The sequence below is a fragment of the Calliphora vicina genome, chromosome 2, assembly GCF_958450345.1.
Source record: "Calliphora vicina chromosome 2, idCalVici1.1, whole genome shotgun sequence".
In the NCBI taxonomy this organism is placed as follows: Eukaryota; Metazoa; Arthropoda; class Insecta; order Diptera; family Calliphoridae; genus Calliphora; species Calliphora vicina.
The window spans coordinates 15,507,716-15,579,804 of record NC_088781.1 but is presented as its reverse complement, the minus strand read 5'-3'; the positions used below and the strand labels follow the sequence as shown (position 1 = coordinate 15,579,804).

The window sequence follows — 72,089 nt, the reverse complement described above, 5'->3', positions numbered from 1 at the left end:
AAGCTATGAGTGTCGACCACTAGTTTACTGTAATATTCAATCAAACCAATCACGTTTTCTCCTTAAAATGCTAAAAGGAATATTTTTTAGTTGAACTTATAAGTGATATACTACTAATTTGTATCTATGAGGTTCCAGAAATTTTTGTTACAGGAAACCCTAAAGCTACAACTAAATGATTGTTTAAATTTATGTTTGTGTAAATATGTATGTATAAGTTTATTTTAAGTGTATATATGGGTGAGAATGTTTACAAAAAAAATTCCAAGCCGTTGAATTTTTTGCATTTTACTCTAACAAAAGTTGCCGCTGTCTTCCACTGCGCTTTTGTTTTTAAACGTAGCTACTTTAAACTTTTTCACGAATCATTTTTAACTTTTTGTTTCTTTTTTGTTTTTACTTCAATGTTCATAAGTGCAAGTGAAGTTTATGGACATGAAGCTACTAGCTGCACAGTGATAGTAAGTACAACTCGTGGCAGGCAACACCAGTGGCTGTGTAAGCAAGCACTGTCACTGTAGTTGAAAAAAAATAAGTTTTGTTCCTTTTTTTTCAGCTTTTTGCTGGGATTTTTTTGTTGTTGTCTTCATATTTTATACATTCTTTTCTTTCTTTACTTAAGCGCCATTAATTTTACTTTTACACAACTTAGCTCGGTCATTTTCTTGAGGTTTGTTAATTGACACCCTTTCGTGCTTATTATCGTTTATGAAAATAAGGACGAAACTCAAAATAAGAGAACAAAAAAAAAACAGCAGCACAAAGTTAGAACAAAAACAAATAAATATTAAAAAAGTAGTTGTCTGTCTTATGTAGTAGAACAGAAGTTGAAAAAAAGAATGAAAAAAAGTTCCCAGCAAGAGTCTTGGTATAATGCTGCAGTAGCCAGTATCATCGTCATCATTATTGTTCATTATTTTTAATGGAAATTTGCCATTTTTTTCCATTTAATTATAATATCTTACTCATAATTTCCACCAAATTCGTTTTCTTTTTTAAATGATCTCATTTTCATTTCATGTTTTTTGTTCTAAGTTTCTAAAGTGTTAAAAAAGGACATGTAAAAAATATATTGATTTAAGTTTTTTTTTTTTTAAATATTATATTAAAGTTTTGGAAAAATTTGCTTTACATTTAACTTGAAGGCAATTCGCTTTATTCTTTCATTTTGCTAAAACTTACAAAAACCTTATTTTCAAAAGTTTGAACTTCAAATCAAATCATAAATTATTATAATTTGTTGTATAAAGACATTAAATAAACATTTACATTTCCTCAAATAACATATGATGATTCCTGTTGCCGATGTACAAAATTTCATATGTACCTTTGCAGTATTAGATCTTAGTCGAAGTTGTTCTCAACTCAAGGAAGAAGGTAACCAAGCAGGAAATAAGGTTTTAATACATATGTGTGTGTGTGTGGGTAAGCACTACTCCTTTACCAGTAAAATATCTTTGTACTGAACGTATGTACTATCATCCAAATATATTCTAAAAATATAAACACTCATGTATGAAGATGTTTATCAAACGATATCTTATATTTAGTTGGGAGTGGCTGTGTGTTTAGAGATGGTTACCATGTCAGCATAAAGATGTTGTCTGTCTTCTTCTTTGCATTTATAAGTAATGCACTAAGACTATTGTTAAAGAAACCCACCAAACAAAATAAACAAAATGATTTCGTCTTAATATAATATTTTGTTGCCCATTGAAAACAGAATTTTTTCAGTTATATATTCGTTAGAGATCGATAGCAAAAATATCTATAAAAATTTTAAGTTATCGATCGCTAACAAAAATGTCTATAGAATATTTATGTTATCGATCGATAACAGAAATTTCTACATAAATTTTTAACTTTTCGATCTATAAAAATTTCTTGTTATCGATCGGTAACGAACATTTTCTATAAAAATTTCTTGTTATCGATCGATAACGAAAATCTATATATATAAAACACAAAAAATGTTTCTACCTATGTCTGTTAGAGACTCTGAATCCATCCAACCGATTAGCTCTAAACCGGTTTCATTGGATAGAAAATTTTGTAGAGATGGTTTTAGACATCTAAAACACTACGATTTTCGAATTTTACTATACAGAAATTTTTCCCAATTTTCAACACTTAAAACGTGTTTGTAGTAAAATTTTGTATGTAGGAACCTCCCCCGATGTGTAGATCCACTAAGATGGGATTTTTGGCAGTTCGAATTTTAAGAGGATACAAATGGATAAAAACAGGTAAAATCGGTATCTCTACATCTCCGTAACTAATACAGCTAGCACCAAAAATCCAACATAATCTGAATAAGTATGCAAATAAGTAGTAGAAATACTTTTTTAAAAATAGTAGTATTTGTCCAATTTTTAAAAGTAGAAATACTACTTTTTTTAAAAAAGAGGTAGAAATACTCATTTTTTAAAAAAGGAGTAGAAATACTACTTTTTAAAAAAAAGAAGAAAAAATACTATTTTTTATAACAGAAGTAAAAATACAACTTTTTTAAAAAAGGAGTAGAAGTAAACCCTTTTTTTAAAACAAGTAAGAGTGCTATATTCGGCTATGCCGAATCTTATATACCCTTCACCTTTGTTGTGGATGCATTATTATTTTTTATAATTAGTATATATGTATGTACATTGCCCACTTTCAGCGTACAGCATCCTAAATTTATCAAAAACACAAAAAACAACAACAACGCCAAACGAAACAAAACACCAAAAGAAAAAACAAAATACGCAAGCCAATGAAACCAACACACGTCCAAACATACGTTTAATTGTATAAAAAACAACAACAACGCCAAAAGAAACAAAATACGCAAAGCATGCACATTCAAACATACGATTTGTTGATTTTTTGTCAAAAAAACCAACACACAACCAAACAAAAGTTTAGTTGTATAAAAAACAACAACAACGCCAAAAGAAACAAAACACAAAAAAAAAAAACAAAATACACAAAGCTTGCACACCCAAGTATACGTTTTGTTGTTTTTTTGTCAAAACATGGAATACATTGTGTTTTTTGATGAAATTTTCAGAGGTTGTCTCGGATTTTTGCTCATATCTTCGTTATTTATGGACGGATTTTGCTGATTTTAAATAGCAAAATTCTCGAAAGTATGTCTGACAGAATTGTTGAAGATTTGGATCCCGGAGATATCTGGGGCCTTCAGAAAATTGATTTCAACAGACAGACAGACAGACAGACGGACAGACAGACAGACAGACAGACGGACATGGCTTAATCGACTCCGCTATCTATAAGGATCCAGAATATATATACTTTATAGGGTCGGAAATGAAAAATGTAGAAATTACAAACGGAATGACAAACTTATATATACCCTTCTCACGAAGCTGAAGGGTATAAAAAGGGGTAGAAATACATACTACATTTTTTAAAAAAATACAACTTTTTTTGAAAAAAGGAGTAAAAATAGGAGTTGAAATACTACTTTTTTAGAGAGAGGATTAGAATTACTACTTTTTTTTTAAAAAGGAGTAGAATTACTACTTTTTTTTTAAAAAAAAAGTAAAAATACTACTTTTTTAAAAAGAGGAGTAGAAGTACTACTTTTTAAAAAGGGGAGTGGAAAGAGTACCTTTTTAAAAAAGTAGTAGAAATACTATTTTTTTTCAAAAGAAGTAAAAATACCATATTTTTAAAAAAGGAAGTGTGTTTTATTAGTAGAAATACTACTTTTTTAAACAAAGTAGTAGAATTGATATTTGTTTAAAAAAAGAGTAGAAATACTACTTAAAAGGAGTAGAAATACTACTTTTTAAAAATAGGTGTAGAAATACTACTTTTTTAAAAAGAGGAGTAGTTAACCATGTTTTTAAAAAAGGAGTAGAAATACATATTTTTTTAAAAAAAGGAGTAGAAATCCTACTTTAGTAGAAATACTACTTTTTAAGAAAGAGGAGTAGAACTTCTACTTTTTTAAAAAAGGAGTAGAATTATTGCTTTTTTAAAAGAAAGTAAAAATACTACTTTTTTAAAAAAAGAAAATAGTACCTTTTTATAAAAGTAGTAGAAATACTACTTTTTTCAAAAGAAGTAAAAATACTATTTTTTTAAAAAAGGAAGTAAAAAACTACTTTTTAAAAATATTAGTAGAAATACTACTTTTTTAAACAAAGCAGTAGAAATGATACTTTTTTTTAAAAAAGGAGTAGAAATACTATTTTTTTAAAAAAAGGAGTAGAAATATTACCTTTTTAAAAATAGGAGTAGAAATACTACTTCTTTAAAAAGAGGAGTAGTTAACCATGTTTTTAAAAAAGGAGTAGAAATACAATTTTTTTTTAAAAAAAGGAGTAGAAATACTACTTTTTTAAAAAAAGGAGTAGAAATACTACTTTGTAAAAATAAGTAGTTGAAATACTACTTTTTTAAAAAAAGGTGTAGAAATACTACTTTTTTTAAATAAAAAAGGAGTAGAAATAGTACTTTTATAACGAAACATTTATTATGAAAATTCTTGTTATCGATAACAAAAATTTTCTATAGAAATTGCTCGTTATCGATAACGAAAATTTTCTTTAGAAATTTCTTGTTATCGATCGATAAAGAAAATATTCTGTAATTTTTATTGATGGATAACAAATAATGATAAAAAATTTTCATTTATTTTTCAAAATTAATACCGATTTGTTTGCTAGTACATCCAATTTACATACGCATACACTCACATGAATGCATAAATGCGTACCTTATTTAATACATAGAAACATACATACATACATATATAGTTTTCTCTTTGCTAAAACTCTTAATATCATTTATGATGAATGAATGCGAATTTCTTGTATGAATACGTATGCATGTCCTCCTCTATTGTCGGTTTATTGTAAGACCGGAAAATACATAAAATTATATTAGCTGTTTACACTGAATGAATCCATGGTAAAAGGAAATTTCTAATTACTTTAAACAGACAAACAAACGAACAAACAAAATCTTTTCACTAATATTAGTTTCCACTAACTGTGTTTGTATGTGTGTATAACCTATATAATTAAGAGAAATTCCGAAAAGGCTGCATTTTGTTGGCAGTGCAAAAACAAATTTATATTGGTTTCACATAAAGTTGTGGAAGAAATTTTTGAATTTTGGTTGATTTTGACAATTAAGTCGGTAGAAAATGCAGAATCTAAAGTTTGCTTAGGTACTTACAAATTGTATATGAGATTGGGTTTAGTAAACTTTTTCTTTAAATGTTTTTTCGTTAAGTTTTCAACAACTGCAACTGTTGTTTATAATTAATTAACTGTAAATTATAATACAATAATTAAAAGTATTTATGAAGTACAAAAAGTAAATAGAATGCGAAGAAAATTCCCAGTGTTTTAATTCGACTAAAACCTATTGTGTTTTAATCGAATTAAAAAAATGTTTGGGAATTTCATAAAATATAAATATAAAATAAATATTTTTGTAGTGATTACAGATCATTTATTTTCTAAAAAATGTTTTTTTTTCATTTTATATAATAAGCTAAATTTATATTTATATATAGGACTGTAGTTTTCGGAACACTAAAAAAAATAATAAAAAGTAATAATTTGTTAACCTAAACTTAAGTACAAACTTCCAATTCTACAAAATTTTTGTTTTGTGATTTAGAAACTTTTTATTTTGTAAATAATTCGGCAGCTCGTGACCAATTATGGACCGATCATCATGAAATTAGGTCTTGTGATTTGTGTCTATATAAGAGTTATTCATGATGAATTTTTTATGTATACCAACAAGAGATCGGAAGCGGGTCTTATATGGGATCAATGACTAATTATGGACCGATCATAATAAAATTTGGTGTCATGAATTCGGTATATATAAAACTTGTTTGGAGAGAAATTTGTGTAGATACTCCACGCAGAGAAAAAATATAGTTGGGCATGGTTACTGTAACCATTTCAATATTGTTACAAGTTTTTTAACTATATTATAGTCACAGTAACCATTTACATGATTGTGGTAACCATAATATGGTTAACTTACGATTCACATGATTGTCTCAACCATATATATGGTTACAGTAAACATATATATAGTGGTGGCCAGGAATTTAAGACAAAAATTGTTTGCTAAATTCCACGTGATTGTCAATTATTTTTTCAAATATTTCCACAAATATGTATGCATGAGGACTGTTTTAACACAAAAGTGTGTTTTATTCGACTGTGTCAATTCATACATATTCACCATGAACACATAACATTTTTCTACAACTTGTCCAAAAATGTTTTTTTTTAAATAAACATATTTTCTCACATTTATATCATTATATTTTTATTATTATAAAATATTCGGACCAAATTTCGTATTTTTAGTTCCATTAATTTCGGTCATATCATGTTATTAACAGCGGATGTACCTTGAGGTGGGTCAACGTATTTCCACATATCTTTGTTCATATATGTTTTACCGATTTTTCCAAACATTTTTCAGAAACTAGAAACATTAATAATAAATTTCATTCCCTTAGAGGTCCTTTTATTTTGGCTCTATCGCACTTAAAATTCAGTTGATGAAAAAAATTCAAGTATTTGTCTTAAATTGGTGGCCACCACTGTATGTTTGTGACAACCATTTATATGATGAAGGACTTATCATATTATGGTGCTCTCGGCTTAAGGCTTATCATAATCTGAGAACAAATATTATGATAAAATTATTCATCATAAATATGGTTGCCACAAACATATATATGTTTACTGTAACCATATATATGGTTGAGACAATCATGTGAATCGTAAGTTAACCATATTATGGTTACCACAATCATGTAAATGGTTACTGTGACTATAATATAGTTAAAAAACTTGTAACACTATATAAATGGTTACAGTAACCATGCCCAATTATATTTTTTCTCTGCGTGTAGAGATCCAAAAAACCGGCAAATTTAAAAAACCGGTTTAACCGAAAAAGTGCGTTTTTAAAAAAATCGGTTTTGATTTTTGTCTTTAAAAAAACCGGTTAACAAGTTTCGGTTTTTATATTCAAAAACAACCGGTTATAATTTTATATTATTTTTTTTCAATATGAAAAAGGTCTACTTAAATTTATTTTTATTTGTGGACTAAGAAATATCTTAAGAATTGTGTACTAAATCTTCGGAAATTTAAAATTTTGAATTGTTAATGATCCATCTTTATGCAATTATTTTATATCTTTTACGAAATATTGTCAAATGCTACAATTTTCTGAAAACTAAATCAATATTTTTAAAAATGGTATCAAAGTTTTTCAAAAAAATGTTTAAATGAGCTTTAGAAAATATATTTCATTAAAACCGGTTAATCGTCTAACAAAAATCGATTTGTCAAAAACCCGAAAAGTTAAAGAAACCCGAAACCGGTCGGGTTTACAAAGATGAAAAAACCGGTTGAACTGTTTCCGGTTTGGATACTCTAGTAGATACATATATAAGTTAAACATTTACGACCAATAAAGTCCAATTTCGGGAGGACATTTGTATGGGGGCTAGGTGAAATAATGGACCGATTTCAGCCAATTTCAGTGGCTTCGTTCTTGAGCCGAACAAATTTATGTACCAATTTTTATTGAAATATCTTCAAAATTGCAACCTGTACTTTGACAGCCAACCAGACGGACGGACATCGTTTAATTGACTCAGAAAGTGATTCTAAGTCTATCGGTATACTTTAAGGTGGGTGTAAGACTAATATTTTTGGACGTTATAAACATTTGCACAAACTCATTATTTCAAATTTCATAAAAAGAAAAAAAATTACTTTTATTTTTAAGGTTTTTTTATTTCCTTAAAAATAAAAGGTGAGAAAAAGTATATTGTTTAATTACGATTTACCAGTACATTCAGATTGTACAGAAATTGCAACAAATAAACTACAAATTGCAATAAATCGAATAGATAGAGGCCTGCCAAATGGAGCATTTTGATGTAATTTTGCATGTGTATGAAATTTATTAAATCTTTCTTGAACATCTTCTGCAAAAAGACTGAGTGGAATAAGTATCGCATCTTTTATAATATGGAAATATGTATTTTAGCTGTTCCAAAGTAGTTAACAAGTACGGGTGCTAATTGACCACAAATAGTGATCTAACAAGCAAGAGAGCTATATTCGCCTGTGCCGAATCTTATATACCCTTCCCCAAATTATACTTCAAAATAAAAATTTTAAATATTTTTAGGTAAACAAAATTTATTTTTTTTCCAAAGATGTTTTAATAATTTCTTGGATTTTTTTTTCGAATTGTTATTTTAATTTTTTTAAATTAAATTTTTTTTTAAATTTTAAAATTAAAATTTTTTTGGTGAAAAAAAAAAAATTCTGTTTAAAATTTTTTTTCCGATTTCGAGCCATTGTAGGTCCAATGGCGTTGCTTTGAAATATCTATCATTAGATATCCATATTGTCTATATTAATGTCTTAGTAATCCAGATACAGGACAAAAATAGGTCAAAAATCGAGGTTTTCCTGGTTTTTTCCTCATATCTCAGCCATTTGTGGAGCGATTTTGCTGATTTTAAATAGGAAACTTCTCGAAAGCATGTCTGACAGAATTATTGAAAATTTGGATCCCGAAGATATCTGAGGTCTTCAGAAAGTTGATTTCAACAGACGGACATGGCTTAATCGACTCCGCTATCTGTAAGGATCCAGAATATATACTTTATAGGGTCGGAAAATTATATTGTGGAAATTACAAAGGGAATGACAAACTTATATATATCTACCATTCTCACGAAGGTGAAGGGTATAAAAAAACATATCATGGTCCAATAAACGATTGCTTGTAAGCAAACCTTTCTCCGACAGCTCTCCAATAGATTGCTGCTGGTGGCATTTTGCTTCAGATTGCTTTCTAAAGTGCAGTATAAAATAAACGTTTAAAGTGACTTCACTATTGGTTACTTAGAGACACTAAAGTGACTATTGAGTTCACGCTCTGTTACATGGGGTATCAGTATACTTAAGCAAAAATAAAAATAAACTGTATAAGAATTATATCAACACAATTTGTATAAAACCAGTTAGAATTACTCAAAAAACGTTTAAAGTGACTACACTCTATATTACTTAGAGACACTTATGTGGAAATTGTCTTCATGCTAGATTATCTGTGATGTATGAATAACCAATTATCTTCTATCTGCACAATAAAGAGCACATAATTGTCAAATGACCTAAAATATATGTATATTGAAGTCAGCCAAGTGATAAGACATTAGTGACAATTACTGTCTATAAGCGATACATTGACTACTTACTAAACTGCTGGGTAGCGAAAGAATTTTTAAAATTTAAATTAAGTTAAGCTGAAAGTTGGAATACAAAATTTATTGACAGATAGAGGTAAATAATTTTAAACAAAATTGAGTATGATTAAAAGAAAACAAACATAGGACCATTCTGAAATTTTATAAAAATGTATAAATGTTGTTTGATATAACAAGTTTTTCAGTTTAACACTGGATGGTTACTGTTCGTCTAATCGACGAAGCTCATTTAGTATTTAACATATAACTTTTTTATGCGTGTTCGAATTACTTTGTTTTTGTCAACAACGTTAGTTAATGACGAAAACTCTAAATGAGCGGACGTACGCTGAATAATTTTTTTGAAGTTGAAAATGACAGGTGTGTACTTGTCTCATCGACGAAGAGTATCCTTAGTTTGACTTTTTGAGCTCTAATGCAACAACAACAATTTCTCTGGGATATAGAGTAAAAGTGTTGATGAAAACTGTTTATGGAACGAATTGCAATGTTGAAATGTATAACTGGTTCACATCAGATCCCCTTGCCAAAACACTGCTACTGGAACCCTATAAATTAACTATTGTTGACACTTTTATGAAGAAAAAAATCCAAAGGAAATGGTCTATGGAGAAGGCCTGCGAGTTTGAGCATCCATGTTTTGTTACGACAATGAACTGACTTTATTATCCTACAAACCAAAACCAAATAAACTTGTATATATTTGATCAAGTTGCGATGAAAAAGTAACCATAAATCCGAAAACGGGAAAACCCTACATGGTAGAATTTGACAGAAAAAATGCGGTGTCGACACTTTGGATAAAATGTGCAGCGACAATGCTGCACATTTTATGTGCAGGTGGCCTTTTGTCTATTTTTGGGAATTTTAAATAATACTTCTGTATCACAATATGTTCCATAAAGGTCAAAAACCCAAAAACCGATGACAGTGCCTGAAAGATTTCCAAAAATCTCTCGAGGCTTTAAAGAAAAAAGTTAAAATATAATACCTAACCGAAAGAAGGTGGTGCAAATGTTGATAAAGGCCAAAAAATGCGTAAAATGTGTCACCTCTGTCTATAGCAAACGCAGAATGACGAAAACTATATATAATATATGCAAGAAAAGCATCTGTGATGAACACAAAGTGGAACTTTGTGTCTCATGTGTAAAATAAGGCAAATAATTAAAATTGTTTTTATTTTTGTATTATTTGACTGATTATTTTTAAAGGCTTTTTATGAAATAAGACATTTTAATTTCAATCTTTTTTCTAAGTTTTTTCTGTTTTAAAAAGTTAATTAATTTGAAAAAACAAAAGAGAGAAAAATAATTTTTATTTATATATTAAGGGTCCTCATGTAAACGCTTATATGTCTCGCAAACTGTGCAATCTGTGCATTTTTACACTCTCGCAAATGAACTGTCAAAAAATGTATGGAAATTCGTTTGCACAACTCCGATAAGTTTGCGCGTCAATTTAGACTCGCAAACTTGAATTTATTGTGCATTTGATGAATCAGCTGTTTTTGTTTATTTTTATTTATAAGAAATAATAATCAAAAAATATAAAAATGTTGTGCATGTGAAAATTGTGTAACTTTGGAACATAATGATTGGATTAAATGGCATTGTGTCTGAAAACATTAACCAACAGATAGAATATAAACAAAATCTTCAAAACTATGTATACCACCATTTGTTCCAAAGATTTAACTTTCATTCAACATTTTTCAAATTAAAATGTATGCAATTTGAACAAATTTTTTTAAAAGCTTTTGTTGAATTTATTTTTATTTGACATTTTTATCAAATATAAATTTTCTGTATAAACTTGCACAAAATTGAAAAGGTGAGTTCATGAAACACGTCGCGCAAATTTTGCACATTTGCACAAATGGGAAACTTAAGCGTTTAAATGAGTACCCTTATTATATTATTTTTCTTTTTTTTAATAAAATGCTTAACTGAAAATATTTTTTGTTTATTTTTTACTTTAAAAATCGTTCCGTTAGGACGTTTTTTAAAAATAGTTCGTCGATTCGACGAAGAGTATCCTTAATGTACTAAAATGAAGAGTAACCTTCCAGGGTTAACATTAAATCATTCGTTGCTAGGAGCTATGCTTGTAGTTGGTATCCTTTATATATTTTTTTTAAATATAACCTTTAAACTAACTGTTATTTCCTAAACAAAATAAAACTTGACATTTTTGTTTTTATGTTTCTTTAAAATTAAAATTTTTATTTTTTATGAATTTTATATATTTTTTTTTATAAAATTTTAACATTATTTTACAAAAAGATAATATTTTTATAATAATAAAATAAAAATTTTTGTTTCTTTTTTGGATTTCTTAAAACTTTTTTTCTTTTTAAGCTTAATCAATTTAAAGTTGTAGTAGGTAATTAGTCTAAAACCATTAGATGTAAATATTTATTCATGTAGATATCAAGAGAGCTTTTTTTAGTTTTACTACAATTTAATTTTCCTCTTCTTATAAAGTTATAATCTTCATTATAGTTTAATAATTTTGTTTGTAATAATTATAGCTAAAAAGGACAATTATACAACACTCATGAGTTGCTTAAACATTAAAGCTTAATTCATTAACAATATTATTCAAAAAAGTTCTATTAGAGGGTTTTACCTAATATTTAAGTTTAATAATTACAATTTATACAAGGTTTTTGGCATTACTTAGATAAAGTTTTTTTATTAGAGAGAAATAAATAATGGTAAAAAATATGCTTAACTTTTTATACTAAATAAATTATTTTACTAAAACTAAATGGCTATACTTGGACGGTTTATAAAATGTGAAAGTTGAACTTAATTTTAAATAGAAAATAAAAGTTTTAATAGTTTTTCATGTGTGTGCTAAAAGGAAATTATGACTCATTTTGGTTATTGCAATGCTGTTTTTGGTGTTTAACGGCATGTTTTATGATAAATTGGGCAGTTTGTTTGTTATAGTCTTTGTACATTGTATGCAAATTAGTTTATTGTTTTATAAATTTTTTCTTTTTTTTTAGTTTTTTTCAGTTTTGGCAAATTTGGCAGTTATATGAAGTCTAGTTGTTAAGAGCTGTTATTGGGGAAACAGCTTTTAATGTTAACACTAATGTTAGTAACAGATTATAGCAATGTTACTATAACTGCAAACTTTTTAAAATAATATGAAACTATATTAAATGTTAGAGGCGCCATCTAGTAGTCGCTAGCTAAGCTACTGAGACATAACGGAATCAGTACTGTTATAATGCTTCGAATACTGTTACTAACATAATGTTAAGTAAGAATAATATGATTACCGTTAATTTTAAATGTTTTCCCAAATTGTTTTAATGGACATTTTCTCTATGACATTTATCTATGCGTACGTGTATAGATTTTAAGCGAAAATTTTAAAATAATTATTTTTGATTGATTTTTTTAAACATATAAATATATGTAATACAATTAAACAAATTGTTAGGATATGTTTTCAAATGATTAAATGATATTATTTGCTTATAATATTAACAAAATTGCTTGCAAAAGTTAAACTTATTTTTACCAAAATTTCATTACTTAAACTTTCGTATTATTTAGTTAGCTTTAGTAATTTTAATATAATTAAATTATTTAACTACTAACTATAAACTCTGGTTAACTATTAATAAGTTTTTTTTTTGTATATTTATTACTTAAATTTTAACTTAAATTTACTTTCTTCTAGAGGCTTAAATTCTACTTAATTTTCTTAAAATCTTAAAGACTACATTATATTTAGTTGATAAATTTCTTTTTGGTTTTTCTATAAATACAATGGAGAATTTTGGGATAAATATTCGTATATACAAAATGTTTTTTTTTTTTTGTTTTAGAAAAAATATGATATTATTTAATGATATTTGCTTTTTATTTGGCATAGGATATGTATGAGTTTTGTAATGAAATGTTTAGTGGGGGAGGAGCGTTTAACAATACTTATTAGGAAATGTTTTATTGAAACACAGACTGTTTTTGAAATTCTAAAATAAATTGTAAATTCTTTGTGTCAGTTATCGATTCTTTTCACAGACAATTTATATGTTATCGATAACATAAACTTACTTTTTTAGAGGAATATATTGTTTATCTTTTATATTCTTTTCATAGCAAATTATTTGTTACCGATAACTTTTATTTATTTTCATACAAAAGATTCTTATCGAAAAATTTGTATGTACATAGTATATTTTTAATACTAATTGTCTATTTATACAATTTATTTTGTTATCGATAACTTCAGTTTGCCATTTGTAGAAAATTTTTTGTTATCGATAACTTTAATTTTCTATTTATAAAAAAATTGTCTATATATGTAGATAATATGAATTACTTTCCCAGAGAATTTTGTAGTTATCCATTTAATTAATTTATAGACCATTTTTATAACCGTTTTGTCTATAACTTTCATTTAATAGTTTCAGAAAATTTTGTTATCGATAACTGCAATTGTTTATTTGTAAATCATTTTTCGCTATCGATTGCTATTATCGATATTATATACAATAATTTCCATAACTTTCTTCATTTTAAAGAAATTTTTGTTATACCCAGCAAAAACTTATGTTGAAATGTAATGAGTTAATAAGCTAATATAACTACTCATCACCACTTATACATTGGCATTTTAACACATTACTAAACTACTTATATGTAATGCAGATGGTATGAAGTAGTTATTGAAAATAAGCTGTTCAGTAATTGCAAGTCATTATCAAGTTTTTGCTGGGAAGTAGTTATTGAAAATAAGCTGTTCAGTAATTGCAAGTCATTATCAAGTTTTTGCTGGGTATCTTTAAATTTCCATTTATCTATATATATAAAAATTAAATGGTCCATGTATGTAATGTCATCACGTGAGAACGGCTGGAGCGATTTGGCTGATTTTTTTTTGTATTCGATTCGAAATTTTCAGGAGAAAAAAATTCAAAAATTCCGGGTAAAACTCGGAAATTTTTTTTTTGTGAGTCCAGTCAACTGTAATAAAAAAGCTCCCTAAAGTATGCAGCACAAATTTGGATATTTTATTAGCAAATAAATAAGAACATGCTGGTGTGCGTGGGTTGGAGAAACTTGAATAACTAACATTAGTAAATGCTACCGGGCGAAGTCGGGACGATCAGCTAGTAGTATATATTTTTCCATCGACAATATGTAATTTTAAATTATTTTTTAAAGAACATTTTTGTTATCATTATTTTTAAGTATCTGGTTAGAGAAATACATTGAATTATTTAATTATATTTATTCTTAAACAAATGTCAGCACTTTGTTCCATAAAACCATTTCAAAGAAAACAATTTATTTATTTAGGAATGTATTCAATACATTTGAAGTCATAAGGTATTAAGCCTATGAATTAATTTGTAATGATTTTTCTAATGAAATGCCGTAACATTAAATGATAGGGGTATATTGAACGTTTAGTTTCTATTTACGATGATCAGAATTGGACCCCTAGATCGTACATTTTAACCCCCGGTTCATTCAAAGAATAAATTCTACACTACATCAACGATATTCAGTCACATTGATACCTAATGGTCATGGAAAATTTCAACAAAATAGTGAAGGCAAAGCCATGAAGGCCATTTTCTTGAAGCGCTATTCCGTACATAAAAGTATTAATACACATCAGTCCAAACAGATGTGTTTTCTCATCCATATAACTTATTAGCAAAATGTGTCCCAAATAGTTTAGATAGCTATTTCTTTCATCTTACTAAAACAAATCAAAAACTTTTTTGAAATTTTTTTTCTCAAAAGAAAACTTAGGTCTTTTCCTTGAAGCGCTTTTTGGTCGCTTAGTATGATGCGAGTTGGATATCTATCAAAATAAATAGTTTGTAACTCAAAACATATATGTAATTTTTGATTTTTTTTTTCAAAATGAATCGTATTTTAATTTTTTTTTTTTTCAAATGTCAAAGATGCAAATTTCGCGATCGGAGGACACTGATTTAAAAAGATGGTTCACTTGACATGAAATCCCCCATATACAAGTAAGAATGAGCTATTAAGACAGGGTCGTTAATCTGACATTTCTTTAGATTGTGTCTCTGAGAATAGAGACTAATATGGTAATGAACAAGCAGACTAGTTAGAAAGAATGAGGTCCAGTCCCGTTGGGGACTATTGAAAATAGTATCTATCTTCAGATACTTTCTTCAATAGGCTGAAAATATATGGCGTAATTTAGATACATGTAGGGTGGCCAAGATATTCTGGACCTATTTTGATAAAAACGCAATAAATATCATATAACCTTATCAAAAGGGATATGTGAAGGTTGCTGGTAGTATAAAATTGTCCCTAGGTCCATGCACGTCCACTTGACATCCCCCTCAACGACCACTGTCGTTGTGATAATGGCCGACACTAAATGTCAAGAGAAACAGATTCCAGAACAACCAGATACTAAGCAAACTTGGTGAGTTATCTGGGTATGAACTCACGGCTACAGACGTGATCTTGTTAAAATGGTGTAGATTCGACTTTACTTGACTGTTAGCGAAACCAAGAGGCTTCACATGAAGCTTAATGCTGCTCAACATTCGTGGTTAATTAGAGACCAATTTTGACATAGGGAATCCATACAGAAGTATCATTAGTAAAGCCTGAATACAAAAAAGTAAGTGAGAAATATATTCTAAAATTACAAAGCCAAGACTTCTCGCATAGACCAATCGCGATCAAGACTTCATAGAGCCGATCGACCATCCTACTGACCATAGGCTGTCGTTAAAGACCAAAATTGTTTGCCATAGATTCAATAAATAAATAAATGAAATATAAGAAAAATGTGCTGAATTGATTTCGAATCGTCACTAAATTATAACTTTTTTTGTTTTGATTAGATTACAGTGAATAGCTTCAAGAATTTAGATATTTTAAACGCAATTTTTTAAATTCAATGAAGATTATTTTATGTTGACCTGACATTTTCAAAAAACTGCTACAATTTACATGAGTTGTGTTCGGCATTGCTTTCGTGTGTCATGTCCAGCATGTTTGGAGAACACAACCTGAATTTACAATGTTTGCAGTAACATTTGCAGCCATGTTAAATAATTAACATGTTCACAATTGGTGTCGCAGCGTTGTATGTCATAATTTGTTTTATTAATGTTTTGTTTTTGTTTCGAAAAATTAGTTTGAAAAATATTTATGACATACAATGCTACAACACTACGACATCAATTGTGAACTGGGCAAATATATTGAAGGCCTGTTCCACGATGTCGAAAGAAAAAAATATTAGAACAAATTAGTATGCAAACTATTCGAAAGAATTTTAAAAACTGAGTGTTTTTCATACAAAATTTTTCGACTCATTTTTCTTTCGACATCGTGGAACAGGCAATAAGTTCAAATTTGAATACAAAATCCATAGTTAATATATATTTTTTGATTTTAGTTATTGTTAATGAAGAAGTCTATTTATGATATTATGGTTTTAGGGCGTTTCATAGGATTTCCTTACATTAGTTTTCCCTTTTCTTTTAATAGTTTTTTTTAATAAATTTTAATTTAACTTTTAAAAAGTAGTTTCTTTTAGAGTTCACATTCATACGAGTATTTTTATTAAGTTCTGTCATTTGCATACTTTGTTTCAAAATTTTTAGTTTTTTTTTCCAAGTTAATGACAGAGTCGTAGGTAGTAGTTAAGGAATTTGAAATTATCTTACACATACAAACACACACACACAGATACATTCATAAATATTTCATACAATTTTACATAAATTTCATACAAATTTTCACATGTGTTTTTAACATTGTTGCCTTTGCTGTTTATTCAAATGATCTTTAGTTTGAATTAACCCAGTTATCTGAATACTAAATGATGTATTAACTTGAACATACAAAAACTACTGCCGGTGGTGTTGCTGCTGCTGCTACTACTAGTATTAAGTCTAGCAATTGCCATTGTTGTTGGTGTTTGTGTTAATGTTGCAGATGATGTTGTTCTTGTTGATTTTGTTGTAACTGTTGCTGTTGAGGTTGCAAGTGTTGAGAGGCAAAGGCAGCATAATAATGTTAGTAGGTAATTAACTGAAATACCATTATAATGATGTATACTTCCGTAATTAGATGTACCTAGTAAGTGACAGAGATAGAAAATTATATTAATAACAGCAATATTTTAAAGGAAATTAGGTTGAGCTTTTTCTATAATTTATTTTTTAATGAAAATACCATGTGCTCTTGATTTGGCTGCTACAGTTTCCCGGGACTCTAGCACGGGTGCTTTTTGCGGACGATCTGACTCTACACTTTCCTCACGGCTTTGAAAATATAGCGAGGATATCTTAGCCACACACTTAGGAAGAAAATATTTATTAAATTTTTATTTAATTTTGAAATATGAATATAAATTTCATTACCTTTAATTTCATATCACCATTTTTAAAGTGATAGTTTCTTACTTTAAATTCCAGACCCAGTACCGCCACTTCCAGACCTTCTCTGCCAAAGATAATGTTGTCGTAAGATTTTAAATATGATCTATTGGCAGGTTCACCATTTATACTCCAACTTAAATGACACACTGGCTTGGAGGGATAGGAAGAACAGTTGACACGCACGTAATCACCAATTTGGTAACGCTGTTGGCCACCTATAATACGAGGGCCACGTGAGGGAGTCACTGCAAAAAAAAAACAAAAAGTTAAGCAACAATTTAATCTTTTGTTAAAAAGCTACAGTTTTCAATAGATCCTTTAAACAGAAATCTTTTTATCTAGGTGTTAATTTTGTAAATGAAATTTGTAACGTAATAAAATATTCATTAAAGTAGTTATTTCACTGCTTTAAGTTAAAATGTATTCCTTTTTTTGTTTGCAGTATATTGTATACTTATTTTATTAACTTAAAAATAAACCAAAATTTTCATACCTTTCTCGACTAAACTAAAGCAAAACATTACACAACCTTCAAGGCATAAATATGTATAAAAAATACTAAAAAAAATAACTAAAAAGTCCCTCTAAAATATAAATATGAATGAAAAAGTAATTTACAATTTCATAATTTATACAAAGACCGACACACATCCATATTTCAAAATACATATTTATATCAAATTCATAGTGGCCCAAATGTGTATTTTATATCCAGTCAAATCTATGTAAGAATGTGAATTTTTAACATGGTGTATAATGATTTGATAGGAAACCACTTGATTTTTTCCTTCTTTTTTTTGCTGCCACAAGTTTCTCCACATTCCTAACAACATACCTACCAACACACATTCTTACTGCGAAATGTTGATTTACATTTTGATGTGGCACATTTTCGTTGAAAAAGACTTTAAGGTAAAAATAAAGTATGAAAATTAGCATAAATTTGAAATAAAAATGAAAGACATTTTTCCACAAGTTCTTTTTAGTTTTGCAATGGGACAAAACAAATATTATTGAAATAAAGACAACATTTTTTTCTGTCTGTGTTAAGCTGGGGGCAAGGATTGGAAAGTTATGAAAAATTAGACAATAATGATATTCAGAGGCAAAACACACAAAAAAAAAGAGGAAAGTGGTATCAACATATTCATAAAATATTTAAATTTAATTTAAAAGTTTTAGTATTAAGAATGAAAAATAAAACAAATGCTTTAAGAACTTATTCATAGCGTTCGTAGCTTTAAAAAAAGTTAAAATAATATTCAGGATTCGATATTCGAAATGGGAAATCATCGGTCATAAATGTTTAAATTATAAAGGTATCAAAAAAAAATATACCGAACTCATGTCACCAAATGTTGTGATGATCGGTCTATAAGTTGTTATAGCTCTCATTTACTCAGTCGGTCTTGACGGACCATTGTTTTTTACTAGTTTTTTGAACGACAAAACTGAATTATTTGAGACAATTAGCCCAATTCGATTATTTGATATAATTTAATTTTTTTTTGGAGAAAATAAGCTCAATCCATGATCACCAAAATTTTTATTTAAATACTGATATTTAGTATGAAAGTCTCAATAAAATTGAAAACATTTATAACTTTTCAAATATTTTTTTTAATCAAAAATCGATATTTAGTCATAGTCTAGTCATAGTCATAGTCTAGTCATAGTCATAGTCTAGTCATAGTCTAGTCATAGTCTAGTCATAGTCTAGTCATAGTCTAGTCATAGTCTAGTCATAGTCTAGTCATAGTCTAGTCATAGTCTAGTCATAGTCTAGTCATAGTCTAGTCATAGTCTAGTCATAGTCTAGTCATAGTCTAGTCATAGTCTAGTCATAGTCTAGTCATAGTCTAGTCATAGTCTAGTCATAGTCTAGTCATAGTCTAGTCATAGTCTAGTCATAGTCTAGTCATAGTCTAGTCATAGTCTAGTCATAGTCTAGTCATAGTCTAGTCATAGTCTAGTCATAGTCTAGTCATAGTCTAGTCATAGTCTAGTCATAGTCTAGTCATAGTCTAGTCATAGTCTAGTCATAGTCTAGTCATAGTCTAGTCATAGTCTAGTCATAGTCTAGTCATAGTCTAGTCATAGTCTAGTCATAGTCTAGTCATAGTCTAGTCATAGTCTAGTCATAGTCTAGTCATAGTCTAGTCATAGTCTAGTCATAGTCTAGTCATAGTCTAGTCATAGTCCAGTCATAGTCTAGTCATAGTCTAGTCATAGTCCAGTCATAGTCCAGTCATAGTCTAGTCATAGTCTAGTCATAGTCTAGTCATAGTCTAGTCATAGTCTAGTCATAGTCCAGTCATAGTCCAGTCATAGTCTAGTCATAGTCTAGTCATAGTCTAGTCATAGTCTAGTCATAGTCCAGTCATAGTCTAGTCATAGTCTAGTCATAGTCTAGTCATAGTCTAGTCATAGTCTAGTCATAGTCTAGTCATAGTCTAGTCATAGTCTAGTCATAGTCTAGTCATAGTCTAGTCATAGTCTAGTCATAGTCTAGTCATAGTCTAGTCATAGTCATAGTCTAGTCATAGTCTAGTCATAGTCTAGTCATAGTCTAGTCATAGTCTAGTCATAGTCTAGTCACAGTCTAGTCATAGTCTAGTCATAGTCTAGTCATAGTCTAGTCATAGTCTAGTCATAGTCTAGTCATAGTCTAGTCATAGTCCAGTCATAGTCCAGTCATAGTCTAGTCATAGTCTAGTCATAGTCTAGTCATAGTCCAGTCATAGTCCAGTCATAGTCTAGTCATAGTCTAGTCATAGTCTAGTCATAGTCTAGTCATAGTCTAGTCATAGTCTAGTCATAGTCTAGTCATAGTCTAGTCATAGTCTAGTCATAGTCTAGTCATAGTCTAGTCATAGTCTAGTCATAGTCTAGTCATAGTCTAGTCATAGTCTAGTCATAGTCTAGTCATAGTCTAGTCATAGTCTAGTCATAGTCTAGTCATAGTCTAGTCATAGTCTAGTCATAGTCTAGTCATAGTCTAGTCATAGTCTAGTCATAGTCTAGTCATAGTCTAGTCATAGTCTAGTCATAGTCTAGTCATAGTCTAGTCATAGTCTAGTCATAGTCTAGTCATAGTCTAGTCATAGTCTAGTCATAGTCTAGTCATAGTCTAGTCATAGTCTAGTCATAGTCTAGTCATAGTCTAGTCATAGTCTAGTCATAGTCTAGTCATAGTCTAGTCATAGTCTAGTCATAGTCTAGTCATAGTCTAGTCATAGTCTAGTCATAGTCTAGTCATAGTCTAGTCATAGTCTAGTCATAGTCTAGTCATAGTCTAGTCATAGTCTAGTCATAGTCTAGTCATAGTCTAGTCATAGTCTAGTCATAGTCTAGTCATAGTCTAGTCATAGTCTAGTCATAGTCTAGTCATAGTCTAGTCATAGTCTAGTCATAGTCTAGTCATAGTCTAGTCATAGTCTAGTCATAGTCTAGTCATAGTCTAGTCATAGTCTAGTCATAGTCTAGTCATAGTCTAGTCATAGTCTAGTCATAGTCTAGTCATAGTCTAGTCATAGTCTAGTCATAGTCTAGTCATAGTCTAGTCATAGTCTAGTCATAGTCTAGTCATAGTCTAGTCATAGTCTAGTCATAGTCTAGTCATAGTCTAGTCATAGTCTAGTCATAGTCTAGTCATAGTCTAGTCATAGTCTAGTCATAGTCTAGTCATAGTCTAGTCATAGTCTAGTCATAGTCTAGTCATAGTCTAGTCATAGTCTAGTCATAGTCTAGTCATAGTCTAGTCATAGTCTAGTCATAGTCTAGTCATAGTCTAGTCATAGTCTAGTCATAGTCTAGTCATAGTCTAGTCATAGTCTAGTCATAGTCTAGTCATAGTCTAGTCATAGTCTAGTCATAGTCTAGTCATAGTCTAGTCATAGTCTAGTCATAGTCTAGTCATAGTCTAGTCATAGTCTAGTCATAGTCTAGTCATAGTCATAGTCTAGTCATAGTCTAGTCATAGTCTAGTCATAGTCTAGTCATAGTCTAGTCATAGTCTAGTCATAGTCTAGTCATAGTCTAGTCATAGTCTAGTCATAGTCTAGTCATAGTCTAGTCATAGTCTAGTCATAGTCTAGTCATAGTCTAGTCATAGTCTAGTCATAGTCTAGTCATAGTCTAGTCATAGTCTAGTCATAGTCTAGTCATAGTCTAGTCATAGTCTAGTCATAGTCTAGTCATAGTCTAGTCATAGTCTAGTCATAGTCTAGTCATAGTCTAGTCATAGTCTAGTCATAGTCTAGTCATAGTCTAGTCATAGTCTAGTCATAGTCTAGTCATAGTCTAGTCATAGTCTAGTCATAGTCTAGTCATAGTCTAGTCATAGTCTAGTCATAGTCTAGTCATAGTCTAGTCATAGTCTAGTCATAGTCTAGTCATAGTCTAGTCATAGTCTAGTCATAGTCTAGTCATAGTCTAGTCATAGTCTAGTCATAGTCTAGTCATAGTCTAGTCATAGTCTAGTCATAGTCTAGTCAAGTCATAGTCTAGTCATAGTCTAGTCAAGTCATAGTCTAGTCATAGTCTAGTCATAGTCTAGTCATAGTCTAGTCATAGTCTAGTCAAGTCATAGTCTAGTCATAGTCTAGTCATAGTCTAGTCATAGTCTAGTCATAGTCTAGTCATAGTCTAGTCATAGTCTAGTCATAGTCTAGTCATAGTCTAGTCATAGTCTAGTCATAGTCTAGTCATAGTCTAGTCATAGTCTAGTCATAGTCTAGTCATAGTCTAGTCATAGTCTAGTCATAGTCTAGTCATAGTCTAGTCATAGTCTAGTCATAGTCTAGTCATAGTCTAGTCATAGTCTAGTCATAGTCTAGTCATAGTCTAGTCATAGTCTAGTCATAGTCTAGTCATAGTCTAGTCATAGTCTAGTCATAGTCTAGTCATAGTCTAGTCATAGTCTAGTCATAGTCTAGTCATAGTCTAGTCATAGTCTAGTCATAGTCTAGTCATAGTCTAGTCATAGTCTAGTCATAGTCTAGTCATAGTCTAGTCATAGTCTAGTCATAGTCTAGTCATAGTCTAGTCATAGTCTAGTCATAGTCTAGTCATAGTCTAGTCATAGTCTAGTCATAGTCTAGTCATAGTCTAGTCATAGTCTAGTCATAGTCTAGTCATAGTCTAGTCATAGTCTAGTCATAGTCTAGTCATAGTCTAGTCATAGTCTAGTCATAGTCTAGTCATAGTCTAGTCATAGTCTAGTCATAGTCTAGTCATAGTCTAGTCATAGTCTAGTCATAGTCTAGTCATAGTCTAGTCATAGTCTAGTCATAGTCTAGTCATAGTCTAGTCATAGTCTAGTCATAGTCTAGTCATAGTCTAGTCATAGTCTAGTCATAGTCTAGTCATAGTCTAGTCATAGTCTAGTCATAGTCTAGTCATAGTCTAGTCATAGTCTAGTCATAGTCTAGTCATAGTCTAGTCATAGTCTAGTCATAGTCTAGTCATAGTCTAGTCTAGTCATAGTCTAGTCATAGTCTAGTCATAGTCTAGTCATAGTCTAGTCTAGTCATAGTCTAGTCATAGTCTAGTCATAGTCTAGTCATAGTCTAGTCATAGTCTAGTCATAGTCTAGTCATAGTCTAGTCATAGTCTAGTCATAGTCTAGTCATAGTCTAGTCATAGTCTAGTCATAGTCTAGTCATAGTCTAGTCATAGTCTAGTCATAGTCTAGTCATAGTCTAGTCATAGTCTAGTCATAGTCTAGTCATAGTCTAGTCATAGTCTAGTCATAGTCTAGTCATAGTCTAGTCATAGTCTAGTCATAGTCTAGTCATAGTCTAGTCATAGTCTAGTCATAGTCTAGTCATAGTCTAGTCATAGTCTAGTCATAGTCTAGTCATAGTCTAGTCTAGTCATAGTCTAGTCATAGTCTAGTCATAGTCTAGTCATAGTCTAGTCTAGTCATAGTCTAGTCATAGTCTAGTCATAGTCTAGTCTAGTCAGTCATAGTCTAGTCATAGTCTAGTCATAGTCTAGTCATAGTCTAGTCATAGTCTAGTCATAGTCTAGTCATAGTCTAGTCTAGTCATAGTCTAGTCATAGTCTAGTCATAGTCTAGTCATAGTCTAGTCATAGTCTAGTCATAGTCTAGTCATAGTCTAGTCATAGTCTAGTCATAGTCTAGTCATAGTCTAGTCATAGTCTAGTCATAGTCTAGTCATAGTCTAGTCATAGTCTAGTCATAGTCTAGTCATAGTCTAGTCATAGTCTAGTCATAGTCTAGTCATAGTCTAGTCATAGTCTAGTCATAGTCTAGTCATAGTCTAGTCATAGTCTAGTCATAGTCTAGTCATAGTCTAGTCATAGTCTAGTCATAGTCTAGTCATAGTCTAGTCATAGTCTAGTCATAGTCTAGTCATAGTCTAGTCATAGTCTAGTCATAGTCTAGTCATAGTCTAGTCATAGTCTAGTCATAGTCTAGTCATAGTCTAGTCATAGTCTAGTCATAGTCTAGTCATAGTCTAGTCATAGTCTAGTCATAGTCTAGTCATAGTCTAGTCATAGTCTAGTCATAGTCTAGTCATAGTCTAGTCATAGTCTAGTCATAGTCTAGTCATAGTCTAGTCATAGTCTAGTCATAGTCTAGTCATAGTCTAGTCATAGTCTAGTCATAGTCTAGTCATAGTCTAGTCATAGTCTAGTCATAGTCTAGTCATAGTCTAGTCATAGTCTAGTCATAGTCTAGTCATAGTCTAGTCATAGTCTAGTCATAGTCTAGTCATAGTCTAGTCATAGTCTAGTCATAGTCTAGTCATAGTCTAGTCATAGTCTAGTCATAGTCTAGTCATAGTCTAGTCATAGTCTAGTCATAGTCTAGTCATAGTCTAGTCATAGTCTAGTCATAGTCTAGTCATAGTCTAGTCATAGTCTAGTCATAGTCTAGTCATAGTCTAGTCATAGTCTAGTCATAGTCTAGTCATAGTCTAGTCATAGTCTAGTCATAGTCTAGTCATAGTCTAGTCATAGTCTAGTCATAGTCTAGTCATAGTCTAGTCATAGTCTAGTCATAGTCTAGTCATAGTCTAGTCATAGTCTAGTCATAGTCTAGTCATAGTCTAGTCATAGTCTAGTCATAGTCTAGTCATAGTCTAGTCATAGTCTAGTCATAGTCTAGTCATAGTCTAGTCATAGTCTAGTCATAGTCTAGTCATAGTCTAGTCATAGTCTAGTCATAGTCTAGTCATAGTCTAGTCATAGTCTAGTCATAGTCTAGTCATAGTCTAGTCATAGTCTAGTCATAGTCTAGTCATAGTCTAGTCATAGTCTAGTCATAGTCTAGTCATAGTCTAGTCATAGTCTAGTCATAGTCTAGTCATAGTCTAGTCATAGTCTAGTCATAGTCTAGTCATAGTCTAGTCATAGTCTAGTCATAGTCTAGTCATAGTCTAGTCATAGTCTAGTCATAGTCTAGTCATAGTCTAGTCATAGTCTAGTCATAGTCTAGTCATAGTCATAGTCTAGTCATAGTCTAGTCATAGTCATAGTCTAGTCATAGTCTAGTCATAGTCATAGTCTAGTCATAGTCTAGTCATAGTCTAGTCATAGTCTAGTCATAGTCTAGTCATAGTCTAGTCATAGTCTAGTCATAGTCTAGTCATAGTCTAGTCATAGTCTAGTCATAGTCTAGTCATAGTCTAGTCATAGTCTAGTCATAGTCTAGTCATAGTCTAGTCATAGTCTAGTCATAGTCTAGTCATAGTCTAGTCATAGTCTAGTCATAGTCTAGTCATAGTCTAGTCATAGTCTAGTCATAGTCTAGTCATAGTCTAGTCATAGTCTAGTCATAGTCTAGTCATAGTCTAGTCATAGTCTAGTCATAGTCTAGTCATAGTCTAGTCATAGTCTAGTCATAGTCTAGTCATAGTCTAGTCATAGTCTAGTCATAGTCTAGTCATAGTCTAGTCATAGTCTAGTCATAGTCTAGTCATAGTCTAGTCATAGTCTAGTCATAGTCTAGTCATAGTCTAGTCATAGTCTAGTCATAGTCTAGTCATAGTCTAGTCATAGTCTAGTCATAGTCTAGTCATAGTCTAGTCATAGTCTAGTCATAGTCTAGTCATAGTCTAGTCATAGTCTAGTCATAGTCTAGTCATAGTCTAGTCATAGTCTAGTCATAGTCTAGTCATAGTCTAGTCATAGTCTAGTCATAGTCTAGTCATAGTCTAGTCATAGTCTAGTCATAGTCTAGTCATAGTCTAGTCATAGTCTAGTCATAGTCTAGTCATAGTCTAGTCATAGTCTAGTCATAGTCTAGTCATAGTCTAGTCATAGTCTAGTCATAGTCTAGTCATAGTCTAGTCATAGTCTAGTCATAGTCTAGTCATAGTCTAGTCATAGTCTAGTCATAGTCTAGTCATAGTCTAGTCATAGTCTAGTCATAGTCTAGTCATAGTCTAGTCATAGTCTAGTCATAGTCTAGTCATAGTCTAGTCATAGTCTAGTCATAGTCTAGTCATAGTCTAGTCATAGTCTAGTCATAGTCTAGTCATAGTCTAGTCATAGTCTAGTCATAGTCTAGTCATAGTCTAGTCATAGTCTAGTCATAGTCTAGTCATAGTCTAGTCATAGTCTAGTCATAGTCTAGTCATAGTCTAGTCATAGTCTAGTCATAGTCTAGTCATAGTCTAGTCATAGTCTAGTCATAGTCTAGTCATAGTCTAGTCATAGTCTAGTCATAGTCTAGTCATAGTCTAGTCATAGTCTAGTCATAGTCTAGTCATAGTCTAGTCATAGTCTAGTGATAGTCTAGTCATAGTCTAGTCATAGTCTAGTCATAGTCTAGTCATAGTCTAGTCATAGTCTAGTCATAGTCTAGTGATAGTCTAGTCATAGTCTAGTCATAGTCTAGTCATAGTCTAGTCATAGTCTAGTCATAGTCTAGTCATAGTCTAGTCATAGTCTAGTGATAGTCTAGTCATAGTCTAGTCATAGTCTAGTCATAGTCTAGTGATAGTCTAGTCATAGTCTAGTCATAGTCTAGTCATAGTCTAGTGATAGTCTAGTCATAGTCTAGTCATAGTCTAGTCATAGTCTAGTGATAGTCTAGTCATAGTCTAGTCATAGTCTAGTCATAGTCTAGTGATAGTCTAGTCATAGTCTAGTCATAGTCTAGTCATAGTCTAGTCATAGTCTAGTCATAGTCTAGTGATAGTCTAGTCATAGTCTAGTCATAGTCTAGTCATAGTCTAGTCATAGTCTAGTCATAGTCTAGTCATAGTCTAGTCATAGTCTAGTCATAGTCTAGTCATAGTCTAGTCATAGTCTAGTCATAGTCTAGTCATAGTCTAGTCATAGTCTAGTCATAGTCTAGTCATAGTCTAGTCATAGTCTAGTCATAGTCTAGTCATAGTCTAGTCATAGTCTAGTCATAGTCTAGTCATAGTCTAGTCATAGTCTAGTCATAGTCTAGTCATAGTCTAGTCATAGTCTAGTCATAGTCTAGTCATAGTCTAGTCATAGTCTAGTCATAGTCTAGTCATAGTCTAGTCATAGTCTAGTCATAGTCTAGTCATAGTCTAGTCATAGTCTAGTCATAGTCTAGTCATAGTCTAGTCATAGTCTAGTCATAGTCTAGTCATAGTCTAGTCATAGTCTAGTCATAGTCTAGTCATAGTCTAGTCATAGTCTAGTCATAGTCTAGTCATAGTCTAGTCATAGTCTAGTCATAGTCTAGTCATAGTCTAGTCATAGTCTAGTCATAGTCTAGTCATAGTCTAGTCATAGTCTAGTCATAGTCTAGTCATAGTCTAGTCATAGTCTAGTCATAGTCTAGTCATAGTCTAGTCATAGTCTAGTCATAGTCTAGTCATAGTCTAGTCATAGTCTAGTCATAGTCTAGTCATAGTCTAGTCATAGTCTAGTCATAGTCTAGTCATAGTCTAGTCATAGTCTAGTCATAGTCTAGTCATAGTCTAGTCATAGTCTAGTCATAGTCTAGTCATAGTCTAGTCATAGTCTAGTCATAGTCTAGTCATAGTCTAGTCATAGTCTAGTCATAGTCTAGTCATAGTCTAGTCATAGTCTAGTCATAGTCTAGTCATAGTCTAGTCATAGTCTAGTCATAGTCTAGTCATAGTCTAGTCACAGCTTTCTCGAAGTTTTTATTAAACGAAATGTTAAGAAACGTTTTTTAATTTTAGATGAAAATACTTTAATGTAAATTAAAATATGTAGATTGAATATTTATTTACAATTGGGTTTTTAAATTTTAGATTAAAAACTGTGTATTAATCAAATAATTTATTTTGGTAACTGTTTAACAGAGATTAAATTTCTTTCTACTAAATTGTATTTCCTTTACTAAACTACTTATATGAACAACATTATATTTCTACATTTGTAGCTTGTTTCCATTGAAAGTAGTCTGCATATAAAATATTTATGCAGAAAAGTCTGAGTTAATTTTTTTCTTCAATTTTATATTTAATTTTGTTTTTCTGCTGCATATAACACATTTCATTTACTATTCTCGGAGCCATTTAATTTTAATGAGTTTATAAAAGAAATTGATTTTTTTGCTAGTGTTGCATTTAATATGGGCCCGACACTCGTTAGCAAAATACTACAAGAATATAACTGCAAAACGGAGCATAGAATTGTAAAATAAGGGCTCGAGTTGTAAACAGAAAAATAAAATAAATTTGTGAAATAATGAAAATGAAGAGTTTTATATGGCAGCAACAGAAACAGAGCAGTTGTAGCAAAACTGGCCATTTTTTTTTGCTTTTTACTTGAAAATGTTGTAGTTGCAAATAGTTTTAGCTGGTATGTAGTGTTTTTCTCATTTCTAAGTGAAAAAAAAGTATTGCTTGTTTATATTTAGTTTTCTATTAAGATTGTAGAAATATGCAATATTTTTGTTTAAATGAAAATACACTTAATGTATTGCATAGGAATAATGGCTATTTAAAGCAGTCTTCAAGTATTTAGTGTTTTATTTTTTTGTGGAGGAAATAATTCACTCTCAACTTTTGATTTTTTTTTTCTTTTAATATAAATTTAATTTCAATTTTCAAATCGTTCGCTTTTATTTCCTGTATTTCTTTTCTAGGTTTGTAACTGTTTTAAAAATTGGGTCATTTCATTTAGTCAAGATCTGTTAAATAAGTTTTTTTTTCTATTTATATGTTACCATCTTAAATTACAAATCAAAGTGTCTTTATTGGTGAAGATGTTTTTTATATGTTCCCAGGATATGATTTTTTTTTGTTTATAGTGTATAGTACTAGACATACATATAACTTTAGTTTGAAAATCGATTAATCGTTTAACTATTATCCAATTATTTCTGCAAATGATACAATTAAATTACAATAGGACATTATTTTCTGATCACACATATTTCGAACGAAATTTAACAGGTGTTTTGTTATTGTAACAAAAACAAAATACATGTAAAACGTCCACTCAAAGCACTCGTTCGCTATAGAAAAACAGCACATAAATCTCTCTTCAAAATTCTCTTTTTTGAGTGAAAATCGTAACTCTGGCCATATATTTTTAATTAGAAAAAGATCTTAATTTTGTGATCACCCATTAATTTCCTTTTAAATTTCGAACGATTACTTTTGTTCCTAATAATTTAATACTCTAGTAGCCAAACGTATAAAGCAGACATTAATGTGCTGTTTTTCTATAGCGAACGAGTGCTTTGAGTGGACGTTACAATAACAAAACACTTGTTAAATTTCCACTCAAAGTACTCGTTCGCTATAGAAAAACAGCACATAAATAAAATATAAGGCACCCAGAAACTTTTCAACACTTATTTTCATTGCAAGTCAGGCGCAACGAAGTAACATTTTGTTTTTTCTTTTTTTATTTTTTGTTAAAAGGCCATTAGTTTAATGTATTTATGGTGAAAAATTCCTTAGTCTTTATTGCTTTTTATACATTTATTCATTATTTTTTTTGGTTCTGCTCTAAATTTTATTTCTGTTTTAAGTATTTCGCCAAACAGTATTAATTGTAGTTAAATGGAATTTAAAGATTAAACTGTAAAAGTTAAGAATAAATAACTTTGATTTGTTTTCTTTAAATAAAGCTAAATTTTATGGGATTTGATTAGGCATATTTACAGTTTGTCAATGTATAGAATTTACATTAGATTTGACTTAAACTTAAAGCCATCTTCTATGGTCACTTTATAAAGTTTTAGTACTGATTATTCCATCGAAAATAACAAACCGGTTTCAGTCCCTAACAATTCTTGTATAGATGATATCAATAATTTCGAAAAAATCAGTCGAATACTCATCAACTTTGAAAAGGCATTTGACACCTTTCATCATTGTAGTTTTGGAATGATCTTCGCTGAATGCCAGAGAAACTCATAGAAGTCGGTACAACACATCTAGTTGTTCTGGCACTTGGGAGGGATAACAACAACGCAACGAAGACTCCAAAGAGGACGTTGTAAATAGCTTATATAAGGCCCTGCAAGTCTATGACCAACTAAAGTACATGTGAATTTCCCAACATATCTTCAGACACAGCAAGCTAAATATATTAAAGAGTTGTGTGAAATACGTTTCCTTATACGGAGGTAATATATCATGAAATGCATCTCACTGTGATTTAAAAGCAGTTCGAGTTTTCATCAACCATTGCCTCAACGATTACCTCTTAATCGTTTCTTTGTAAGTTCGGGATCGACTTAACGCAGGTTCGGGTTTCTGTGTTGAAGATCATGCTTTGTATTCAAGTTCGATTTTTATGAAATTCGGATTTCTTTATTCAGGATCGTGTTTGCAGCTGGTTTAAAAAAGTAGTGTTTCTACTCCTGTGTAAAAAAAGTTGTATTTTTAATTCTTTTTTAAAAAAAAGTAGTATTTCTCTTTTTTTTTTTTTTTTTAAAATTTATTTCTACTCCTTTCTTTAAAAAAAGTAGTATTTCTGCTCCTTTTTTAAAAAAGTAGTATTTCTACTCCTTTTTTAAAAAAGTAGTATTTCTACTCCTTTTTTAAAAAAGTAGTATTTCTACTCCTTTTTTTATAAAGTAGTATTTCTACTCCTTTTTTTTTAAAAAAGTAGTATTTCTACACATTTTTTTTAAAAAAGTAGTATTTCTACTTCTTTTTAAAAAAAAGTAATATTTCAACTCCTTTTTTTAAACAAAGTAGTAAATACTCCTTTTTTTAAAAAAGTAGAATTTTTACTCCTTTTTTAGAAAAAGTATTATTTCTACTCCTTTTTTTAAAAAAGTAGTATTTCTACTCCTTTTTTTAAAAAAGTAGCATTTCTACTCCTTTTTTTAAAAGTATTATTTCTACTCCTTTTTTAAAAAAAAAGTAGTATTTCTAATCCTTTTTTTTTTTAAAAAAAGTAGTATTTCTACTTCTTTTTTTAAAAAAAGTAATATTACAACTCCTTTTTTTAAAAAAAGTAGTAAATACTCCTTAAAAAAGTAGTATTTTTAATCCTTTTTTATAAAAAGTATTATTTCTACTCCTTTTTTTTAAAAGTAGTATTTCTACTGCTTTTTTTTTTTTTTTTAAAAAAAAGTAGTATTTCTACTTCTTTTTTTAAAAAAAGTAATATTACAACTCCTTTTTTTAAAAAAAGTAGTAAATACTCCTTTTTTTAAACAAAGTAGTAAATACTCCTTAAAAAAGTAGTATTTTTAATCCTTTTTTAGAAAAAGTATTATTTCTACTCCTTTTTTTTAAAAGTAGTATTTCTACTGCTTTTTTTTAAAAAAGTAGTATTTCTACTCCTTTTTTAAAAAAGTAGTATTTCTACTCCTTTTTTAAAAAAGTAGTATTTCTACTCCTTTTTTAAAAAAGTAGTATTTCTACTCCTTTTTTAAAAAAGTAGTATTTCTACTCCTTTTTTGAAAATTAGTATTTCTACTCCTTTTTTTAAAGTAGTATTTCTACTCCATTTTTTAAAAAAGTAGTATTTCTACTGCTTTTGTTTTTAAAAAGTAGTATTTCTACTACTTTTTTTTAAAAAATTTAGTATTTCTACTCCTTTTTTTAAAAAAGTAGTTTTTCTACTCCTTTTTTTTAAAAAAAGTATTTTTTCTACTCCTTTTTTAAACATTTTCTGACAAATACATGGCGTGGACAGTTGAATATTGAAGCACTAAGAGTCAACAAATTGTGGAAGGAGCTAAAGATCATTGCAACAGATAAACTGGAACGGATTGCTATCTTTAAGGGCCTATGCTCCTTTCAGGAACAACACGAATTTATATATACAGCAGGTATTGATAAATATTTTTTCCATGCTGAACCAAACTGATTCTCTGGTGATTGACGAGATGTATAAAAGATTTATTCTAGTAAATATACGCTCTCTTATAATGGCCAAAACTTGGATTTATAATGAATTAATCACCAAAAATCTTACAATATTGAGAAATAGAGAATACTTCTGATGATTTTGGGGACGTATCTGAGATGTTCTCTCGACAAGTCTTCCTAGAATGATTATCGTTCTCTCATAATGGCCAATATAGCTCTCTTTAACTTTAGCTACACTAAAGCAGCTTACTTAGTTAAACACAAATCTGATCATATTTTGTTAAACAAGTGAAAAACAGCACTTCCGCTTCCATGCCGAACCAGCCAGATTCTCTGATGATTGAGGTGATATATCTCAGATTCATCTTCGACAATTTTCCAAGAATAGATTGAAATAAACACTCTCTCACAATTTCTAATCCGAACCAGGAAGATTCTCTCATTTTTTGGGAGATGTATCTATTTTTCATACTTCAGATTTATGCTCTCTCGTAATGGTCAAGAATAGGTCTTTTCCATTTCCTCATTCTATAAACTTCTGCAGTAGACGTTGATCCACATTTTTATGTAATAGCACAGTTAATTAATAATACATTTGGCTACTCGTGGGTTACGATTATCGTTTAATCCTTTCTTTGTAAGTTCGGGATCGACTTAACGCGGGTTCGGGTTTCTGTGTTCAAGATCGTGCTTTGTGCTCAAGTTCTATTTTTAGGAAATTCGGATTTCTTTATTCATGATCGGGTTTCTGAATTCAGTATCGGATTTTATGCTTCTTTATGCTTTGACTGGCAATCAAAGTTACTGGAGCATCCGGAATTACTGTGAGAAAAGGCAACCGAAGTTACTTTGTGAAAATGGATTTACTAGGCCTCGTATTGATTAATTTTGTATAGTATTGTTGGCTCTATGATTATATTTCTATAATTCCAGAGACTCGTATGAATTTTTATGATCCAGAGTCCTAGCTATATTAGCTTTAGCACTTGTCAGATTTAAATTCAATTATAATATATTTAAATATTGCTGCACAAATTCCATTTAATAAAAAAAAAAGAAAACAAAAATCAAGATTTAAATTTCAGGAGTCAAGGTTATAGATGAATATTTCCAGCAGCTATAAATCAATAATAAATAAAACAATTTCTTTATCATACTGTAGTTACCCTTATCACCAAATCCTGTTGATGATGGTAGTATTGTGTATAATACAAATAAAAACAAAATTCCTTATTACCACTTACCACTAACTGACATATGTTAAACCACACACAAATTTCCGTTTCTGATAAACTTTTGTGAAATCTTTCTAACACAAAATAACAGCATTTCCATAAAGATATCTATCTTCAAGTTTTTTTCTTTAGCTTGTTCTTTTTTCTTTTTAACACCTCAAAATAAAGATTTTGTCGCCCAGCAATGGGGACATAAATAAAAATGCCTTCCAAAAATGTTTTAAAGGAATCCTAACAACGAGGAGAGAAATATTTTTTTTTAACAATTTTTTTGTATCTCTATAAGAAAAATATAAATTGTTGCCTTTTTTTGTCTTTGCCTTGTATTGGTTTTATACCTTAATGTCGTGTGTGTATGTTATATTGGTAGAGTATGTGTTTAAAATTATCCTTATATACAGTTTTCATATGTTTGTATAAACGTTTTTACACTTTTTTGTTTTATAGTTTTTTTTGTAGTACATTTTACATTTTTTCCTGTCTACTGAGTGTTTGATACATAAAGGGTGATTCATTTGGAGGTTTTTTCATTTGTTTTTTTTTTTTCAAAGTCACTGTCATGTTATTTTTATTCGCTGTACTTTGACAATTCATCATGGAACTCTCACACTATAGCGTCTCTAAATTATTTAAATGTATTAGGAGAAAAGTGAGAAATCATTTTGATGAACAGGTATTTTCTCATTCCTGATTTGTCAACTGGCAGCCTAGATTGTGTGATATCACACCTCTTTGGGTTTGTGTGGTGTCAAATGTCGAAATTCAAGGGATACCGTTAGCAATGATGGAAAGAGTGATTGCAAATTCAACCTTCCGAAGGGATCAGCTACAAGGTAGTCGCGGCCAGCATTTGATTGAAACTATATTGAAAAAGTAAATGTCAGAGAGATTTTTCTTTATAGTCATGGTAAAGATTCCGACGTCCAATTATATTTTAAGTTTTTTATTTAAGATTCAAAAACTCTAAATTTGGGACCGTAAATAACGGTTATCCAGAAAATTTTAACTTAAAAAAAATTCTTCATGTTAGAAGAAGAGACCTATACTGTCGTATACCAATAGATCAATGTCACAGAATCTATGGTGATATTAAAAAAACGATCTCAACTCAACATAAAAGTTCGGATGAAACTGTTAAAAAGAGAGTTTTAATTAGCCGTCTAAAATAAAACTCATGTGAGGAGTTTTATTTTTCTCGTCATAAAATAAAACTCATTTGAACAGTTTTATTTTTTCCCATCTAATATAAAACATATTTCGTTTATTTTCTTCCTTTTTCAGTATCTTTCTTTATTGAGTCTATCTGATATTTATTTGTTTAAAAAAAAAACAACAACAATTTGATAATAGGAATTAAGCAATAAAAATTAATTTTATTATCATTTCGATTTATTCAATTACAATGCAAGGTGCTTTACAAATTGTAATGATCTGATAAGCGGCAAGCTTTAGCTGTCAATTTACATAAAATGAGTTATATTTTCTGACGGGAAAAATAAAACTTCCCAAAAGAGTTTTATTTTCTGTCGGGAAAAATAAAACTCCTCAAATGAGTTTTATTTTCTGACGGGAAAAATAAAACTTCTCATAAGAGTTTTATTTTCGGACGGGATAAATAAATCTCCTCAAATGAGTTTTATTTTATGACGGGAAAAATAAAACTTCTCATAAGAGTTTTATTTTATGACGGGAAAATTAAACTCCTCAAATGAGTTTTATTTTATGATGGCAAATTAAAACTGAATTTTTAAAATTTTCTTCCGAACTTTTATTTTTACATTGAAAAAAACTCTGTTTTAGAGGGAAAAATAAAACTTCTCATAAGAGTTTTATTTTCGGACGGGATAAATAAATCTCCTCAAATGAGTTTTATTTTATGACGGGAAAAATTAAACTTCTCATAGAAGTTTTATTTTATAACGGGAAAATTAAACTCCTCAAATGAGTTTTATATTATGATGGCAAATTAAAACTGAATTTTTAAAATTTTCTTCCGAACTTTTATTTTTACATTGAAAAAAAACTCTGTTTTAGAGGGATTTCTATTTTTAAAGTTACAAAATAACTGTCATAAAATAACTTTTTTGATATCATTTATAACCGTTACGGTGCCTGCTCTAAATGAAATACCCTTTATCTATTGTAGTAGTAGTAGTGGTAATGTTGATTGTGTAAGTGTTGGTTGCTGATGGTATTATTACAAAACGGTGAAGTCATCCAAGCAGATTATGTAAATTTCTGTTATACGTGTGTATGTGTGTTTGTTTCATACTGATAAGTCGTTTTTGGTAAACGTAGATACACACATACAAGGTACAGTGGCACCTTTCAAAAAATTAGTACTGAAACATTCAAGCTGCATAGCTTAGAAACCCAGAAAATATTACTGAATAGATTGCTTGATTTTCTTCTACATTAGGTCAAATATCAGCAGGCTATAATCAGCAGGTTCTCAAATACAGCTGATATGGCTTGATACCTTATTGTCTTTTGTATTAATGACATTAATAATGATTTAAGCCAAAATTCTTAACCGATTCACCTTTATTTGTTTTTATCTATCCCACTGTTCCTTAGCTTCACATGTATTGTTTTTCTCTTTAAACACTTACACACGCATCCATTTTAACACCTTAAACTATGCTACATTAAATGGCAGCAGAAGCAAAAAAAACTGACTTTAATAAGGGTAATTTAAAAACTATAGGAGGTAATATGTATGTAAAAATATAAGATATTTTTGTTAAATTAAGTCATATATGGCATTTAAATGATAAGTGACTTAATTTTTTTTTTAACGTTGGTGACAAAAAAGAGAAAATTATAATTTTGTCATCCATTATAGGAATACATTTTTTAAGGACATAGTAAAATTATGACTATTGTTTTTTGTTATACTCGAGAGACTGCTGAAAATTAAATATTTTTTTAGTTTTATTGATTAATTCTCGTATATATTTCAAGGTTTCTTTTTATTTCGTAATATATGTTTATATACATATTTGCAAGGTTTTATTTGTATAAAAATTATTCATTTTTTGATATGCGTAATTTTTTTTTATAAAGTTTTGATTAATTTAACATTACTGTCAAATAATGTATAAGCTTGACCATGTGAAGGAGATACTCTTGTCTCTAAAATTTTATTTTGAAACATTTAAACTATATAAATTTATTCAAGGTATTGGCCATTGTTAGCAATGACCTTTTCCCATCTCTGTCACAACATATGGATTCCGAGCTCATCTTTTGAAGCCATGAACGAATTAAGCCAAGTCGTTCTGCGTGATCGAAACAAATAGTATTTGGATGGGGCAAGGTCGGAACTTTAAGACGTGTTAGGCAAAACTTCCCAATCGCTTCTTTCTAAATAGTTTTTAACAGGTTTTTCAACATGTGGCCTAGCGTTGTCATGATAAAATATTAGAATATTTCATGTCCGCCCACATATTCTTTGCGATTTTCGGCCAATGCTCACTCTAATATGAATATGTTGCGTTCGGTACAGATTCCCTGTGATGTTCTGTCCACAGCAGCTTATATGACCCTTTTCGACCCACCAAATACAGAGCATTACCTTAGCAGCATGGATACTTGGCTTTGGTGTCAATTCGGCTGGTTTTGCGGCTTCACATACGATCTCTTACGCTTCGGGTTATGGTAATTTATCCATTTTTTATCCAATTTCCCTGTTTTTTGATGAATCCTGCTGCTCCACAGTGGGGCACAATCAAAATTTTTTTGGAAATAAATCTGGCCACATTTTATCCCGTAGCCAAGGAGCATTCGAGTTTAAGATATTAAAATGGGCCATACAAATTATCCAGAGGCGGCGCTAAGGGGGCTCAAATTAGGGCACCTTCGACAAGTAAAATTTGTAAACACGTGCAATTTGTTTGATTCCTATCTGATTTCAAAGATTTTTATATTTTTGGAAATTGAAATTTTAAAATTTTGAAATACCTTTTCCGCTTTTTTAAAAATATGGGTCGTACTTTTGGACCGAATGGACTCAAATTATTAGTTAGGCAACTAAATTACAAATAAAATATAAAAGATTTCAAAGCAATATCAATTATGGATCCAAAAATAAACGATTTTTAATTTAAATATTAAAAAAATACTAGATTTTTGCTGTTTTTTGGGCGAAAAGGTGACTTAATTCTATTTTTATTAAAAAAAAATTTCTTTAAGAACATATACCAATTTTATGTTTTTCTCTAAGGTATCTTTACGCAAAACATTTTGGTATAAAAAACATGTAAAATTTTTCAAATATGTCGCCCCTACGCCCTTCGGAATTTGACCTCTTTTTTATCAAAAACTAAATTTTGGGCCACTTGTTCTAAAATCTCAAAGCTGGGAAGCTGGGATCAGAAAACAAAAAGCAGCTTTGGAAACCTTGATGTGTTCCCTATTTATCGCCAAAGTATTTTCCCAGTCCCGAAGGAAATGTGGACCCTATAGGCAAAATTGTAAAAAATACCATTTTTGGGATTTCTGCTCCAATTTTTAGGAATTGCGGGATTAATTTTAATATTTTGACAAGTGTTTTTACACCCTGTTATTTAGAATGACAAGCATAAAAAACGTTAAAAATTTCATTGCGTTTCGTTAATAAATAAAGATTTTATTACATATTATATATTCATGGAGTTAAATTTTAGTTTTAAATTTTAGTTTTAATTTATATCAAAATTTTAATAGGATTGCAAATATTAGGAACAATTTGATCCACATTTATTCCGAGCTATATTCTTTTGTTTAGAAAAGTTAATTTTTGGTCTTACAAAAATAATTTCAAGTCAATATCTCAATTAGATTAAAAAATATGCCACTTTAAAATTAAGTCTATCAAAAATATTGCACTTTTTCGATGATTCGGTTGCACACATAGAATTTTTCGGTTCTATCAACAGAAAGTCAGTTTGGTTGAAGCAATCAAACTTTTGTTAGCCCTACTAAATTTTTGTAGCCACAACTGTAAAAGTCGGTCACTAAGGCAGAACCATTCGATTGACAACAAATTCGGTTGCTATCACGAATCGGTTTTCTCTGTGTTTTACTTATTCCTTTAATTTGAAAAAAGTGACGTAAAACATCCATTGTTCACCAAGGCTAATGATGAATGTAATCTACCCTGTGAGAAAAGGTTTGTGAGGTTCAGAATTATTCATTTTGACACGGAAGAAAAATATCGCCCAGGTCAGCCAAAAAAGTTTGAAGACCAAGAATTTTAGGCACTCAGATATTCAAAATTAAATATAAGTAACTAAAGACAAAAACCGCGTTCAAAAGATATGTCATCTAATGTAAATTCTGCATTTTGAAGTCATACACCCAATATTTTAATTTTATGTAAATGATGGCATCTGAAAATAAATTATTCTAAAAAGTAGTTGAAACATAAAACTAAGTATTCATTCATAATTACTAGTCATTAAATTTCTCACAAATTAATTTGTCTAGGGGATTAAATCATCACAAAGATTATGAATTTTATTTCCAAGAATGGAGGGAAGATTTATAAGTATGTGATAATTAATATCAAAAATAACAATATGGTATAAAGAATTTAAATACAGAATATGCAGCAGTTTGCCAAAATTTGCTACATTGAATGAAAGATTTATTGGAATTTGGCAGGAATTGAACCTGCAATCCCCACACTGATACAGTTAACGGGGCATTAAGGAAAAATTCATCTTAGTTTAATCACAGGCTTATGTTTTAAGCATTGCTTTAAACTTTAAATCAACTTTATATAACTCCCTGCAACAAATATCTTGATTATACTGTTCTCCTCATATACACATATGTACTCAGATAAATGTATTTAAATTCCCCTTTGTATACAATCAAAATTGCTTAAAACTTATGCAAAATTTATAACTTTTCAAGAACAAAACGAAAATAAAAATGAAGAAAAGGGAAATAAAATTGATTTTATAATATTTGCTGGCAAAAAGTAACAAAAAAAGAAAGAAAATTTGCATACAATTGAGGTTTCGTTCACTCATAGATAACTATTGGTACTTGTATGCATATGCTTTGCTTAAGGCAAAATCATGCATTAAGGATTATCAATATTATTCTTATTCTTTGGCATTACGATTTGCCACTGCCACCACAGCTACTTTGACTACATACATATGTATGAATGTATTACTTTTACTCCTTTTTTATCTACTGTTTCTTTTTGTCTCCCTGGAGTATGAAATGGATGTTTTTAACTGATTCGTTTTTGAAAATTTTCAATTTGAATTAAATATAAAGAGCTGGAGAGTATGTTTTCTGAATAAGAGGAAGTAAAAAAATATATAAAAATGCAGTACAATATCAGCATTTTTAGTTATTGAGTGTATGACTTAAGAATGAGGGATTTACAATAGATGACGTATCTTTGGAACGCGGGTTATAAGCGAGAAGTATTGCTTTAATTCTTTAATTTGAAAATTGCAGCTGAAGCAAACCATTTGTTCGCCAAAACTTATGGTGAATGTGATCCATCGGCTTCAACGTGCAGTTCAGAAGTGGTGATTTTCACATGGAACACAAAGATGGGTGCATTACTGCAGGAAAATTGTTTTCAAACTCAACAATATCTTGCAAAATCATTGGGAGCCACTTCAGAATGTTTGCTTGCAGCTGGATTTATCCAAAAGCAGGGAAATTGAATGCCATAGAATTGAAAAGTTGAATATGCATGTCCGAAATGATGTTTGAATGCTATAAAAGAAAATAATATTTGTACCGAATGTAAAATAATGATACTTGCGATGAAAAATGGATCCTTTAGGATAATCCGAAGCATAAGATATAATACATGAAGCCAAGCCAACCAGCCGAATCGACACCAAAGCCAAATATCCATTGCGTTAAGGTAATGCTCTGTATTTGATGGGAGCAAAAGGGACTTATCTGTTATTAGCTGGTGAAATCTGGCCAGACTATCGAAGGGAAGCTTTACCAAAAACAACTGTTTCGTTTGAAGTGAGCATTAACTGAAAAATGCCCAGAATATGCGGCCAAATAAACCGTAATATTTATACCCTACACCACCATAGTGGGGAGGGTATAATGCGTTTGTGCAGATGTTTGTAACGCCCAAAAATATTAGTCTAACACCTACCTTAAAGTATACCTAACGACTTAGAATCACTTCCTGTTTCGATTAAACAATGTCCGTCCGTTTGATTGGCTGGCTGTCTATGTAAACCATGTGCGCAGAGTACAGGTCTCAATTTTGAAGATATTTCGATCAAATGTGGTACATATTATTTTTTCGGCCCAAGGACCAAGCCTATTGAAACTGGCTGAAATCGGTCTATTATTTCACCTAGCCCCTATACAAATGTTCTTCCGAAATTGGACTTTATCGGTCATAATTTTTTAATTTATAAAAGTATCTCCACAAATTGCGCTCCAAATAAGTTTTATATATACAAAATTCATGTCACCAAATTGTATTATGATCGGTCCATAATTAGCCATAGCTCCCATATAGACCCGCTTTTGAAAATGCACGTTAACATAAATCGCTTAAAAATGTTGGTATACTCACAAAATTCAACATAGTATACTTTCATATAGACATAAATCACACGACCTAATTTCATGGTTCGGTCCATAATTGATCATAGCCCCCATATAAGACCCACTTCCGAAAATCACTCAAAAATATAAATTATTGAAATTTTAAAAGAAAATTTTTTTTGCTCTTTTACTTAGGGTATTATATGGTCGGGCTTGACCGACCAAACTTTCTTACTTGTCAACAATTGGCCAATACCAGTTAAAAAGTATTTATAATAAAGTGATGGGAAGTTTTGCCTCACCCATTTTATAGTCCAGACCTTGTCCCGTCCAACTACTATTTGTTTCGATCTATGCAAGACGTGCCACTTCAGAACAGAATATTCGATATTTGCTTGATTCGTTCTTGGCCTCAAAAGATTAGCAGTTCTTTTGGCTAGGAATCCATATGTCGCCAGAAAGATGAGAAAATGTCATAGTTATCAATAGCATTTTTAAATCATACACCCAATAGATGGCAAAATAATTGGTTGGAAGTACAAAAGTCGTCCCCTACTGATCAGATTGTTTCAAATAGTAATTGAATTTTGATAGAGAAATGCTACAATTTATATAGAGGCATTGACATGACACTTCCATTAATGTTATTTTATTGTGACTACTACATACCGCTTGAATTACTCCTATTCTACTGCTCTCAATCACTTAGCTACTTACCACTTTTCATATAAAAACCCTCACGTCTTCGCTTGCATATATGCAATATTTTGTCGAAATCTTCCATTATCATTTTGGATAAATGTGGCTGAATATTAAATATGTCTGGCTGCCAAATTTTCATTGTTTTTTAAATATTATTCAACAACAAAAACTCGTTGTTCTCTCATGTAATATGAATTTTTTTCTAACTCTAAACTGTTAGCTGTCAAGCACTTTTTTAAGCTTGGCAACACTTTACTTTTTTTGTTTTATTTTGGAACACACATTAGATTCGGTTTTAAATTTAAACTAAATACTAATTGACATGTTCCCTTTAGGTTTTCTCAAATATATTATTCATTTGAATACGTTTTAGTGTAGTAAAAACTACTAATATAATTTTAATATCATATTTCTTGGGAATTGTATCGTATTTATAAAAATTCAATTTTGTTTTTATTTATACTCTAATTTATTATATAATTAACATCTTAAAAGTATGCAATATGGTTTATTTATGGCTTAAAGAGACCTATCAATCCCCTAGCTGTATTTGTCTTCGAAATATTGTTTAAATATAAGAGTTTTGTGAATAAAATAAAAGAAACACACAAAAAACATTTTATGTATTAAACAATATACAGCGAGCATTAGGGCGGTAATTGCGGCATTTCAATGTAGACTTTTTTTCTAGTTTCTAGTTTATTGCCTAAGTTTAGGGATATTTTTGAAATCAAATCATTAACCGAATGCTTTAAGTTGCTTTTGTTTTCTATTTATAATCATAAACAGATTCTTATTGAAACTACTTTAAATTTGTCCTATAATTACGGAAATATAAGATATGTTGATTATTTTTGAAAGTAATTTAAAACGGCAAGACTACGAGGGGAAATCCTATTAAAAAATCACAAAAAATAGCTAAGCATACAATATCTCTTTTATATCATAATACCACTCATATTCATACCACATTACCTGTACAATTTCATAGTCATACATACTACGCATATACTCAAAGGATTTCCTTTAAACATTACCTACATATGTTTCTTTTCCTTTATTTGTTTCTCAGAATGGTAATATAATCTTTTTGTACACAGATTTGCTATTTTGTAGCAAGGTATGATTCTTTTCTTTTCTTCTATTTTTTTTTATTTTTAAATACAACTACATTTGAATGATTTCGAAAAGATATTAAATTTGCATGTCTGACATATATACTACAAAAAACATATTGATAAGAGCAAAGAAACATATTTGAATTTTTTGTTTTATTTTTTTAAAAATAGACAATATATAATTGCAATTTTATTAGATACAGTATTAGAAAAACAATATGTATTGAAATAAATTCTGGGATTTCTAATACCTGTGGCTGGTTTATTTCTTGGGTGGATACAATAGCCTAAAAGTAGGCAATTCTTTAGTTTATTTGAAATACAAACACACATATACGAATGTACATTAGAATGTAACTTAGAACTAAATTTTTTGAAATGTTGAAACGGTACCCCCTGAAACCTTTCGTAATGACCTAAAATACCACATAAAAAATTATATTTTTCTTAAGTTTCATCCAAATCGGCCAAAAAATATATAACATTTCTCTATCTTTCCATTAGAAATTCCAAATATTTGACTTTTAACCTTCACGATTTAAGGGTTAACGTTTTCCGATTTTATGAAAACTTTCAGACTATATTTAAAATTACCTGGACTATAATACTCTGAACAGATTTTACTTAAAATGAATAACAGTAACAGGAAATTGGGCTCATTTGCAAAAATATGCCCAAAAAATTTGTTTTTCTCGAAAATCGCAAAATTTATATCGCAGGTACGGAAAAACTATAGGAGGTATTGATATAATTTTTTCACATTTTTGTTCCCTATTATGTTGTAAATAAATCCCCATCTGATGGTCAAAAAATTCTGAAACTTGTTTAACAAAATTTTTAAAAATTTTAAATTAGAGTTTTGAAACTGCAGTTAAAAAATATTTTTTTGTTTGGTTATACCTGCGAATACTGTATCCTATGAAGATAAAAACTCATATACAAGTAAATATGGATATATTTGAAGTAAGAATAATCTTTTGTTTTAATATTAATGGCCTGGCGATTTCTTAATAACTTTAACATTTTTTAATCAATTTTTGTCTTTTATATCTCATTAGAACGACAATTACGTACACATTTCGATTCTTTTAAATTAAATTGCAAAAGTAATGCACCTCAAAACTAAATCGAAAGTCGTCACGGGTTGCCCTTCTTAGGTCATTACGAAAGTTTTTAGCGGGTACCATTTCAACATTTCAAAAAATTTAATTCTAAGGGACACTTTAATGTACATATGTTGGGTGTATGACTTAAAAATGCGGGATTTAAAATAGATGGCAAAGATCGTCTAGGCCAACCAAAAAATTTTGCATACCAATCATGAAAATTGTTGTAAAACACAACAAGAACTTGTAAAATCATTGGGAGCTATTCAAGCAACTCAACTTTTGGAGCAGCAGGATTCTTCCAAAAGCAGGGATATTAGGCACCATAAGAACAGAAGATGGGGAATGGGGTTATTGAAAGCAGTACGCTTGTGCGTAAAGCTCTCTGTCTGCCAAAAATTTCTTTTGAATTTCCCAAGCAGCTCACAGCTTCAGGTCTAATACCAAGTATCCCCAAAAAAAGCCTAGGCTCCCGTCTGGGGCTGTTAATGTGAACATCACTGCGTCTCAGATAATAAGTTGTTTTTCACTGAAACTCAATTGTTTCTAACCTGTCTAGGGGCTGTAGACAGCCCCAACACTTGGATCGGAGAAGTCGCTTCGTTCTTAACCTACATTGTTAACGAAACGATTATAACCAACGATGACGACCTTTAGCATGAAAAAATATGTCGAATTGGAACATGGAACGTACACACACTCCTACATCCATCTAAACTGGCCCAAGTATGCAGAGAATTTAACAACTACAATCTGCTGCTATTAGAACTGTGCGAAATTAGATGGCCAGAATCAGGAGAACCTCCGATAATCCAAAACTTATTTATTTCGGCAAGCCAAGTGACCAGCCAAGATTAAGCAGTATCGGTTTTCTTCTATCAAAAGATGCTTCTGCTGTGATGATCTGCAGGAAGCCGTATGGCGACAGAATTATATCAGCAAGATTTCGAACTAGAACCCGAAATCACCTGTGTGCAGTGCTATGCACCAAAGGAAATGTTTTACAGCTACTTTATTCTAGTCCTATCCACAAATCCCCACGGTGACATCGATGTAATGAGTGTCGACTTTAATACACAGATTGGCCCCCACAACACAGGACTAGAACAAATGATGGGTAAACACATAATTGGATGGATGACTGAAAACCAAATCGATTACACAGCTATCAGCAGGTCCTGGAGCAGTAGCGTTCTGGATGTGCGTTCTAAAAGGAGCGTTGATTGCAATTTGGATCATTATCTAGTTGTTGGAAGCTTGCAGATAAGTATAGCTGCCATCCGTAAACCGGAATCTACGAAATCTACAATAATCTCATCCTTCCTCTGAGCGGCTAACAGTTAAAAGAAATTTTGTTGATGCTACGAGAAATCACATGGGTCTCAAAGTACCTTAGAAAATCTATTGAATGTCTGATGCCACCTGGAACCTTATTCTTGAAAGAAAGGCCTAAAAAGACAAACTAAAGACAGCCTAAACATTCGGTGAGATCATAAGTCTTACTCAAACTCTATATCGTGATCTTAAATGTCGTGTTGTCCACAATAACTTTCTGAGCAGTAGTTTTGATGTTGTAGCTGATCTTCACCAGGGCTGCGTGCTGTCTCCCTTTTTTTTTATCATCGTACTACTCAAGTTAATAGAGGTATAAACCAACAAATCGAGAGCCTCGATATGGCAGAGCTATAAAGATATGACATCTAAACATAAATGCATCGAAACAGAGGCCATAATAGCTGGTATAAAAAGTGTAAGGAAATGCGTTGCAATACAGTAAAGGGAACATTGAATTAGAAGAAGTAGCGTACCGAATCTCAAACGCCAACCAAGCATTCGGTAGTCTTCAGTCAGTATGGAAATCTGCTGTCATATCCAATGAGACCAAGATCGTTTTCTTTAACACTTGTGTCAAGAGACGTGGAATACGACAGAACACGACGTAAACTCCATACAAGTGTTTGTTAATCGATGTCTCCGAACATGGCACGGACAAGATCTAGCTATGTCCGTCCGTCTGTTGAAAACATGACAAGGCAGATGCTCAAATACTTCTATGCTACGTCTGAGTGATATTTCATGTCAATCGACTGGACTAGTTACAAATGGAAGATGTATTTGCAAAATATTTTTATGGTAAAAATACAATAAATATTCCGACATATTTTTAAATTTTTAAAGCTAACTAAATAAAACCTACCCCATTATCGCTAAATTGTAAAGATTTTCTAAAGAAATCTTTATTTCAAGAAAACACATTTGTCTTACAATTACAAAGCTGCTTAAAATAGCCTCATATTTATCACACATTTTATCTGAATTAATCAAAAAAACGAAAATTTTTAATTTCGTTTTACTTCTATTATAATTTCAAACAACCAATTTCGTTTTTATACCCTCTTTTGTGTAGCAATGATGATGTTACAAAGATTGTAATTTTACGCACTGCGGTATGCAAAATAAATTCTTAACAAAAAAGTATGAAAATGAACCAACAAATTTATTACATTTCCTTACACAGAAACAAATGAAAATAAACGAAAATAAAGATGAAAAAACATTACAACTGAACAGAAATAAATACTGCTGCCAGTAACATTACAGTGATTTTTTGTTGATATGAAAAAAAAATTTGAAAAAATTAAATACTTAAAAAAGAACTGTTTTAAACTCCCAGCCAAATAGTATTTTTTATACATGAAAAGTGCTTGTTTCTTTGTATATAGTGGCTGTTATAGAAAAAAAAATACTAAAATCAGAAAAAGAAAAACTCTTTGCCAAATAACGTTCATTTCAAACAAAACACACCAGATTATGGGGATACAAAACATTTTCTTTTGTTGAAAACTAAGAAGAAAAAAACACAATTTCAATGAATAATTTCTATTTTCATAGTTTTTACACCCAAACCTGTATGACTTGGGCATAGCAGCATGGATTTAAAATGTTTTATATGGAATGTAGTCGAATATTTTTGGTGGGTTTTGAATTAAATGCAAGTGAATGTTTGTCTGAGTTCGGCTATGCTGTAGTAAAATATAAACTAAAACACAAATACACATTTATATTATGAAAAACCATTATAGACTAACAGTTGAACTAAAATATTAAATACCATTCATACGCATACAAAAATAGCTAAAACCATCATTAGTGCAAACATGCTGGCATAAGGGGTGTTTCATCTTCAAACATCATTATGATACTAAAACGCATAGTAAAAATAAATAATAATAAAAATAAATAAATAGCAATTTTTTTTGCTCTAAAAAAAATCATGAAAATTCGAAAACGGCAGAAATTGTTCAGATTTATTACTTTATCACAAAGCCACATATTATGGGAACAAAATGAGATATCGATCACATAAATATATTGATTTGTTTGGAATTTATTAACATTGAAGTGAATTCGCTCATTTTTACAAAATTTTGGTTTTTTTGTTTGATATATATAAATTTGAGTAGTTAATGTTTTTTTTTCGATCGATTGAACATTAAAAACATTTTCCCTATGCTATGTATAAATTTTCACATATATACTGCGTTTCAATCGGCTCAATAGTTTCGGAGTTATAATAACAAATTCAAGCAAAAAATTAATTTTTTTACGTGAAAATAGCAAATATTTTTCTTTTAAAAAAATCATGAAAAATCGAAAACGGAAGAAATCGTTCAGATGTATTACTTTATCGTAAAGCCACGTTTAGTAGGAACAAAACGAGATACTGATAGTAAACATCGATGGATTTTTTTTCCAATTTATTCACAATTAAGTGAATTTGCTCATTTTTTTTGTTTCTTGTTTGATATACATAAAATTGAGTAGTTAATGTTCTTGTTTCGATTGACTGAAGTTTGAGTACATTTTCCCCATGCTATGTTTAAATTTCCATGTATATATTGCGTTTCAATCGCCTCAGTAGTTTCGGAGTTATAATAACAAATTGTGGCAAAAAATATATTTTGTACATGAAAATAGCAAATTTTTTTGTTTTAAAAAAATCATAAAAAATCGAAAACGGCAAACATTGTTCAGATTTATTACTTTATCACAAAGCCACATATAATAGGAATAAACAGAGATATCGAGCATAAATATCGACTGATTCTTTTCGAATATATTCACAATTAAGTGGATTCGCTCATTTTCACAAAATTTTAGTTTTTTGTTTGATGTACATAAATTAATGTAGTTAATGTTCTTCTTTTGATTCATTGAATTTCGAAAACACTTTCCCCAGGCTATACACAAATTTTCCCTTATATTTTGCGTTTTAATCGGCTCAACAGTTTCGGAGTTATAATAACAAATTGAAGGCAAAAGTATATTTTTTGCGTGAAAATAGCAAATTTTTTTGTTTTAAAAAAATGATGAAAAATCGAAAAGGGCAAACATTGTTCAGATATATTACTTTATCACAAAGCCACATATAATAGGAATAAACAGAGATATCGATCATAAAAATCAATTGATTTTTTTTCGAATATATTCACAATTAAGTGGATTCGCTCATTTTCGCAAAATTTTAGTTTTTTGTTTGATATACATAAAATTGAGTAGTTAATGTTCTTCTTTTGATTTTTTGAAGTTTGAAAACATTTTCCATAAGCTATGTACAAATTTTCATATATATATTGTGCTTCAATCAGCTCAGTATTTTGGGAGTTATAATAAGAAATTTAAGTAGAAAATATATTTTTTGCGTGAAAATAGCAACTTTTTTTGTTTTACAAAAATCATGAAAAATCGAAAACGGCAGAAATTGTTCAGGTTTATTGCTTTATCGCAAAGCCACATGCAATAGGAACAAAATAAGGTACAGATCATATATACTGATTGATTCTTTTCGAATTTATTCATAATTAAGTGAATTCGCTCGTTTTCACAAAATTTTGGTTTTTTGTTTGATATACATAAAATTGGAGTAGTTAATGTTCTTCTTTCGATTGATTGAAGTTTGAAACCATTTTTCACATGCTATGTGAAAATTTTCATATATACAGTGGTGGCCAGGTAATTAAGACTAAAATTGTTTGCTAAATTCCATGTGATTCTCAATTAATTTTTCAAATATTTCCATAAATTTGTATGCATAAGGACTGTTTTAACACAGAAGTGTGTTTTATTCAACTGTAGATTTTTCTACAACTTGACCAAACTATTTTTTTTAAATAGACATATTATCTAACATTTATATCATTATATTTTTATTAATATAAAATATTCGGATCAAATTTCGTATTTTTAGTTCCATTAGTTGGTCATATCATGTTATTAACAGCGGATGTTCGCTGAGGTGGGTCAACGTATTTCCACATATCTTTGTGTATATATGTATGTTGTACCGATTTTTCCAAACATTTTTGAGAAACTAGGAATATTAATAATAAATTTTATACCTTTTGTTTTGGCTCTATCGCACTTAAAATTCAGTTGATGAAAAAAATGGAAGTATTTGTCTTAAATAGCTGGCCACCACAGTGTATTTATATTGCATTTGAATCGGCTCAGTAGTTTCGGAGTTATAATAACATATTAAAGCAAAAAAATATATTTTTTACGTGAAAATAGCAAAAATATATTTTTTGTTTCATTTTTTATTTGTTATATAAACGGATTAAAGGTTATGTAAAACTCATCTCTTCTATGTTTATTTTAATAACAGCGGAATAACCCTTTTTGAGTTATCTTTAATAATTTGGAGAAACGTCTAAAAAAATTCTAATATTTTCTAAAATTCTAGAATTTTAAATTTGGACCATATTTGTACAAAATCATGTATTGGTTTCAAAAGCCTTTAAAAATTTTTCGATTTTGTTGCCTTGTGTAATTTATTTTTGCATGAAACTCTCCTCATATGCTCTTTGCCATAATGTTAGTAATAAATATGTATGTATGTTGCTGGTACATTGCCGTTGTATTAAAATTTTGAATGTTTATTTTCAAATTTAAATGTCTTTGAGAATATATTTATTATCCTCAGTATAATTCAGCTGTTTTATAAGTATTAGTGTAGGCGTATTTACTACAATTTGCATTTATTATAAAGTTGAAAGAGATTCCATTTTACCAGGCACATGTGTTGTAAAAATACATAAAAGCCCTCATACATTTACATATTATATACCAGAGTCTACCACCATTTACGCTGGTAAATAATGATGCTTTAATTGAGCAGCTTCATATGGTTTTTGTTGTATCTTTTTTTGTAAAGTCTGTTTTACAAGGACACCATCTATTATTTTATTTTTTTATATATTTTACTTTTGATTTTTTGTATATTTTTTTTTTAATAATGTCTGTTTCTTTGATTGCACATATTTTTGAATTTTCTTGCGTTTGTGCAAAGAATGTGCAGACAAAAAACAAAAACTGAACAAGAAAGTTTTACGCAATATATTTTTTGTTTTATTTAAAGCGTGTACTGCATGGAGTCGATTAAAAGAAAGGCAAAAGAAAACAAAGTGAATATCTAGGCCATATTATTTATGTACTCTATAACAAATTGTGTGTGAACATAAAATACGTATTAAGAACATGATAAATAGGACGATTTCTAACTGAAGAAAACACGTTAAGGGGATTTTAAATATACATCGAGAGTTATTTGTAAGTGAAATTATGGAAAATATAAAGATGTTCTCAATTACAATAAAATGGTTTTATTGTACAGCCGTTAAGTGTTAAAAATTAACTTATAAAAAAAGAAAATAGCACAATAATTAAAATTGCAATATCTTAGTTTGGGATATCTACAAGGGTGGGTCAAAAAGTCCGTTACTATTTGAATGAAACATACACAAAGAAAACAGATTCTACCCTAGAGATAGTTCTGGCTACTAAATTTTAGAAGGGGTAATAAAAGTTTGATTGCTTCAACCGAAATTCTTCTTTATCATCTGAGCAAAAGAATGATTCGATTGTCAACAAATTTGGTTGCTACTACGAATCTGTTTTCTCTTGTGTAGGTTTTTGGATACAAAATTATTTTAGTTTTTAACATAGTCTCCTCTGAGCTCTATGCACTTTGTCTAACGTTTTTGTATTCCTTCCAAGAAATAAGATTTGTCGAGGTTATGTTGGTTTTGTGAGACGATTTCATCGTTGGACTCAACTCTCTTTCCACCGAGACATTTCCGCAGGTTTGGAAACAAGAAATAGTCACTCAGGGCTAAATTCGGAGAATAGGTGTGTGCATCCTTCTGTGCACCCGATTGTAAGCAAACGCGGCAGCCGTATTGCGAAAAGCTTTCTCATACCCAAGTGATCAATCAAAATTGAAACCACTGAGCCATGTTAGATGCCAATGGTTACCACAATCTCTCGCATTTTCAGTCTACGATTGGCCAATATCATATCGTGGTGGTTGTTTTCGGGTATAGAGACCTCAACTGGCAAAAAGGGGGGCGATGATGAATGAGGAGGCGGTCGATCCCTTTTCTGATATTTCCAGTGCTAAATGCACGATTTCTGTACAGCAGAAAATATATGAGACTGCACAAAACAGGTGGACCAATAAACCTTCCTGTGCTTCAACGAGGTAGCCCTGGACCATATATGTTGCCAGCAGGACGAATCTACTTATGGAATTCCATTGTGTGGAAATAAGGCTAGTTGTCTCCTTTATTACAGGACACATGCTAGAAGACTGGGCCTACTGTACAACGACTACTGTGTCTCACCTTTTCTGTTATTGACCGGCTCTGAGGGAACGCATCCTAGGAATCCCATTCTAGTCATGCCTGGATGAGATGTCAACGATGAATCTTAGACGAATCTACTTCTTCATCAGGGAATTATAAATATACTGCTGTTTAAACCTTGGGTATCACAATGGTATCAGTTATGAATGGACCCAAGTGAGAAGCTCGATGAGTGCTCATGGACCCTATCCTATTAATCTTAGCCTTTATGTGAGTGATGTGCAGAGGAAATTCACATTTTTTACAAATTCTCCTTATATCTTGAGGTAGTTTGCCATCAATGGCTGTCAAACATAAACTAAATAATGCAGATTGCTCTAATTTTGACTGAAGTTAACTGACAGATGCTTGTTGACAGCAGCAGTGTTGGCCTTTCTATAGTTTTATATAGAACATTTCTACTGTCAGATTTCGTGAAACACAGTGAATTTCTATAGGAAATTTTTATGTATCATTCAGAGAAAATTTCTCTGAGAATTATTTGAGGGAATTTGTCTGTGACACGGAAACTTGGGATTCCTAGAAGAAATTTTAACACAGTTTATTCCCAGAACAGACTGAATTCCAGAGAAAATATCGCAGTGACTCGATGTAAATTCATAGAGGAGATTCCTCTGTTATAGTGAATTTCTAAAGGAAATTTTTCTCTCTCAGAAGATATTTCGCTGAGCTAAAAAATTAATTCCCAGATGAAATTTCTTTGTGAATTCCTAGAAGAAATTTCTCTTTGACACACAGTGAATTCTCAGAGGAAAATGCTCGATACAGAGTGAATTCCTAGAGAAGAATTCTCTGACAAAACCGTGAGGAAATTTCTCTGTGATACGCACTGAATTTCTAGAGTAAATTTCTTTGTGAATCAGAGTAAGTCCCAAACAAAAATGTCTGGTGACATAGAGTGAATTTCTAGAGAAAATTTCTCTGTCGCACACAATAAATGTTTAGGGGTAATTTTTTTGTAGCACACACCAAATTTCCTGAGGAAATTTTCAGAGAATTTAGAGGAAACAGCTTTGTGATGCAGACCGAATTTTTTGAAGAAATTTCGCAGCGAGAAATATTGAATTCCTTGAAGAGATTTCTCTGTTACACATAATGAAATCCTAGTGGCTCTGTCGAACACGATTACTGTTTCCTTGCGACATACACTAAATTTTCAGAGTAAATTTCTCTGTGAACCAGAGTAATTTCATAGCGGAAATTTCTGTGTGACACAGATTGAATTCCTAGAGGAAATTTCTCTGTGATACACAGTGAATTCCCAGAATAAACAGACTTGTGACTCAGACCGAATTTTTAGAAGAAATTTCTGAGAGACAAATTTTAAATTCCTTGAGTAAATTTCTCTACTACACATAGAGAAATCCTAGAGGAAATTTCTTTATGAAACAGGATGAATAAAATTGATAAAATTTCTTTGTCACATAGAGTAAATTTATGGAGAATATTTCTTTGTGAATTATAGTGAATTCGTAAAGGAAATTTTTCGGTTATGAATTGCTTGTTGAAATTTCTCTGTGACACAGAATGAATTACTTGATGAAATTTCTTTTTGAAAAAGATAGATTTTCTATAGGAAATTTCTCAGTGTGAGTTTCTAGCTAAAATTTTTGTGTGGCATATAGAAATTTCAAGAAGATATTTCTTTGTGACACACAGTGAAGTCCCAGAGGAAACATCTCTGTGACGCAGAACAAATTCATAAGATAAATTTCTCAGTGTGGAAAGCTAATTCTTAGAAGAAATTTTTCTGTGACAAAGACTGAATTGCTTGATAAAATTTCTTTGGGATACAGATTGATTTCATAGAGGAAATTTCTCTGTCATACAGAGCGAAATTCTAAAGGATAGGTCTGTGTTACACATAAAGATTTCCTAGAAGAAAGTTCTATGTGACACAAATTGATTTCTTAGATGAAATTTCTTTATGACAAAGAATTATTTTCTAGAGGAAATTTCTGTTTATTGCTTTTCTATGAGAAATTTTCTAGTATAATTAAATAATTTATTCAAGTTTCATTTCCTAAAATCAAAACAACTTTTTTCATGTTTGCAAGATTTTTTTTTTAATAATTTAGAAACAAATTTGTTTTCAATTTCATTTAATTAATTAACAACACAGTCTCTTGTGGTAAATAACAAATTATTTAGTTATTTTTTGTACAAATTTTAAATGCTGCAATAAACTTTATTTTATTTAAAAAAAACTCTTTAAGAGATGGGAATAAAATCCCATAACAGTTCAATTTTAATTTTTAGTAATAATAACAGTGTTTACGAAAATAATAATGACACTCAATAGTACTTACTTACGACTGTCATAGTTTCTGATTCAGAAACTGTATTAAATGCGGGTGCTTCACCAGATACTTCACATTTGTAAACGCCAGTTGACTGTAGCGTGACACGTCTTAGAGCCACTTGTGTATCTGAGGAATTGCGTAACTGAAAATACAGAAAAAATAAATATTTATAAAATTGTCTTATTAATAAATGCATAGAATGTGCTTAAATAGTGATAATGAATAAATGGCATAAAATTTAATTAGTTGTATTAGTAAATTAAAAATATTTTTTATGGCATTTTACTAACTTTAGTTTACATAATAATTTTTCTGGAATTTTTGTTGTGGTTTTAAATGCTTTTTTTTTATTTGATTATTTTGCATACTATTCTCTGTTTTTAATTTAAAAATGAGGGAGTTTGTTAGTTTGAAAATAAACTTTTTCTTCTCCCATTTCATTTGAATTATTTAAATGATGATTAACTATTTTTTGTGGTTTTAGTTTATTTTTTCTAAACTTTTGCTTTTACTCAACAGATGTTTTTTCATGTTGTTTTTAACTTTTTCTTAATTTCAATTTAAAAACATGATTATGCAAATCATGAATTTGATGAATTTTTGCGGTTAATTTAAAGAAATATGTTATTTTTATTTTTGCAATATATGGCAAAAGGAAAAGTGAAAAGTCAGACGGATTTTTTTTTTTAGCGAAAAAATTAAGATAAATGAGATTTAACTGTTGCAAAATCATTTATTTTTATTAAATTTTTGTGTATTTTGTACACTTTCTTTGATTAATGAGATTAAGGCTGTAAAGTATGGAACAATTTATCTTAGCTATGCAGGTACATATAATTGTTTAAAGGTGTCATCTGCTACCTTGGAAATTGCGTTTTCGCTACAATTGAGATTTACGTTCTGTATTAAATTCACCTGCAATTGAGAACTATTTTCTATATAACAATTGACAGATATCGAGAACAATTTTCTATAAAAAATTTGTCGGCAACTGAGAATAATATTCTGTGCAATGGAGATGAATGTTCTGTAAAAAAAAGTTCTCATTGAGATGCAATTTCTGTATAAACTTAATCTGTAATTGAGATGCGTTTTTTGTAGAAAATTTCATTGAAATTTATTTGCCTTTGCTATAAATTTTTTTTTTTTTAATTGAGATGCACTTTCTCTAGAAAATGTTTCTTCCCTTAAGATTCACTTTTTGTAGAAAATTTCAGTTTTCTATAAAAAATTTGTCTGAAAATATTTCTGCAATTGAGATGAACTTTCCATAGATTATGCAAATCATTCATTTGTTATTTTTTTGCAGTAAATTTAGAGAAATGGCAAAATGAAAAGTCAGACGGATTTTTTTGCGAATAAATTATGATAAATTAGATAAATTTAACTGTTGGAAAATCATTTATTTTTATTAGATTTTCGTTTATTTTGAACACTTTCTTTGATTAATGATCAGCAATTGTTTAAATGTGTTATCTGATACTTATTGAGTGAATAAATTTCACCTTGGAAGTTGTTTATAGAAATTAAAATTGTTTTATTATGGAAGATTTATTTATTTTTCTCTATATAATTGCACTGAAATTAAGAAATATTTTTAATAGAATATTGTGTCTGAAATTGAGAACCATCACAAAACTCCTCTGTATTTGAGATGAGTCTCTGTTGAAAATTGAGATGAATTTTCTATAGACAAATTTTCTATAGGATAATTTTCTAGAATAATTCCCTGTAATGAAGATGCGGGTTTTTTTAGAAACTTTTTCTGCAATTGAGCTACGTTTACTTCAACTTCATTTACATTTTTTAACGAAAACTCTTTGGGAATTGTGGTGCATTTTTTATAGAAGATATGGCTTCAAGGTTAATATGCAGTTGACACTCACTTTCTATAGAAAATTTGTCAGCAATTGAGTTGAAATTTCTATAGAAATTTCGCTAAAAAATTTCCCTGAAATTAAGATGAATATCCACTAGAAAATTTCAGGAACCTCCATTGATGTGTAGATCCATTAAGATGGGATTTACGGCAGTTCGAATTCTAATGGGATACAAATTGATAAAAGCAGGTAAAATCGGTATCTCTACATCTCCTCAACTAATAAAGCTAGCACCAAAAATCCAATATAATCTGAATTTTACCAAAAAATAAGTGGGCAAAAAATAATAGTATTTCTGCACTTTTCAAAAATACTACATTTTTTTAAAAAAGGAGTAGAAATACTACTTTTTTTTTAAAAAAGGAGTTAAAGTACTACCTTTTTAAGAAAAGGAGTAGAAATACTACATTTTTAAAAAAAAGGAGTAGAAATACTACTTTAGAAAAAGGAGTAGAAATACTACTTTTCCTAAAAAAAGAGTGGAAATACTACGTTTAAAAAAAAGTAGTAGAAATATTACTTTTTTAAAAAAAGGAGTAGAAATACTACTTTTTTAAAAAAAGGAGTAAAATACTACTTTTTTAAAAAAAGGAGTAGAAATACTAATTTTAAAAAAAGGAGTAGAAATACTACTTTTCCTAAAAAAGGAGTGGAAATACTACGTTTTTTAAAAAAAGAGTAGAAATACTACTTTTTTTTAAAAAGGAGTTAAAGTACTACCTTTTTAAGAAAAGGAGTAGACATACTATATTTTTTTAAAAAACGGAGTAGAAATACTACTTTTTTAAAAAAAGGAGTAGAAATACTAATTTTAAAAAAAGGAGTAGAAATACTACTTTTCCTAAAAAAGGAGTGGAAATACAACGTTTTTTAAAAAAAGGAGTTAAAGTACTAAATTTTTAAGAAAAGGAGTAGAAATACTACATTTTTTAAAAAATGGAGTAAAAAAGAGTGGAAATACTACGTTTAAAAAAAGGAGTAGAAATACTACTTTTCCTAAAAAAGGAGTGGAAATACTACGTTTTTTTAAAAAAGGAGTAGAAATACTACTTCTTTTAAAAAAGGAGTTTAAGTACTACATTTTTAAGAAAAGGAGTAGAAATACTACATTTTTTAAAAATAGCAGTAGAAATACTACTTTAAAAAAAGGAGTAGAAATACTACTTTTCCTAAAAAAGGAGTGGAAATACTTCGTTTTTAAAAAAGGAGTAGAAATACCACTTTTTTAAAAGAAAAGTAGAAATACTACTTTTAAAAAAAGTAGTAGAAATACTACTTTTCCTAAAAAAGGAGTGAAAATACTACGTTTTTTAAAAAAAGGAGTAAAAATACTACTTTTCCTAAAAAAGGAGTGGAAATACTACGTTTTTTTTAAAAAAAAAGAAGTAGAAATACTACTTTTTTATAAAGCGGAACAAGGCACACGCCTTGTTCCGCTTCTATCCGCTTGTTTTCTATAAAAAAATATATCTTCAATTGAGACCAGTTTTTTGGTCTATAAAGTTTCATTGAATCTTATTTGCTTTTGCTATAAATAATTTCTCTACCATTGAGATGGACTTTCTGTAAAAAATTTCCCTTCAATTGAGAAAAATTTTTGTCTGTATTTGTGAACAATTAATTATTGAAAATTTCTTTGCAATTTAAATGAGTTTTATATAGAAAGTTACTCTGCAATTGGGAACAATTTTTATCAAATATTTTTTTCAACAGGACATAATTTGGTAACAAAAAATTTCTCTACAATTGAGATTCATTTTATTTAGAATATTTCTTTGCAATTGAGATGCATTTAATATAGAAAATTTATCTGTAACAGAAAGAAATTTTCAAATTTTTTTACCAAAAATTTCTGTCTGTTTTTTTTTTATTTAAGTATCATTAATGCTGTCTTGTTTCAAAAATATCTTTTTTTTCTACTACTCAAAATATATTTCATTTTGAGTATACAATTGTTCACTTCTTTTAAGTTTAACATGACAATGCCACGTCACAAAGTCTTTTTCTCGAAATTGTCTACAATAATAAAAAACTTAAAGAAATATATCAAAAATACGAAATATTTCCGCCTCATAATAAAGTCTAAAGAAAATCATATATTGTCAACTTTGTTTTTTTTTAAATAAAAGACAAGATCTTCTACTGTTGTATTTTTTTTATCGCAAACATACAAAACTAGTCAACAATGGCAAAAGTCACGTTTATTTTTTTTTTGTATAGAATCCTTAAGGATTTATTTAGTTTTTTGTTAGACAAAAAATAAAAAAGTCCTCTAAACTCATATTTATATGTATAATTTTCTATGTGTGCATGTGATGTTTAAAGTGGTGAACAAACTTTAGTTCTTTAAAGTTATAGAATACATGATTGTGGTTGAATTATATTTGTAATGCTAGGGAATAAAAACATCCCTAAACAAAAATAAATTTTGTATATTTTAAAGAACTTTATTTGTGGCATTGTTAAAGTTTCTTTTTATGGCAATTTATTTTGTAATTCCAAAAATATTTATGTAGAATTTAATTGAATGCAGTTTTTGTGGTGGATTTTTCTAACTTTTTATAAAGGATTTAAGTGGGCGGAAATGTGGAGTAAAGTTTGTTTTGAGAAACCAAATGAAAGATCAATGCTAAAACTGAATATAAAACGATTTAATAATATTTCTTTTACTTTACTTTATTGATTATATGGAGTATCATGATAGCCTCTTCTCTTAAATTAGATTATTTGTAGTTAAATATAATGCAACTGAATTTTGTTCTACATGACGTATAATAAATATTGAATTTTACTCATAACAATCATACGCCTACAGATACCTTGACGTTTGGATTTTACCCTGCAAAGCTTGGAAGTAGTTGTTCTTTGAAACAGTTCGGAATTTTGATTTACTCTCTAAAGCAAAGTTGTAGCCCTTGTCAGAAAGAACAAAAATTGTTAACATATAAAATCAAAAAAGCTTCATCTTCAAGATCAAAATCGCAAAAAACTTTTAAAAAAATTCGAAATAAATTTTTTAAAGCTGCCTAAAAGTATGCTTTAGTTTATAATAATTTAGTACATTCAGGTCTCGTTTTATGCGGATTAAAATTTATGCGGTTTTTAAATTAACGATTTTTTTGGAATTTTAACAGATTTTAAAATTTTAGATGTTTTTTTTTTAATTCTAGTGCTGAAAATGATATTTTACAATATGATTATATCATCTAGTGATGAATGTGACGTTGAACCAAACGTTGAACAAGTTGAACCTAAACTATGTCGACAATTATTCAGTCATTCAGATTGATCATACATATGTACTGAATTTCCTTAAAAAATGTTTTAGCTTATTTTTTTGATCATTTTCTGTTATTAATGAATTAATATTATATTTTTGTTTATTTTTTTTTAAAGCGTTTTTATTTTTACTGTTTAAGTAAATGAAATAAATATTTTTTTGTTGATTTTTTATGCGATTTTGCTTTGGATTTTTAATTAAAATTTGAATTTATGCGGTTTTTCAGAATTTCGGAACGAATCATTAGTTTTTATATGAAGCTAGAGTATCGTTTTATGCGAATTCAATTTATGCGATTTTTTTTGGAACGCATCTTTCGCATAAAACGAGACCTGAGTGTAGTTTATTGCCCAAAACACGTAGTCTTTTCTTACTAAGACCTGGTGTTAAGAATCATAACTAGGAAGTTCATATGTTCTAGAAAGTTGTTTATTGAGATCTTGGTAGATTTATGTAGTTTATTGTGTCCTTGAATTTTGAAGGGTTTGCTACCTATGGTAAAAAATCGATTTTTTTTTAAGTTTTCTTCGAAGAGCTACAACTTTCCTTAGAGAGTACATCAAAATTCCGAACGGTTTGCAAGATATGAACCTGAGAAAATTATCACTTTTTTTTTCCAAAAATGGTACCAAGGGCCCAAATCTTTAGGCGCCCATAAAAAGTGCATGACTTTTGGCAAAAATTTTGTTATAATTATAATTCCATGACTCAAAAAATTACACACAGTGTAATCTTATACGACACATACAGCTATATACTGGAATTTGGATTCAATATACAAATTACAGTTTTCTTTGATATTCCTAATGTGACAACAGAACTATCGATTCTGATGTCGAATGGTAACACTCTCATTAATTTAACATAGGAAATTAACTAATAACAACGATCACAACAGGTATGCTATGAATATAAATCGATGTTGAAAATTTTCAGTCTATAGCTTTGCTTAAAACTGCAAGGTATGTACTGCTACAGGAATATACTTGCTTGCACTTTCAATCTCATAATAGCCATATACAACTGCAGTTAATGTTGCAGAGTCCATGAAATAAATCTTCTTTAATTAAATTTCTCATCTACGTAATATTTTCTCAGAAAGATGAAACATCTTAACAAGGTTTTAAGAAATAAGAAAAAATAACGTAAATTAAGTAACAGGCTCACAAATAGGAGTATAGGCGGAAAATTACCTTAGATGCAATGACAAATATATTTATATGTGGAAGAACTCATTTTAATCGTTTAATATAATGGATGTATGAATTAAAAATGTGGGATTTACAATAGATGGTGTATTTTTTGAAAGCGGTTTTTATTTTTAAAAACTTTTATGTCATGATGAATGGTATATATCTGACATTTATTTTCACTTAGTTTTTGAACATTATATTGAAAAGAACAAGGTTTTTTTTGCCTCGAAAATGTCGAAGTTTTGCTTTACCTATTGCTCGCCAAAGTTTATGGTGAATCTGCTTCATCGGTTTCAGCGAAAGATGGTTTGAGCGGCTCAGTAGTAGTCATTTTGACACGGAGGACAAAGATCAGCCAAAAAGCCTGAAGACCAAGATTGTTGTAAAATTCAACCAGAACTTGCAAAATCAATGGGAGCTACTCAAGCAGCGAATTCAAAATTCAATTTCAATTTGACATGGAAGACAAAGACCAAGAATTGGAGGCATTACTAAATGAAGATTGTTGTCAAACTCAACAAGAGCTTGTAAAATCATTGGGAGCTATTCATATAGCAATTTGAAAACATTTGCGCTCGCATGCTCATCAGGATTCATCCAAAAGCAGGGAAATTTCGTACCATACGAATTAAAGCCGAGAGACTTTGAAAGACGATTTCGCATATCCGAAATGATGCTTAAACGCTAAAAAAGAAAATAATTTTTGCACCGAATCATTACCTGCAAAAAAAAAACGGATCCCTTACGATAACCCGAAGCGTAAGGGATCGTTCAATTTCTGCCGTTTTCATGATTTTTTTAAAACAAAAAATTTTTTGAAAGTAAAAAATATATTTTTTGCTTCAATTTGTTATTATATCTCCGAAAATAATGAGCCGATTGAATCGCAATATGTATGTGAAAATTTGTTTATAGAATGACAAAAATGTTTTCATAATTCAATCAATCGAAAGAAGAACATTAACTACTCAATTTTATGTATATCAAACAAAAAAGTTAAATTTTTTAAAAATGAGCGAATTCACTTAATTGTGATTTTTATGACCGATATCTCATTTTGTTGCTATTTTATATGGGTTTGTGATAAAGTAATAAACTTGAACAATTTCTGCCGTTTTCGATTTTTCATGATTTTTTTAAAACAAAAAACATTAGCGGAGTTCAGTGTTTGATGCTTATGGTTTTGCGAAAGTGTAAATGCAAAATTGTAAAGGTTTTTGTGTGTATTTTGTTATTGGATTACGGTAAAATTTTGCATTTACAATGATGCTAGACCATTCGCACTTAATAATGAACTCCGCTATTGCTATTTTCACAAAAAAAATATATTTATACCCTACCCTACCCTACCCTACCACCATCTTAATACCCTCCCCACCCTACATAGTGGGGAGGGTATTATGCGTCTGTGCAGATGTGTGTAACGCCCAAAAATATTAGCCTAACACCCACCTTAAAGTAGATCGACTAAGAATCACTTTCGATTAAACGATGTCCGTCCTTCTGTCTGGCTGGCTGGTTGGTCGGCTGGCTGTCCATGTAAACCTTGTGCGAAGAGTACAGGTCGCAATTTTGAAGATATTTCGATCAAATTTGGTATATATTATTTTTTCGGCCTATGATGAAGCCTATTGAAACTGGCTGAAATCGGTCCATTATTTCACCTAGTCCCCATACAAATGTCCTTCCGAAATTGGACTTTATCGGTCATAAATGTTTAATTTATATATGTAAATTATATACATACAAAATTCATGTCACAAATTTTGTTACGATCGGTCCATAATTGGTCATAGCTCCCATATAGACCCGCTTCCGAAAAGCACTTTAACGTGCATAAATCGCTTAAAAATGTTGGTATACACACAAAATTCAACATAGTTATCTTTAATATAGACATAAATCACATAATTTCATGGTGATCGGTCCATAATTGGTCATAGCTCCCATATAAGACCCACTTCCGAAAATTACTCAAAAATATATATTATTGAAATTTTAAAAGAAAAATGTTTTTGCTCTTTTACTTAGTGTAGGGTATTATACTTTCTTACTTGTTTTTGCTTCAATTTGGTATTATAACTCCAAAACTACTGAGCCGCTTGAAACGTAATATGTAAACGGATTAAAGTTTATGTAAATTTAATCTTTTCTAAATTTATTTAATAATATCGGAATAACTCTTTTTGAGTTATCATAAACTATGTGGAGAAACGTCTAAAAAAATTCACAATTTTAGAGAAAAAATTAAAAAAAACATCTCCATAGAATTTAAAATTTGGACCATATTTGTACTATTGGAACCACAATATATCAAAATTGTGTAGTGGTTTAAAAAGCCTCTAAAATTTTGTGTGTTGTCTTTTCGAACATCTTGAATTTGAGACTGTTGCATAGGCTATCAGATTAGAGTAGCGTATTTCAAGTCGAAATTATGGTATAGAAGTAGCTACGGAAAAACTTTTGTATAAACTAATACTAACTAATGCTGGCTGTAGATCTTTAGAGAAAGTTTATATCACATCAAATACTGTCCAAGAATGCAGAGTGTCTCTAGAGGAGAACATTGATGTAATCTGCACCACCACAAATGTTGACGAATTCAGCATGCCTCTATTGTAAGCAACTAATTTCATCGTATTACCAAAAAACGATGGGAGAAATAGAGAAATATTGATTTGGACCTTTTGTTTGTTTTTTCTATAATTATTGTAGCTTTTTTTTAAATTATTTTTAATTTTTACATTATGGTTGGGGAACCGTTATAAATAAGAAAATTCATATTAATAGTTATTTGTGTTATTTATTGTAACACTTTGTTAATTTGTTTCTATGCTTAGGTATTATTGCTACGTTATATGTAAGTTTGGCCTTGAAGGCTTTGTATTACTTGAATAAATAAAATAAATAAATAGAGCCCACTTGCAAGGAGACCAGAAAAATCTGCCCTGATATGGATACACAAAGGAAACGACTTGTGACATATTTGCCAAGATTCTACCTAAGCAACCTGATAGCGGCTATTACTGGACACTGTTCTGTCGACTTCCTTACAATGACTTATGTAGAACATGTTTCAGAACCCGTGTAAATGTCTTAATGTTTTGAAAGTCCAATGCTTGTAAATATGGGATTTTATACTAAGTATTTCTCCTATTTTCAAACACTGTCATTCAAATAAAAATACTTTTAGAAGTAACCTCGTTTGAATCCCTCTTCACACTAAAGAATAATTTCACGAATAACCATAAGACCATTTGTATGTTTGTCCTTTAACATTAACCAATACTTTTGAAGCTCCTTGATGAACACAACTGAACAGCAAATAAATGAAAAATCAAGATGAATACTGCACAGATGCCCACAGCAGCAGCTGTATACAGCAAAGTATAAATTATATATATAAAAAAAAACAAACAGAAAACTGACTTGCTAAAGAAACAGTAAAATACTTACATCAACATTGATACCCGGCAAAGGAAATGCCTGTCCCGGTGGTTTATTTCGTGGCACATAACGATAAAATTCATGACCGTCTTTATACCATTTCACCGAATACAAAGACTCTCCATCGAGACTGTAACGACAACCTAAAATGGCACTTTTAAAGCGCATTATATGATTGGGTATTTTCACCTCCGTCATGGTTAGAGAATTGGTTATATCTGTAAGTACACAAGAAAGACAAAAAAGGAAATGAAAATTTTGTTTAAACAGCGATATATATAAAATATAAATATATAAATTAATATGGTAAAAAGGGTTTTCTTTAATGTTGCTGGTTTATGCAGTAAAAGAAAATTTACTGTTTTATTTTCATGTTGTATAAGAAAAATATTGTTTAATTCTCCAAAGGATGCAAATGGGGAGAAAATGGAAGCAACTAATGATCGTCATATAACACAACTTTAAAAGTAGTAAAAATACAGCATAAAAGAGAATATTTGACATAAATGTTTTAGATGTTTTGCTTATTTTACAAATTGGTTTTCACGTAAATTAGACGAGTAACAAACTAAACAATACAAATAAGAAAAAACGCTAAACACTGAAATTGCAGCTGGGTTTCAATTTCTTGCACATTTTTTTTACTTTTTTTACTGGAGTTTTTAGTTTTCTGTTGTCTTGTCGTTGCACTCAGGGGTGAACGGTGGGTAATGGTTGGTGAAAATTTTTTTTTAACTATATATTAAGGGAACTTGGTAAACAACATTTTCATTCTTAACTTCACTTTATTACTATGCTGTATTGATTTCACCTTACTTTGGTATCAAAATCGTTTGGTTTATTACAAATTAGCGAAATATTCATTATTTAACACCCACTGTCCTTAATTTATTTCCTTGTCACAGCAGACGCATAACTTCAACTATTTCTACGGGTCTTACAGCTCCAACTTGTTCTACTGTTCTCTATTTTTTCTACTTAGACAAGTATTAAAACGTAGACACACACACAGAACGACCATTATTTTATGGTAACATAATTTCCTTTGAAGACAAATGATGTTGACGTGTTCTGCAATAAAGGAAAAGTTGTGAAAAGTGAGAAATACAACAGACTAAAAAAGTAAGAAAACTCCAAGACAACGCAGAAAACCCAAAGACAAACATAAGAAATTGTGCATCAACCTAAAACAGGAAACGTAGCTAAACATCATCACCAAACACAAACATCTAAACAGACAGCCAAACAACGAACCATCTTCAAAAGTTTCAATAGAAACGTTAAAAAAATAATAGAGAACAACTAAAGGAGTTTAAGTATGCACATCCAAAGAAAATCCAACAACATGGAAATACATAACACACATTTAGTGCAGTTGCTGTTAAGACACCCTCTTTACTGTCTGCTCTCTTCTGTTTTCACTGGCCCCTTTAAATATGCAATATAATATGTCAGTCGGTATTTCTTTGTGTTTCTAGCTGTGCTGTTTAGAAATAAATTTTACTCCTACACACACACACGCATGCACTCACTCTCATACAAAATACCAAACAATAATAATAGAATGCAACTAAACAATGAATAAATTGTTCGTACAACAATAACAATACAATAATACATAGTTATAATAACAACAGTAAATTCTGAAAATCGTTTTTGTATTTCTATTCGTCGTTATGTTACTGCCATTGTAGATTTCCTTACTAATATTAACTGCATTATCAGCATTTAAATGTAAAAGGATACTGAAGAGTTAGTAATACAAGGTTGTTTAAGGATATAGAAAATCTCAAGTATTTAAGGATTTTTTTTATGCAAGGAAGGGAAAATGTGGAAATTTCTTTTAGATAGTTTGGTGTGAATGCAGGTAAAATTTTCATTATGCAAATCTTTTGATAATTTTTGCTATAATAAGCTTAATATAATCTCCAAGCTAGTAAATCGAGCATATAACGACTGTGGCATTGTTGTAGATGCAGGAGAATGGCAAATCTAAGAATTATTTTGAGCGAAAAGAAGGGGATTCGTACTTTATATTGAAGTCTATGTTATTTTGAGTTTTCTGGGGGAAGTATAGGATAAATGTGGCTTCAATTTCAAAGTGGAGTTCTCATGACTTTGATTAATCATCAACAGTATTTTCTTGACACTTGGTTATAGTGGTTTTCAATTAAATCTGATTTCTTGTGAGAGAAATCTCGGGTGGAAATACACACAGCCTCAAAAGTGAGTAAACACAAGCGAATTTTTTGATTTTTTTAAGATCATGAAAATGATTATAGTCCGACTTAAATCATTCTTTTTCACAACCGACTCTATTATTCAACCCATTCTCTAACAAATCGAAACTATATAATTTAAATCGATGGATAAATTTTAGGATTTTCATTATTTCACTTTTAAGGCTCACTGTATATGTCTGCATATATTTGAAATAATAGTCAGAAGAGATTTTTCAGGGGAAACTTCCATATCGAAAATAGTTTTAGTCGTGAGAAAATTGGCCAGAAAACTGAAAATTGTTTAGATTAAGCACTTTGCTATTGGGTGTATGGATGGATTACACTGTGCATCAAATTTCGGGTCATTAAATCTTTCCCGAATGAGACCTTCCCGTTGGTGATAGTAGAACATCAGTAGACCAAAACCCCCAAAGGGTTTTAAAAAGTTAGCTCGTATTTTAAAGTTATGCGCCTTTAAAGTTCAGCTTTTTTGAGTAAACATTTTTCATATATATTTAATTTTTAAAATTTAATTTGTATTTTTATATAGTTCGAGATCTTTTCCGCTCTGGTGGATGCTCTGTAGTAGACAAATTGAAGTAGACAAATTTTGTAGTTCACTTCCTGTGTTTTCTTCTCCTTCATCGTGGTAATGCAAGTTCTTGCTCCACCAACAAATTTCCGCTAATACAGCATCGGGAGACTTTTTTCCTCGATATCTGCAAAATTTGTGTTAAAATGTATTCGGAAAAAAAATATATATGTATATTAAAAATTACCTCATTTCAAATGGCATTGCAATTTGGTGGTACTGTTCACCTTGTTCATCTGATTCGGTCGCTAGTTGCTGACCGAAGTAGTCTAGCGACATTTGTGGTGTGAAATGGCCACAAACCTAACAAAAATTGTTTATATTGCAAGACATTTCACAAACTTTAATAAATTAAAAATATTTTTTTTAGTAATTAACTTTATTTAAAAACTTCTTTTCACTTTATTAACAAATAATGGTTCACAAATTCACAAAAAGTTGCACTATTACAACAGGTAACTACGATTTGATTTCAAAAAATTAAAACATCTTAATACTTTGTTTAGCAATAGTGCTGTAACATTCTACTACTTTTGATTACTCAATACTACTCAACACTTTTCGTTTGGGTACTCAATACTATTCGATACTTTTAATGAATTTTTTTAAATTTAAAAACGATATATTTTTCTGCTTTTCGGTAATGTATTAGCAGACATCACTCCTTTTTAGAAACATTTTAGGTTTACAAGATTATATCAATAAATATTTTGAACTTTTTAACTATGATTCCAGTTTTTTAATAATATTTTATTCTGATTTGAAAATTGTTTACGCTAAGAGTTGCATTTCTAATATTGATTTGAGTTGTATTTATAGTAGAGATGCATTTTTTGCACCATAACCGTTAAATTAAAATAAATTTTAGTTTTTAAGATTCCAATCTTACGGGCTATTTATGGTCAATCATTTGTTACCAAATGTGTAAATAAAAATCAAAGTATTTTCATTTTTATTATTATTTAACCAACGTTTCGTTTGTTTGTTTCAAACTTCTTCAGGGGTTTTCTTTTATTGTTGAATTGAAATTCTATTGTTTACATTGTCAATTAACTTATTATTTAAAAAACTGGACTTCACGACACAGAATTAATAAATAAATAAATAAATAATCATTACAACACAAACATATACTATAAGTCAAACTTAATACTAATATCACAGAACTTCAACTCTTTGAAGTTGAAGTTCTGTGATATTAGTATTAAGTTTGACTTATAGTATATGTTTGTGTTGTAATGATTATTTATTTATTTATTAATTCTGTGTCGTGAAGTCCAGTTTTTTAAATAATAAGTTAATTGACAATGTAAACAATAGAATTTCAATTCAACAATAAAAGAAAACCCCTGAAGAAGTTTGAAACAAACAAACGAAACGTTGGGTAAATAATAATAAAAATGAAAATACTTTGATTTTTATTTACACATTTGGTAACAAATGATTGACCATAAATAGCCCGTAAGATTGGAATCTTAAAAACTAAAATTGTCAACATCATTGGTCATAAATAGAAAACTAGAAAAATAAATTAAATTGTAAAAATACAAGTCTAAAAGTATTGAGTAACTACTTTTGAGTATTGAGCAATACTTTTACAGCAATATTCAGCAATTCTCCAAAAATTGGTAATTGCGTATCTAAGTACCAAAAACTATAAAAATAAAAAAATAAATCTATATAAATATTGACTTACTTCAATAGATTATTCATAAAATATATATGAAAAATTTTTACTCAAAAAAGCTGAACTTTAAAGGCGAATAACTTTAAAACACGAGCTAACTTTTAAAAACCCTTTGGGGGTTTTGGTATACTAATTATCTACTTTCATTTCCCGTTGTTCTCATTCGGGAAAGATTTTCTTGTTGCACAGTGTTATCATTTGAAAGCTGTTTTTGTTTTTAATAACTTATATATCATTTTTAAGGATTCATCTCTGTCACTTATTCTCAATGAGGGGTACAAAGTTGTTTTGCTTCGCAAATATCGAATATTTTATTAATGAATCATCATATGCGTGAAGTTTTATTTTGTGAAGTGGTGATTTTGGTGCGAGAGATTGTTTCTGGGGTGGAGAAGTGGTGATTTTGACACGGAAGACAAAAATCGCCCATGCCAGCCAAAAAAAGTTTGAAGATTAATAATTGGAGGTAGTATTCCATGAAGATTGTTGTTAAACTTAACAAGAGCTTGCAAAATCATCGTAATTCAAAATGTAATTTCAAAATGTTTCCAAGAAATTGAAGCTGAGAGACTTTGAAAGACGATTTTGTATGTCTGAAATGCTGCTTCAAAACTATAAAAGAAAATCATTTTTACACTGAATCATTACTAGCGATGAAAAATGGATTCATTGCGATAACGTAAGAGATCGTATGTGAAGCCCGGTCAATCAGCCGAATCGATACCAAAGCCAAATATCAATGGCGCTAAGGTAATGTTCTATATTTGTTGGGACCAAGAGGGTCCTATTAGAGGGAACTAATAGTGAATGCTACTGATTCGTTTGAACCGAAAATTGGACGAAAAACACACAGAATATGTGGCCAAAAATGAAACCGTAATATTCCACCATGACAAGACTAAGCCTCGTGTTGCAATACCTGTTAAACACTATTTATAAGTAGCTGACTGATAAGTAGATCTCCCGGTATCTATTTACTAATGTTAGTTTTTCAAGTCTCTCCAAAAAATTTCTCTTATTAAGAAAAATGAGAACTGAAAATGAGTCAATATATTAAAAATTAAAATTTCCAATTTTTTTCTTTTTTTTCTTTACAAACCATATCCTGAATATTTCGAATCGAATGAAAAAAATCATCCAAATCGCTCCAGCCATATAGAATTATACATAGAGACGAGATACTTCTATTTGTCAAACAAAAATACAACAAATAATATTTCTGATACAACAACAAAATACATTGACTAGCATATATTTTGTTGTTGCAAGACAATTACGTCTCGTCTCTATGTTACCCTATGGCTCCAGCCGTTCTCACGTGATGCCTTTACATACATGGACCATTTCATGTTTATATATATAGATGAAGTGGTTGGGAAGTTTAGCTTCACGCGCTTTGTAGTCTAGATCTTGCCCCATCGATTTGTTTCGATCGATGCAGAATGCTCTCTCTGGGATACGAGCAGTTCTTTTGGCACGGAATGCATATTTAACCAGAATGATGGGAAAAGTCCAATGGCCAATACTTTGAATAAATTTATATTGTGCAAATGCTTCAAAATAAAAGCTAAAATTTTTAAAAATCCCGCTTTTTTAAGTCATTCACCCAATATAAAGAAATTCTCAAAAATTCCCGACAAAAATTTCCCTTTTAGGAAGGACCGAAAATAGTTGCTACCATGAGAAAATTTACCTGAAAACTTAAAATAATTTATTTTTAGATCATTACTTTTAATGATGTCTTTTATTTATGCATTGTTCGCTTATGTGCTTTATTACGCTTGACTATGTTTTATTCTTCTTTTTCAAAACCATTTTAGTTGCACATTTATAAACGCACACATTTTAACAATCTCATATTTTTAATAACTTGCTGCCTTGTACAATTTTGAACTCAGATATAAAAGTGTTAATAATGTTAGGTTTTTGGATTATATCTCAGACATTTCTGGTCGATTTTATATAGTAACCTAGTTGGACTATAACGATCCAGAATGAAATGACAAACGGAATGTCTAACTTATTTATGCAAATGATGGTGATGGGTATAAAAACAAACACAAGGTCAAACAAATATTTCAAAATATTTATTTTGATTTTATGCATATTCTAATGTCGCGTTTTTGTACCTAAATCGTCGTTTGTTATTAGTACTCCAAGATCGTTTTAATCAAGTGGCTTCAATTTAACTTTAAGATGCATCATATAATACACATGCCAAGTATTTTATTTTGATTTTCAGAGTTTGTAGCCTTTGCTACCGTAAAATGGAAATATGAAACAAATGATTTTAAAGACTTCTCTATCTTTTTATGTTTCGTGGCCGTAGAATTGGATGACACTTATATGAGTAAAATTGCATAACGTTTAGACAGTTTGCACATTTATGTGTTTACAGAGATCATAAAAAACTTAAATAATTGTAACAATTATAATAATCAATCATAACTAAAATGTTCGTCAGAATTACGTTATGTATCTGAAAGCTTGATCCCTGTGATAGTTATCCCTCATTTAATTCTAATGATAAGTTTGTATTAATATTATTATAGTTTAGCTTAATTTCATTCTCTTCTTATATATAAATTACTGCCACCTAGACGTCATAACTCCTCTTCAAAATGACATATTTAAAACATGCTTATCTTTTCAGGATTTCTGATTAAATATATAAATGTTGCAGCTGCTTGCTACTCAAACCAATGATACCACCAACTCTATTGTCTGCAATTCCCTGAATATAATGACAATAATGACGACAACTACTGTTATATTGTATGAACATTATTACAATTCCGTTTATATGGCATATATTACTTCTCAGTATTAAACTGCTTCTCTCTCTGTCTTTGTCACTCTGCAAGTAAGTAAAGCCAAAAACAAACAATAATAACAGCAACTACAACAACAATGTCAGCAATAATATCAATGACAACATCCTTTTCATGTATTAAATAAGCAGTAGTTGCTATTGTAGCAGTATCAGCAGCAACGTTAACTCTTGGAAAATAGTGGAAGTTGCAGGAAAAAGTAACTGCTGCTGGTATTTAGTAAAAGGATTTAACATGAACATATTTATATAAATACAAACAAACACATGCTTAGCAGTTCACAGCCATATGCATAATGTATAGTAAGTATTAGTTTAAAAGAAAATCATAAATTAAGAGCAACTATGTGCTGTGCGTCTGTATTTACTGCTGCTATTGCAAGTTGAGTTTTTACTACAAAATTCTGACACACATATACAGCAGCTGCATAATAGAGACACACACACACACACTTTTTGTCAATGTAACCTACAATTCAATGACTGAATAAATAAATGTTTATATGTGTGTTAGTAGAGAGAATCGCAATCGCATGTAAGTAAGTTTAATAAACATTACAATGTAAATATGAAGGCAGGCTGAAGGATTTTTGAAATAAAGGTAAAATATCCTTTTTATTTTTATTAAAAACTTTAAACAACTTTAAAAGGCCAAACAAAGCTTGATTAATGGTAAATATTTCAGTTGATTTTATTCATGTTTCAATGTCGCATTCTTGTACCTCAATCAGCGTTCTTATCAAGTGTCTGAAATTTTAAGTTCAAATCAAAATTTTGTGGCTTTAACTAAAAGCTATTTCTGCATGTACTACTCACACTATACATTTATTTTTGTGTAGCGTTCGCTATCGTAAGTTTGTTTTGAACATTTAAATAATCTAAACGTGTGCCGAAAGAAGAAGGGGAGAAACGGTGTTGCTATAAAATAGCTCAGAAGACGCTGCACAGTGGGCTTTAGTTAGTTCTTATCTTGGCAAAATATTAAAATTTTTTTAACTCTTTGAGAACAATTTAAAGCGATCTATTTTATGTTAGTTTGAAGTTAATTAAAAATAAGATGATTTTTGCGAACAATAAAACAAAGTCAAAGGAAAAAAGCAAACATTTTGAAATTGAAATATAAATACATAATATAATCCTATTTACTTTATGATGAAGTGAAATTCATTGAAATCTGTCCATATTTGAGCTACTTAAGAGCTGTTAAAAGTTTTGTAAAACAGAGGTTGTCAACTTTTACAAGAAACAATATGCAAAAATGTTTAATATTTCATTAT

The 72,089-nt window shown here is 30.0% G+C and overlaps 1 protein-coding gene across 1 annotated transcript; it reads right to left on the bottom strand.

Moving 5' to 3' along the window:
• Positions 1 to 17,131: 17,131 nt before the first annotated feature.
• LOC135949914 (uncharacterized) lies at positions 17,132 to 66,574 on the bottom strand. Its single transcript, XM_065499370.1, has 6 exons — positions 66,483 to 66,574; positions 63,491 to 63,812; positions 53,688 to 53,823; positions 17,691 to 17,953; positions 17,503 to 17,626; positions 17,132 to 17,403 (listed from the first exon to the last, which is right to left on the bottom strand). The coding sequence occupies exons 1-6, from the start codon at positions 66,572 to 66,574 to the stop codon at positions 17,132 to 17,134; spliced, it is 1,209 nt and encodes a 402-aa protein (XP_065355442.1).
• Between the last annotated feature and the right edge of the window lie 5,515 nt (positions 66,575 to 72,089).

Excerpts from the sequence above, each read along its gene's own strand:
- LOC135949914 (XM_065499370.1), bottom strand. The coding sequence starts at position 66,574 with ATGTCGCTAGACTACTTCGGTCAGCAACTAGCGACCGAATCAGATGAA. Across the intron at positions 63,813-66,482 it reads GCAATGCCATTTGAAATGAG|CAACATTAAAGAAAACCCTT; the intron begins GTAATTTTTAAT and ends TGCATAAACCAG. Across the intron at positions 53,824-63,490 it reads TGCCGGGTATCAATGTTGAT|TTACGCAATTCCTCAGATAC; the intron begins GTAAGTATTTTA and ends CTGTATTTTCAG.